Source organism: Macaca mulatta, chromosome 5 (assembly GCF_049350105.2).
Source record: "Macaca mulatta isolate MMU2019108-1 chromosome 5, T2T-MMU8v2.0, whole genome shotgun sequence".
In the NCBI taxonomy this organism is placed as follows: Eukaryota; Metazoa; Chordata; class Mammalia; order Primates; family Cercopithecidae; genus Macaca; species Macaca mulatta.
In genome coordinates, this window is record NC_133410.1 from 4,137,013 (window position 1) to 4,206,540 (window position 69,528).

Sequence of the window (69,528 nt, forward strand, 5' to 3'; positions counted from 1 at the left end):
GACTTGTTAGGAGAAAAGTCCCTGCAGGTTTCCATGGTAACCCTCAGTTCCAGCCAGGATAAGTGAACTCATGGAGGATCCAGCAAATTTAGAGACCTCTTCCAAGCCTGAGACCCCGGGGAGCACGATGATCTTCCAAAGCTGAGACCCCGGGGAGCACCGTGATCTTCCAAAGCTGAGACCCCAGGGAGCACCGTGATCTTCCAAGGCTGAGACCCCTGGGAGCACGATGATCTTCCCAGCCTGAGAACCCCTGGGAGCACAGTGATCTTCCCAGCCTGAGAACCCCTGGGAGCACGGTGATCTTCCAAGGCTGTGACCCCGGGGAGCACGCTGATCTTCCAAGGCTGAGACCCCAGGGAGCACAATGATCTTCCAAAGCTGAGACCCCGGGGAGCACCATGATCTTCCAAAGCTGAGACCCCGGGGAGCACCGTGATCTTCCAAAGCTGAGACCCCGGGGAGCACCATGATCTTCCAAAGCTGAGACCCCGGGGAGCACCGTGATCTTCCAAGGCTGAGACCCCTGGGAGCACGGTGATCTTCCCAGCCTGAGAACCCCTGGGAGCACAGTGATCTTCCCAGCCTGAGAACCCCTGGGAGCATGGTGATCTTCCAAGGCTGTGACCCCGGGGAGCACACTGATCTTCCAAGGCTGAGACCCCAGGGAGCACAATGATCTTCCAAAGCTGAGACCCCGGGGAGCACCATGATCTTCCAAAGCTGAGACCCCGGGGAGCACCATGATCTTCCAAAGCTGAGACCCCAGGGAGCACCGTGATCTTCCAAAGCTGAGACCCCAGGGAGCACCATGATCTTCCAAGGCTGAGACCCCTGGGAGCACCGTGATCTTCCAAGGCTGAGACCCCTGGGAGCACGGTGATCTTCCAAGCCTGAGACCCCTGGGAGCACAGTGATCTTCCCAGCCTGAGAACCCCTGGGAGCACAGTGATCTTCCCAGCCTGAGAACCCCTGGGAGCACGGTGATCTTCCAAGGCTGTGACCCCGGGGAGCACGCTGATCTTCCAAGGCTGAGACCCCGGGGAGCACAATGATCTTCCAAAGCTGAGACCCCGGGGAGCACCATGATCTTCCAAAGCTGAGACCCCGGGGAGCACCGTGATCTTCCAAAGCTGAGACCCCGGGGAGCACCGTGATCTTCCAAGGCTCAGACCCCTGGGAGCATGGTGATCTTCCCAGCCTGAGAACCCCTGGGAGCACGGTGATCTTCCCAGCCTGAGAACCCCTGGGAGCACGCTGATCTTCCAAGGCTGAGACCCTGGGGAGCACAGTGATCTTCCAAAGCTGAGACCCCTGGGAGCACGGTGATCTTCCCAGCCTGAGAACCCCTGGGAGCACGGTGATCTTCCAAAGCTGAGACCCCTGGGAGCACGGTGATATTCCCAGCCTGAGAACCCCTGGGAGCACGGTGATCTTCCAAGGCTGAGACCCCTGGGAGCACGGTGATGTTCCAAGGCTGAGACCCCTGGAAGCACGGTGAGCAGGCTCTCCAGCTGTCTCTACAATGGCCCTGTCATTCCTTGAGTAACTCAAGGCGATGTGCTTTTCCAGTGAATTGAACCTGGCGCTGTGTTGATTTGTTTTTCCCGAACTCATTTCCATTTAAATCAGCTGACCTTCAGACCCTGCATAATGCAGGCATTCTTGAAGAGAAATCAATCAACACTTGAAGGAAATGGATTTGTGTTCACGTCTTCTCAGGTGAACCTTGTGCCCTGCATGCCCGAGATCTAAATTTGTGTTTCAATCACTGATTGTACACGCGTGCGTGTGTGAGCATGTGTGCATGTATGCATGCACTTGTGTGTGCAGAGGCTAGATGGCAGAGGGCAGCCATGTTCCAAATTCAAATCTACCTCTTCCTGCTGCTGTGTGGCCTTAAGTGAGTTCCCTAACCTCTCTGGGCCTCTGTTTCCTCTTCAGTGAACTGAGGTTGGCCTGTTATTTCACCTGGTTGTTGAGGGAATCACCAGGAAGCAGAGATGTCTGTCTCTCAACAGCGCCTCTTCTCGGCACTCCCCACCTGCTCAATCTCCAGAGTGGGGAAAGAACCGTTGATCTTGGGCACTGCCACACCCTGCAGGTTCCCAGGACTCCGTCCCTGGAACACGCCACTGTCAAAGTCCTAGTGTGCTTCCCGGAGCCCCTGAGAGCCCAGGGCTCTCTTCAGTGCCCACGTGCTTGTCATACATCAGCTGCGTATAAGGGAGCGGCACCCAAGTCAGGGCATGGGGTGTAGAGGCCCAAGAGCGCTTGCCTGGCCACCGTTCCCAGGAGGGGCTGGGGAATTACCTCCCGGTCAGCTTCATCTTGTGGCTCTACCTGCCTGTCTGCCCCTACCCAGACCCCACCCACTCCTTACAGCTAGGTAAACTGAGGCCCATAGGGGCCAGCGCCTTGCCCAAGTTTCTCCCACAGGGCTTGGGTTTCTTCCAGAGCCTAATCCTCAGAACTCAGAAGCATTCTCTGGGGCCAGAGCAGTGAGAGGTCTTGGGGCCGCGCCAGGGCCTCCTTGGGCGGCTGTCACAGGCCATTTGCTCAGCTTTTGGGGCAGGTTTGTCACTGGGAGATCTCCGAGACCCAGGGCTGGGCCAAGGGTGATATGGGCCATTAGCCCCATCAGTGCCCCTAGAGTCCCTGAGCTTCTTGATCTCTGCCTGGGCTTGAGGGCGCCTGGCTGTGGGACTGCGGAGGGCAGAGGCTCCCATCCACTGCCAAGCCTGTGGCCCAGAATCTGCTCTCCCTGGCCTGAACGCACCGGCACCCACCCTGCGCTGCTGTGGACCTGGGGCCTGTGGGCTGCGTGACTCTGGATCCCTTACCCAGCTGCCCTGGGCCTCCTTGTCTTTGTCCTCCAGATGGGGGTGACGGGAAAACTCACCCGAGGTGCGAGGTGATGATCTCGCCCCTCCCTGCCCCTCCCCTGCCCCTCTCCGCCCCTCCCCTACCCCACACTGGGAGGGGGAGTTATTGTCCCCACCATACAGGAGGCACAACTAGCACCTGAGAAACGCACCCAGAATGTGGCCCCGAGATCCGGCCCTTGGCAGACCCAGCTCCAGAAACCTGGGCCCTGACTCCTCTAAGTTACAGTCACCATTATCCTCCCAGTCCTCTTCCTGCCCCGCCCTCCTCCCACCCCTACCTGTTACCCCCTGAGAGTAGCTAGGTCAGATCTCCAGGGTAGACCTTGGACATCCCTGCAGAGGGCTGGGCCAAGAGTGACACTGCACCATTAGCCCCATCAGTGCCCCTAGACTCCCCAGCGCAGGGGGAGAGGACAGCCCACAGGCAGCTGCCTTGGAGGCAGCAGGACAAGGGTGGGCCTGACTTGCAGGGATCTCCCTGAGCCCCTCTGAGACCAGCCCCACCTTGCCCAGGGCTCAGGACTGAGCACTCAGGGTGCACAAGGGAAGAAAGGCCTGAGGCTGGTGCGGGTGGGGGCTCTTCGTGGGGGTCTTAGTCCAGAAGTCAGGGTTAGCTCCCTGGGCTCGGGGAACCTGCACATTCGCACAGGCCCCGGTTCAGAAGGGACCCTCCTCTGTGTTTGCTGCCTTGAAAGTCACAATATTTCTTGAGTTTTTGAACAAGGGCCGTCTTTCATTTTGCACTGGGCCACACGGATTATGTAGGGGCACCTGCCTAGAGCAGGACCTCCCCTGGGGACGGGGCGTTCTGTCCCCAGATGTCAAAGTCCAGGGAGGTTAAGACGCTGCTTAAGGTCGCCCAGGGCCTCTGGCACAACCAGGGCTGGGACACTTCCCACGCTGGGCAGAACAGGAAGCCAGAGGAAGGTCTCTGCCGCTCGGGGGACTCCCAACCGCCGCCGGACCCCTGAGGCGCCTCCTGCCCCCACCTGACCCCATGGCAGCGCCTGGCGGGGCGCAGGGTCACCGCCGGCGGGAAGGTTAAGCAAGCAGAAGCGGAGGGAGGGGGGGCCAGTCGGGGAAGTTCCAGCGCCTCTCGGCTTTGGGGGAGAGTCGGTGCTCCCCGTAGGGGCCTGGTGGGGGAGGGGAGATAATCCGCCCCGGCAGAAGCGCCTCCGGGAGGCTCCGGGGCTGCCACGGCCCCTTGGCCCGCGAAGAGGGCAGCAGTGGAGAAACACGGCTGCGGAGCGGCGGGAGCGCAGGGCCGGGGCCGCCCGCGGTAAGACGAGGACAACCCAGGCTGGGCCCGGGCGGTCACAGAGGCCGGGCTGGGGACCGGCACTCCCTAGGGTGAAGGCACTCGAGGTCCCAATGCGCGCCGAGCGCTCCCTGCCCTCTCCGTGCAGGCGCCGCTGGCAGTGGCTTCGTTCCGGTAATTTAAAACCGTGGGGAGAAGCGGGGCTGTTGAGCGCTGAGACGCAGCCCTGACCCAAGGTCAAAAGCCGCGCCTAGAGCAGTTACCTCGGACTTTGCTCTTGCTGGTAACGCACTGGGCCACACTACAGGGGGTATCTCGCCACCTGGTCCTTGGCCGAGGGGGAGCGCCAGCTCAGTGGGGTAGCGTGGTCCCCAGTGGCGCAGCCCGTCTGCCCCAAGCCCAGATTCCGGGGCAGTTGGGCAGAGGCCGGATCCCCAGCAACCCGGCCTTCGTGCCACCTCTGCCGCGCTCGGGTTCTGCCCAGGAGTCCAGGCTGTGTTTGGCCGGAAGGGGCCCTGGGCCCATTTTGAGAACGGCGTTACTACCGAAGGGGTGGGTGGCGGAACTAAGGAGGGAGCCGGGCTGCGACCTCACTCCCACAGCCTCCCGTTACCTCGAGAGCCTCAGCTGCGTCGTCTGGGTAATCGAGGCTCAGGGCTGCCCCTAGCAGAGGTGCAAGGGGGACCCAGGTAGGCCACGGTGCAGGAGGGGATGTCGCTCCTGCCGCGGCCCTGCGCCCCGGGAAAGGCCCGAGGCACAGGAGGGCACCATTCTTGGGACCGGAACCGACGGGTAGGGCCGCAAGGCCAAGCGTCAGAGACCGCGTCCCCAAACCCAGCGCAAGCCAGCGACCGCCAGGGCTTGGCTGCGGCAGGTCATTCTGGGGAATCCGGTGCTCCGAGGCCGGCCCTAAGACGAGAAGAAAGCGGGACGGGCGACAGAGGCGGCCCAGGGTGCCCGGGAAGGGGGCAGTGGTGGGAAACGAGAGCGCGCCAGGCCCCGTGTGGTTTCCCCCGTGCTTTTTTCCCCTAAACTCTTAAGACCAATCGTGCGCACCTGGCACTCGGCCACGTCCAAATCTGCTCGCTCTGTCGCGGTGTGGACTTTCCCCAACTTTGAAACGGGGAGGCGGGTGGGGCGGGGGCTTTGGGCCGACAGACAGTAATTCCTGCCTGGGAGGGTGGCCTCGGGACAGGCGATGGGTCCTCGGGAACGGTGCCGCGGCAGTCACTCGCCAGCTGTCGGCGCCCACGTCCCCGCGGGGGCTGCAGTCGCACACGCCCCGCTAGACGGACTGGAGGCAGGCGTTTCCCGGAGCCAAAGCGCGCACCGACGCCGGTAGCGGGCAGGCGGCTGGGTAGGGGGAGTCGGCTCGCCGTCCGCAGCGTCGTGGGGCGGAGGCGCGGCCATCGGTGTCCTTTCCTGGAGAGGTTACACCAGAGCCTTGAGCAACCGAGAAAGAAATCCAGACAAACAGGGAAGGAAGAGCCTTATCCGGCTTAAAATGCGTAGATGCTGCGGGCGGGGTGGGCTGAGGGGTGGCGACGGGCGGAGGACCCAGGAGGACCCCGCGGGGGAAGCCGCCCGCCCTCGGTGCTGGCGCCTTTGGACCCCCAGCTGCTCTCGGGAACCCTGGGCCCGGGGCGCCTCCACGCGGGCGGCAGCCGGGGAGGGGCGTGGGGGGAGGGGGGTGGTGTAGGGTGAGGGAGGGGGTGGCGTGGGGGGAGGGGTGGTGTAGGGTGAGGGAAGGGTGGTGTGGAGGGAGGGGAGGGGTGGCGTCGGGGGAGGGAGGGGATGGCGTGGCTGGGGAGGCAGATGGGGGCCGTGCTGAGCTGGCTGCCTGCGCTCTTTCGCCGCCAGGACTTCTCGGCGAACCCGGCCTGCGTCCGAGGAGGGCGTATTTACGCAGTTAGGCCAGCGAGGACGCGGAAACCCAGTGGAGGAGCTGCAGTGAATGCGGTTCCTCCAGACTGTTCGGCTCGCGATAGCGTCTTCGTAGGCGCCTGTGTTTGTGGGGTAACCGCGGGTCCCATGCACCCCAAAGCCTCAGTCTTCCTCCATAAAATGGGGCTAACAGGACGCCTGGGGATGAGCCGTGTGGCCCGCGGTGCGCCTGGGCTCTCTGAGTTTCTCGAGGAGTCGCCCGCAGCTCCAGGAGGGCCCGAGACAACTCGCAGCTTCGCGGTGGCAGACGCCTGGGTTAGCACACGCGGTCAGACCCGGCGCGGCGGGAACAGCGCTCAGGGGACGCAACTTGGCGCTCCAGTTGCGCGCAGCCCAGCGCGGCTGCCAACGCGGAGCTGGGGAGGAGGAGATAGGGCAGGACGCAGCCGGGAAGACTGCCTGGAGGAGGTCAGGTCAGAGCTCTGCTCTGAAGGGTGTGAGTCGGGGGTGTTGAGTGTCCTCTACCGTCATCCCACCGTCTTTTCCCAACCCACACAGGGCAAGGATCCCGCCCCCAAACTCCGACTTTCCCTGGGGTTTCAGGACCGGCTCACAGTGGCCTTGCGGGATTCAAACGCTTTGCGGGATTCAAACGTGCAGCCGCGGGCTCGGATTCGTTTCTCAGTCCGCGGATGGGATGGAGGGTCTGTGAGCCGCGGGTTTTCGGTTTTAGGCGAAGCAGTGAAGCAAACAGTGGCTCTCCCAGGGAGCTTTTGGGGTGGGGTGGCCTAAAGCGCAAAGTGAACGTTCCCGTACGATCTGAGGTCAGGGAAGGGGACTGGGCACCTGAGCTGTGAGCGACACGAAAGCCACTTCCCAGGTGCTGGGAACAGTGGAGATGCCTGCGCTTTAAGGCAGCGCCTGGAGTTTGTCGGAAGGAGTCTAGGAGCTGAGTTTGGGGTTAGAGCTCCTAGGAGGAGACGAGGAGAGAGCGGTCCCTGCGGCCCCAGCGACAGGACAGCATTGGGACTTGGTGCACATGGGATCAGTGTTGGGAGGGGAGCCGAGGCCTGGAATGGGCAGTGCAGGCGCTTCAGGGCCAGTGAGGCATCCTCAGGCCTGCTCTCCCTACTCCCCGTTGGCGGAGGGGTTCAGAGATGCCTGCGGGGCTGAGTCTGTGCCTGGACCAGCCACGCCTTGCCGGCAACCACCACGACCTGGGATGGGTGGGGAGGATAGTGTTGGTCCCAGCTGCAGCGCTGAGGTAGATAGAGCTCTTTAGTAATTTTTTTTTTTTTTTAAGATGGGGCCTCGCTCTGTCACCCAGACTGGACTGCAGCGGTTCCATCACAGATCCGTGCAGCCTCGACCCCTGCGCTCAAGCGATCCTCCAGCCTCAGCCTCCTGAGTAGCTGGGACTACAGGTGCACACCACCAGAGGCGGCTCGGGATCATCATATTATACCCATTCTCCAGAAGAGGAACCTGAGGCTCAGGTCACTCAGCAAAATCCACTAAACACAGTGAAGCGGGTGCACTTCACTCGGAGGCCAGTCAGCCATTTGGGACGCACCTCCCAGTCCAAGGAATAGCTGGACACTGGGGAAATGGAACGCCTCCTGGAGCCAGGACTGGCTCAAAGAGCGGTGGGTCATATTCGAGGCTGAACAAGCTTGAAGGCCGGCGTGGGGAGCACTGGGTTCCCCGGAGGAAACAAGTCTCTGCACAGCCAGGCAGAGACTGGGGAGGAGGAGGAAGTGCAGCAATGCCCCCACCTTTGCTGCAGGTCCAGTCCCAAAGAACAACCTGGTTGGGGGCATGGTGCCAGGGCTGAGAAGAGGAAGACCAAGTCTCCCCACACCTCCTCCACTCTCCAGGGAGCACTGTCTGGCCGACTTCCATTCGTGAAAATGCCAGATCAGGTCCTGGGGAGTGGAGCTTGCAGGGGCACCTGGGAGAGCCTCTGCCCGGCTGGAGCAGTTGTCAGATTTGCTTGGTTTGCTGCTGCAAGCGATTAGATACAGAATTGGCTCACTAAGTATGGGTCCGAGCAGCCCCACCCGGCGACACGAAGACAGTTTAAGTCCCCTGGAGTACTGATAATCTGCTGTCTCTGGACTCCCTGGCTCTGCCTGGGCTGCTTCTATAAAATGGGCAGCCACGCTTGGGAAAAGCAAGGCAGGGTGTCGTGTCTGAGAGTGCTCAGACAGCACCAGGCAGGGCTGAGTGTCACCCATTTTGGAAGATAATTGGCTTGGGGTCACCCATTTTGACCCAAAATGACCCAAAACGAGTGTCACCCATTTTGGAAGATAATTGGCTTGGGGACGCCTCTGTCCTCTTGGCCTCAACCCTTCCTTCCCCCGGGGATGACCCTGGATATTTAAATTTCAGGGGAGTGAACAGGAATTTCTGGCCCTGGGAGCTGTTAGGATGGTTTGAGCCCCCTAAGGTAAATCCAGCCTCTGCCTCCTCTGGTTGGTGGCCCTGGGTGAATGCCACCACCTCCCAGGAGGACCTCTGCTTTCTCCTGGCAAAGCCTGGGTGTGAGCCTGGCTCCAGGGTTACCTGTCACGATAGATCGTATTCTTGCACGTTGCTTCACTCGTTCGTATCACGTCCACAAACTGTTCTGACTTGTTCACAGCTACAGCCTCACTCATCAAACTTTGCCCAGCACAGACAGATTGGGAATGAAGGAACAAATGAATGAGTGCGGGAGGGGCCCCACCATTTACTAGACCCAACGGAGGATTTCAAGGGAAGCCAAGTTCAGCAAGGGCGCACATCACCGCTGGATGCTGGAGGTTCTGGGCCCTGCAGGGCAGGCACTGCACCCGCCATTTCCCTCCCTGCGCCAACCTTGTGCGGCAGTGGCTCAGGACCGAGTCTTGTCGGGGTCTGTGGGGCCCTGGAGCAGCAGCGAAACGTCCTTCTGAGAAGTTGGGGGAGGGTCTTTGAGATCCCAGAGAGGCAAGGGGCGGAGATAATTCGTAGCAATTTAACAAAAGGCAGCTACTTCCGTGGGGTGGGATAGCATGTGGTCGGGGCGCAGTTACTGGGTGGCCCCTGAGTGTGGCAGTCCAGGGCCCCTGCTGGCCTCGCCTTTCTGGTTTATTTTTCCTTTTCTCAACCGCGTTTACTCCTGTGCAGCACAGCACATCCTCCGGGGATCTAAACGAAATCCCCTACAGGAAAGGCAGACTCCACGCACGGCCCTCAGGCACCTGCCCAGTCCCCTTCTTGCAGGTGCCGATCTCCCTGCGCAAGGGAAGAGGCCGGGTTTGCAGCTGGGAGGTCCCGCCCAGCTCGGCCTCAGCACTGGGAAATCGGGCCAACTCCTTCCTTTCTGGGGCTCAGTTTTCCTCCACAGTGGAGTTGGTGGAAGGCTCTAAGGGACCATGAGGGCCGTGTGCTGGGTAACCGGGAGTTGACTGGCTCGCATCCATCCTTCAGTGCCAGCTCTCCGCCTGCTTTCAGGAGGTTTTTGGTTTCAATCCTTTTGCATCAGCTTGGCCAAGAAAAGGCCCTGGAAGCAGTTGGGGTCGCCAAGCATCCAGCCCGGTGGTGCAGGGAGACCATTTGGCCCGGCACCCAGCATCCAGCACAACATGCACCCAGTGCCCAGCACCTGGCACCCAGCACCCGGCACCCAGCACCTGGCACCCAGTACCTGGCACAGCACACACCTGGAGCATTCAGTTCCTCCTGGGCTGGGTGCAGCAAGGCTGGGTGCGCTCTCTGCGTTGGGAGGGCCAGGCCACCCCAGACTTCTCCCTTTGGTATTGGGGAAGGGGCAGCCTCCTCTCACTGGAAATGTGTCAGTTGCTGCAGCACAGCCTCAAGGGCTGGGGGTGAGCTGTGGGGTGCGGAGGTGGAAGGACCTGAGTAGCATGGACAGTCTGGGACCACTGGCCTGTGCACCAACGCTGCAGAGGAGGGAAAGGCTCTGTCATCGTCTTGGTTCCTGTCACCCTCACTACAGCGTGACTATGTCTATTTTTCCGTTGAGAAAACTGAGGATCAGAGAGACAATGGACCTCGGAGGTTGGCTTGGCATTTACCAATCTGGGGGTGGGGGTGGCACCAAGGCCTGAGACCTGCACCCAGCCTGGGGAGCCGGGAGCAAGCTGTAGGTGGCTGTTGGCAGACTTATGGCATCAGTATCTCCCAGCAACCATACATCTGCCTCCTGGTAAAGGCGGGAGGCTGGGGTTGTTTCTGGAGACTTTGAGTTAGAATTGTGATGATGGGCAGGGCTGAGGCCCCTCCCCAGGCATTAAATGAATAAGAGGCAGGCAAAATATCTCCCTGCCCCTCCTGAAGAAGCTCCCCGCCTGGTGGAAGTCCTGCCTCTGTGGACCAGAGAAGCCTGCTCCCCCGAAGTGATGCTGCCGTCAAGGGCCCATCACAGCCTCATCTTGTAATTACACTTTAAAGCTGTATTCAGTCAGAGCATCTATGTGAACTCTACAGGTGCTGACCAGAGAGTGGGTTCTTCCCTGCTTGGGCTGCCCCTCAGAGGGCACTGAGATCATCCTCTGCCCTTCGTGGACCCCAGTTTCCCCCTCCTGTAGAGGGACCCTGTTGGACTGAAGTCTCAGCAATCCCTCAATCTCCATTTGCTGATTGTTAGCCTCCTCCAGTCTTTGCCTCCTCAATTGCCATTTCATTAAGTGGTGCTCCCTTTGCATATGTGGGGAAGAGTGAAGTTCAGGAAGCTGGTGCTCCAGAGACCCTGCAAATGATTCCTAATTAGGTTAGTTCTCTAAACTTCACATCAGCTTATTGCTTTCAGATGAAGATTAAATGGAAGTGAGCTATTTTCCACTTCAGATGTCCCCATGGGACAGCCAGGCTAGTTGCTGCCCCCTGTTGGCTTTCTGCACTAATTGCAGGCAAAGAAACAACAGAGGACAAGCAGCATTGCAGCTACTGAAATTTTGCGGCTGCTTGACTTGAACACAGAAGTGGCAATAATAAAGTCTTTGATGGATTCTAAAGGGGGTCAGGGACCCTACTCCTTCCCTGCTGTGTAGAACCACAAAGCATGAGCCAGAAGGAGACTTGGGGCCCAAGTCTGCTCCTGTGCCCTGCACTCCTGTCATTTGTGTGTGATTGGATCCTAAAGAGTGCCTGGCCTGTCTTCCCATGTGGGCAAGGACAGGGCTGTGCTCCTTCTGGGATCTCTCTTGGGGCCAGAACAGGGCCTCACCTGTTGACTGCATTACATCAGTAGTTGTCAGACAAATGACTGAGCAAATAAATGAAGTGACTTCATTCCTCCAGGCCTGAATTTGTAGTCTATGAAATGAGGATAGAAGAGGCACTGCCTCCGTGGGGATGATACATTCCTGGCTGGGAGGACTATGTGAACACCACAGGACCCTGTGCTGTATTGCCCACCCCATCCCCCGCACCCCCAACCTCACCTGCTGGCCGGGCCTGCCAGGAGCCCTGGGTCATTGCTGTCAGATTCAGGTTGCATATTTGGGGGCAGGAAAGGGGGCGGCTGTGCATGTAGGATTCCCCTCGAGATGGTCTGATTAGCATTTTTAGGAACGAGGAAGAAGTATTTTTAAAGCTCACTTCAGTTCCTCTCCTTCGTAGGCCCATCGGAAACATTAAGATATCATGTGTATCATAGAAACGGTGTGGGTGTGGAGGTGCAGGGGAGTTTTGTTTTGTTTTGTTGTTTTGAGACGGAGTCTCGCTCTGTCGCCCAAGCTGGAGTGCAGTGGTGCGATCTCAGCTCACTGCAACCTCCGCCTCCCAGGTTCGAGCGATTCTCCTGCCTCAGCCTCCCGAGTAGCTGGGACTATAGGCGCCCACCACCACACCCGGCTAATTTTTGTATTTTTAGTAGAGATGGGGTTTCACCATGTTGATCAGGCTAGTCTTGATTGATCTGACCATGTGATCTGCCCGCCTCGACCTCCCAAAGTGCTGGGATTACAGGCACAGGGGAGTTTTAAGAGGGAAAATGCACATTTCCGCATCTCTGTCCAAGGAGGGTGTTGTTATTTCAAGTCAGTTCCACAAACTTCCTGGAGGTGGCGGCCTTGGGACAGGACGTTCATCCCGGAGCAGCTCTACTTTGCCTTTTTAAGCCTTCAGAATAAATTAACCTTAGATGAATACTTCCACTGTGCTAAAGAAGCGAGAGAATTCCAGCAAAATCTGGTTCATTGACAGACGGTTGGCCCGGACAATTCAGGTCCAAGGAGCTGTGTTGTTTTAGCACGTCCTCGCCTGGTCCTGAGAATGTAATGTAGGGTGATTTGGACACTAAGGTTTGTGGGTAAATTTATTTGGGGTTATTTTAAAGCTGGTGTCTGTCCCCATCTTCATCTTGGTGCTGTGAGTCCTCTGGGGGCACCGTGGACTGAAAACCAGGCCCCACCTTGCAAATGTCCCATGCGGTGGTTGCCCTTCCCACCCCAGCCCGGTCCAAGTGATCCCTTTTGGGATGCTCAGAATAGACTGGTGGGGACAAAATGAAACTTTGTCGGTTGCTAAGAATCACAAACACAGGGATTCATGCGGGGCCGTGTAGAGCTGAGGGCAGTCAGAGATCGCAGTGCAACAGACTCGTTCCCCTAAAGGTGGCGCAGGTCTCCAGGCTTGTCGTAGGGGCTGCGTCTGTCTAGAGGAATCTAACGGGGGTCCCGGCTGGACTGGGGCCCACTCCTTCTCCTTCTCAGGCCTGGGGTGTTCAGAGAGCTGCTGCCACCCTGTCCTCTCTGGCAGCACAGGCTTTGGGTCTTCTGTGGAGTTGGGTGATGAGTGTGTCAGATTTGATGGGAGCCCAGTCATCCATCCAGCTGTCGCCCCCACTAAGGGGTCCCCCTTCCTGCCTGCCTCCTGCCAATGCGAGTAGTTGTCCCCAAGGAGGGCTGTAGCCAGCCCCGAGTGGGCTTACCACCAAGAGGGGACACAGGGAGAAGAGGCCAAGGAAGTCGAGATGTGGGAGACGTGATTATCCCCCACCCCAGATACCTCCACAGGGCCTCGGGCTAGGCTCCCAGCCTACAGGGAGACTGAAGTTCAGGGTTAGAGGACACTCAGACCACCTCCTTCCCATCCCCTGAGCCCACCCCTCCCTGTTGGCTTCTGAGAAACCCAGCCATACTGCCACACTGCGGCTTCTCCGATGCACTGAAGATGGCGGGAGGAGGTTGTCTTGTCAAAGGAAGGGACCCCAATGCACAGCTTGAGACCCCATTAGATGCATCACGTCTCTTCCCAAGGCTCTCTGCTGGCCCTTGTCATGGAAGATCCCCACTTACCTTCTTGTCCTTATAATTGGTCAGCCTGGGTCCAGCCGGCGTCAGCCCGAAGGGTGGGCACTAGCCTGGAGCTTGCCTCTTCCTTACACCCAGTCAGCTCTCAGATGTTCTCGAACAGCTGGCCTCTGCACTCCTGGGGTCCCTTTCTAGCATCTCGGAAGCACTGTCTTTCTGCACGTCGTTACAGGCTTACGTCAAGTGGGTAGTAGGAGCAAAAAACATGAGTAACCTTGTATAGTAGTGAGTTCCCTGTCAGGACAGGTATGTGAGCGGCAGCAAAATGATCCGTTAGGAGTTTTCTACATTGGGCCATTGTTTGGGAACCTCCCTTTGAACTAGTTTTCCAGGCTGATTCCTAGATGAGTCAACATTTCTGTTCTCTGGCTCAAAACTGCACTTTCTGCAGTCCCTCGGGTAGCGTCACCCAGGCCAAAGGAGCAAACAGCTGCTACGCTACATAACTTTGGAGGGGCCCTGGCCCAAGCTACTGCACTGGAGGCTAATGAGCATTTAGGGCTGAATACTGTCTGCTGTCATCCCTTTTTGCTTCTATAGCGAAATAGACTGGGTAATTGATAAAGAACAGAAAAGTATTTCTCATAGTTCTGGAGGCTGGGAAGTCCAAGATCAAGGTGCCAGCAAATCCGGTGTCTAACGGGGGCTTGCTCTCTGCTTCTAATATGGCATCTTCTTGCAACATCCTCACATGGCAGAAGGACCAAAAAAAAAAAGTGAACTCGCCCCCTTAAGCCCTTTTATAAGGGCACTTCTTACCTCCCCAAGGCCCTAGCTTGTCATATCCTTGCACTAGGAATTAAGTTTCAACATGAATTTGGGAGGAACACAAACATTCAAACCATAGTAATATTTCCTGAAGATATCAGGTGCTAATACCTAGAACCTGTACATGTTACCTTTTGCAGGAAAGGGTGTTTGCTAATGCGATTAGGTAAGGATTTTGAGATTAACAGGGAGCATCCAGGTAGGCCCTAAAAGGAATCACATATATACTTATGAGTGGGAGGCAGGGAGACCTGGCCACAGACACACAGAGGAGAAGGCCACATGAAGGCAGAGACAGAGTTTGGAGCCATGTGGCCACAAGCCAAGGAACGCCCAGAGCCACCAGGGACTGGAAGGGGTAAGAAGGAGTCCCCCTGAGGGCCTCCCGTGGGGCACAGCCCTGCTGACTCCTCATTTCAACCTGGTATTACTGACTTTGGACTTGTGGCCTCCAGACTGGGAGAGAATACCTTTCTGTTTTTTATGCCACCAAGTGTGTGGAACTCTACAAGTCCAGGTGGACTAAGGCCAGGTGCATGTGGATTGGTCTTTGGTGTTTCACAGACAAAACTCAGCGTCGTAGCTAGCCCGGAGCCCAGGCTGCAGCTGCAGAGCCACCCAGCAGGACTTGCTGTCTGAGGTCTGAGGGGCCTCCACTCTCTGTCTGAAGTCTCAGGGGCCTCTGCTCTCTGCCTGAGGTCTGGGGGCCTCCACTCTCTGCCTGAGGTCTGAGGGACCCTCTCCACCCTCTGCCTGAGGTCTGAGGGGCCTCCATTCTCCGCCTGAAGTCTGGGGAGCCTCCACTCTCTGCCTGAGGTCTCAGGGGCCTCTGCTCTCTGCCTGAGGTCTGGGGGCCTCCATTCTCTGCCTGAGGTCTGAGGGATGCTCTCCACTCTCAGCCTGAGGTCTGAGGGGCCTCCATTCTCCGCCTGAGGTCTGAGGGGCCTCCATTCTCCGCCTGAGGTCTGGGGAGCCTCCACTCTCTGCTTGAGGTCTAGGGGGCCTCCATTCTCCACCTGAGGTCTGGGGAGTCTCCACTCTCTGCCTGAGGTCTAGGGGGCCTCCATTCTCCACCTGAGGTCTGGGGGCCTCCACTCTCTGCCTGAGGTCTAGGGGGCCTCCATTCTCCACCTGAGGTCTGGGGAGTCTCCACTCTCTGCCTGAGGTCTAGGGGGCCTCCATTCTCCGCCTGAGGTCTGGGGAGCCTCCACTCTCTGCCTGAGGTCTAGGGGGCCTTCCATCAGGAATGTTGGTGGGGAGGGTGCTTCTCCTCCCACCCTGTCTACACACAGCCATAAGAGAGTTTGAGTGGGGCAGGGAGAGAAAGTTTGATTCTTGCCTTGTCTCCTTCAAAATCCTTCTCACACTTCAGTTATCAAACTTGTCCTGCAGACGTCAGAACAGATGCGCTGTGCAGGGCCCTGGAATGAGAAATGGCTCCGCGGGGGGGTGCCGTAGCATGCAGACGATTCCATTTCCGGTCTTCCCCAAGCCAAGCCTCTGCGTTCCAGCAGCTCTGGAGGAGCAGAGATTCCCGTAGATGATGATAGATGAGTGGGCGATGATGTGGCCTGAGTTCACCCCTCCAGCCGGCAAATATTTCACCCCTCTGGGACCTGCTGAAAAGCTCACTGGTTTGGGACGACCAGCTCTTGGCAGTGAGGAGGTAACGGTCTCCGCAGGCCACTGGCACGAGACGGGGCCGACTGCCTCTGCCCACTCAAATGCCAGCACCTACTGTGCGCAGAGCCCTGAGCTGGGGTGCAGACAGATGTCATCTCTGTCCTCCGTCTGATGACAATCTCGGCAGCCAGCAGGGGGTGCGGCAGATGGTGTGGTGCTTAGAGGAGCCTGGGGGTAGGGAGGAGTGGATAGGCAGGAGGAGGAGTCCAGTTTGACTCTCAGCAGTGCCCTCCCCACCCTCCCTGCCACACCCACTGCAGATGCAGGGCTCCCTTCCCATCCTGAGTTGCCCACCCACCCACACCGGGCTCCAGAAGGGTGGGTGCCAGTGACATATTCACTGCAACTCACCAGTCCCCGACTTTGAGTAAAGACCAATTTACACCCTGGAGAGTGGCCACTGCTTACACTCCTCAGTCTGGCAAAGCCTCAAGAAGGAGGTGTGCTACCTATAGGCAGAGGAGGGGGGAGACGTGTCCTCTACGGCGCTGGTGGAAGGCCCAGGAGGGTCAGTCTTTTGGAAAAGCAATCTGGAAAATTGGAGTAACATCAGTGAGTGCACACACCCAGCCCATTAGGCCCATCAGTAGTACACCCAGGAATCTCTCCCATAGAAACAGCAGCACCAGCGCCTAAGGAGGCAGCAGCAGGTTTCTTCCCAGGCCCATGCGGTTGCAGGGCTCTGCCGTCATCAGCACTGAAGACAGGGTGAATCCCGTGAATGGGGAGATGCAGAAATGTACCCCCCACCACCACGGAAATGAGTGCAGCCACTAAACAGGGAGTGGAGGCTGAACCAGAAGACAGAGAGGGATTTCCAGGGCCCACTGGGTGGGAAAGAAACAGGCAGAAGAATGTGTGTCATGGATAGAATGCACGGAGAACAGTGAGCCCGAAATCCAACTGCCTGTACGTTGCAGCCACGCATGCCTGCGTTGCTCTGTGTCTCTGCAGGATTCGCTGAGCATGGAGAGGAAGAGCAATGCGTAAAGACATCGGGCTGGCGATGCGGGTTTTGGAGGGGGATGGGATGGGAGTGCGTGTGTTCCTGATGGACCACATAGAGCCTGTGACCCCATGGGTGGGAGTGGGACCTGGTGTCCATCTGGGTGGCATGTCAAGGGGGTAGGGCTGTGTGGGCATCTATGTGGACCTATGGTGTGTGTGTGTTTGGGGGGATTTGTGAGGGGTTTATGGGGTGAGGTGTGTATACGGGGACGTGTGTCGGTGAAGATGGGGGAGTGTGTGAGGGGTTTATGGGTGAGGTGTGTATACGGGGACGTGTGTCGGTGTAGATGGGGGAGTGTGTGAGGGGTTTATGGGTGAGGTGTGTATACGGGGATGTGTGTATACGGGGATGTGTGTCGGTGTAGATGGGGGAGTGTGTGAGGGGTTTATGGGTGAGGTGTGTATACGGGGACGTGTGTCGGTGTAGATGGGGGAGTGTGTGAGGGGTTTATGGGTGAGGTGTGTATACGGGGAGGTGTGTATACGGGGATGTGTGTCGGTGTAGATGGGGGAGTGTGTGAGGGGTTTATGGGTGAGGTGTGTATACGGGGACGTGTGTCAGTGTAGATGGGGGAATGTGTGAGGGGTTTATGGGGAGAGGTATGCATAAGGGGTTGTGTCGGTGTGGACAGGCATGTGTTTTCATATGTGTGTGTATTAAGGCAAGGGTGTGGGTCTGTGTGTATAGGTTTGTAGATTGTGTTTGTGTGCTCGGGCATGTGTGGACGTGGATGGGTGTGTGTGGGTATGTTGATGTGTGGACGGGGGTGTGGGTGTGTGTGCAGGTGGGGCTGTGTGGGTGCAGGTGTGGATGGTGTGTTTATGTGACTGTGTGGGGGTGTGGAGGGATGGGTCTGCGGGTGTCGGTGAGTGTGGGGTGTGTGTGTGTTTAGGCCTTTGTCTGCCTAAAGAGACGCTGGGAGAGACCATCCCAGAATGCTGACGGGGGTCTCAGAGCGGTGCTTTCCAGACGGCCTGTTATCTCCGCATCGTGGAGGATCTGTCCGGTTGTCTGTGTTGAGCATGTATTTATATACTATAAAAAGCCATTTTTGTTGTGGGAAAAGAAGGTTGAGGTGAAGGCAGAGACCCTGACGGCCCACAGGGGCAGCCTGGGCACCATGAGGCATGGGCCAGGTTCACACACGTTGGGTTCGGGGGGCTGTGCCAGTAACCTGTGCCCCACCTCAGCTTGTGGGGACACGGGGGGTGCCCAAGGCAAGGTGTTGCATGAACTGTCTTTTTTGCTGGTGTGGGTGCGTGTTCATTCCTTTGTCAGAGGAAGAAATTGAGGCTCAGAGAGTCCAAGTGGAGGCTCAGGGTGGCAGAGCAGACTTGGTGGGTCTGATGGGCCTGGTGCAGAGCCCACCGTTCCTGCCTCCTCCAGTAGGTAAGGGGGCTACCCCGGGGCCTCCATGGCCACGCCCTGACTCTCCCTCAGTTTCACATCGGTGGGTCCATGGGATGTGAAACTGCTGCCCTGCTCCGACCCCACGCACCTGCACATGTGAACCTGGAGGGCCCTCCCAGTCTTTCAGGACCCCCACACCTCTCTTCCACATCATCTACTCTCCTTCCACAACTGGGCAGCCTCCTCGTACCCCAAGCCTCTGTGAGCTTCTACTAAGGGCCAGACACCCCTGATCACCTCCAAGTTATCTCTTTGGTGACTTTTTAGTATTTCCATTCCATTTTTTTTTTCAAGAAGAGCAGCATTTTAAAAAATTAATACTTGCACTTGGTACAAAACTCAAACCGTGAAGTTCTGAACAGTGCAGAGAGGCAGAGGTCGTCCCACCTCTGTTTCCACACCTGGTTCTGCTGCAGGGAGGTTCTGTCATCCCTGCCCACAGATAACCATGTCCGGGGGCTGCAGGAGCCAAGGAATGCCGGGTGCTTTAGAGCCACGGGACTGTATTGTCTCATGGTTCTGGAAGCCAAAATCAAGCTGTGAGCAGAGCCAGGCTCTCTCTGAGGCTCTAGGGAAAGATGAGGCCCAGGCCTCTCTGCAGCTGCTGGTGGGTCCCTGGCTGTGGCAGCACTGTCCCCACCTCCACCTCCGTCTTCCCACGGCATCTCCCCGGGTGCGTGTCTGTGTCCACATTTTCCCTTGTTGTAAGGACACCAGTCATGTTGGATCAGAGCCCACCCATCTCCAGCATGACCTCATCTGAACTAATTACATCTGCAGCCACCCTATTTCCAAATAAGGTCACCTTCTGAGGTCCTGGGGCTTAGGACTTCAACATGTGAATTTTAGGACACAATTCAACCCAGGATAGATATACACATCATCAACCGTAAATGCACATGTCGACACATGGTTCTGATGTTGATGGAGGTGCCAATGGACATTAGCCCCCACCCCTTACTCACCTCCTGTCCTCTACTTGTCTGATTACCTCAATGGGTCCTTGGGGCGGCCCCATAGCAAGTGCACACCATTGTTTCTCCCAGCTGCATAACACGCCAGTGTGATGATGAACGCCTGTGTGCGTCACAGCTGCCGATCCGCATGAAGGCTCTTTCCATTGTTTGAGATTACAAATCCTGCTGCAGGGAATAAGCTGGGGTGGGGGTGGGGGGGCGGTGAGGGGGGACATCTTCAGGCCCAAGTCCTTGTGGGGTTTTGTGAGCATTCACGAGGAGTCCAGCATGGGGTCTACAGCCAGGCTTACGTGGAAAGTGGTTGCCAAACCTGTTGAAGCTTCTGACCTCCGTCCACCTCCAATGTGGGGGTGGGGGGCTTGTTCCCTGCCCACCTCTTGCAGCCCTCCCAAGCCCCCTCCTACAGAAAGGATTGCTAAGCCTGGAATTTTCCTCCAGACTTAACCAGAGATGCCTGTACCAAACATTTCCCCAGCACCCCGAGCATGTGCTGCCCCGCTGCAAGGAAGTGCCATTAGGTCACGGCGTCCATTCCAAGACCAACAGGGCCAAGCGTCTAGACTGGTGGAGCTCCTGTGCTGGCCGGCTGTGGTTTCCAGAAACTTCCCTCCGGGTCCTTGGGAAAAGGCTCCCTCCACCGTGGCTGCCCCAACCCTGTGTTCCAACCTTGTTCCTCCAACCCCAAGTCACTTCTAATCAAGGTCACAGGCAGCCCGAGCTGGCTGCAGGTCCCCTGTGATTTGGGGAACTCAGAGCACAAATCTGTGCTCCATTGTGGAAACCAAAACCTACCCACCTCGAGGTGCTCTCGATATTAAAACCAGATATTCCCACACCCGGAGCCTTAAAGTGACCACAGCTTCACGTATCTTCACAGAGACCAGGAGAGGCTGGCGTCCAGCGGGCTGTGGCTGAGTGCAAGACCCGTCTACCTCCAGTGCCTGATTTTGGCATAACACCTCTGAAAGTCATCACCAGAGCATCCATCCTCTGGGCGGTTTCCTGGGGACAGAGGTCCCTCTAGCAGAGTGAGTTGGGTGTGCACTGTCACTGTCTCCCCCAGCCACCACAGCCACTCCCATGGGGCCTCGTTATTACGTCGATTTCCAGAGGAAGAAGCGGTGCTCAGGGCGGTGAATAGCGTTGTCTTCCTGCTGCTCCCATGGCAGAGCTGGGACCCAAACTCACGAATTTCTCCCTTTGTATGGGGGTCTGAGAAGAGAGGTTCTCCAAAGCCAGTCTACCTGCAGGTGTGCTAGGGCCTGCCACGCACGATGAAATTGGGGTGGAGGGGAGCAATGGGGTCCTGGGTGAGGGGGCTGGACAGTGTTTTCTGTCCGGTTCTTTTCATTGTTGCCCGTGTTTAAAAGTTTTCAAAATCGAAAGAAAGTTAAGAGGGAAATCCTGCACTGAATGGAGGGCAAGGGAGCCCAGCTTGGTGGCCCTAGCACAGGGCAGGTGTTGGGGCCAGCCCCTGGGGTTGGGGGAGGAGCAGCCCATGGGCACAGCGTCCCCTCCTAGGGTGGCTTTGTTGGAGCTGCTGTCCCCGCTGAGGGGCCAGACGTTGGCGCGTCTGCCTCCCAGGCCGGCTATGGGCAGGTGGAGGGGACCCTTTCCAGGGACTCCAGCGGCGGAGGCGGCTTCTCAGCTCGCCCTAGCGGTTCCAGGCTCCAGGGGAGTCACCAGCCTGCAGGGAGCCAGGCGTAGGGGACACACACATGAGGCTGCATCCCGGGTGGGCCCTCCCTGGGAGAATGGTGCCCATGGCCACCACAGCTCCCCGGGACAATGAGTGACCCCAGGCAGGGAGAGGCTGAACCCCGTCGCTGCAAGACCTGTGCGACCAGGAACGCCGAGGTCGACATCTTTCCCCTCCCCCTCCTTCCATCCCTCCCCTCTTCCTTTCCATACCTCCCCTCCCCTTCTGCATGCTTCCCCTCCCCTTCTCCCCGCTTCCCCTCCCCTTCTTCCCATCCCTCCCGCACACTTCCCCTTCCCTCTCTCCCTCCATCTTCCTCCCCTTCTTCCTACCTCCTCTTCTTTTCTCCTTCTTCTTCCTCCTCTCCTTCCCCCGCCATTTCTCCCACTCCTTCTTCCCTTCCATCCCCTCTTCCTTCCTCCTCCCATCTCTTCCTTCTCAGACCCAGTCCTTCCCTCTCTTTTCACCTCCTTCTCCCCCTTTCTTCTTTCCCTCCCCTCCCCTCTCCCCTCCTCTCCCAGCTCCGCCCCTCCCCCCGCAGCCTTTGGGTGTGGTGCTTGATGAAAATTCTTCTCTTTCCAGGTTCTAAAGAGAGTCTTTCACAAGGAAGGAATGGCTAGAGCCCCAGAATAAAGCCACAGTAGGTTTTGAACATTTTGATCTTTTTCAAAGCATTTGGTCTCTTTCAGCATATGCAGAAGGCTTGTGTGTGTGGTGATCTGCACTCCCCACATCCCAGCCCAGGGGTGGGCATTCCTGCTGTTCCCGCTCGACAGTGGGGTACACCAAGATCCCTCAAGGGCAGTGACTTGCTCACTCCTTAGTGGGCCAGAGGCTGAGCTGGAGTGAGGCGCCCTAGTTCCCAGCCACATCTTCACAGCTGCAAGGACGTTTTCTGCTGGCGACGACGTGGGGATCAGACTAAGACAACAAGAAGGTCTCGAGACTGTTCTGCTCCCCAGGCCTGAGCGTGAGGGGCTAAAGGGAGAAAATAAGACACAGCCAGGTTCAACAGCCAAGGGTTGCCTGGGGCCCCCTCCCTCCACACCCACCGACACCAGATCTGGCCCCACAGACAGCAGAGATGGGCCTCCGCTTGCCCCTGCCTCCAGGGGGCGTTATTGCTCATCCCTGGACCATGTCAAGAACCTCCGCTTGCACCTCTTCATCTCCTGTCCACCCTGCATATGTATGGCGTTCAGATGACTCTTCCTAGGGCCCAGCTTTAACCCTCCCTCCCCAGCTCAACAACCTTCAGTGGCTCCCCATTGCTTTGCAAATTAAGAACCCAACCGTATTCTTCAGCTTGGCATGCAGGGATCTTCATAACAAGACCCCAATTCATCATTTTTCCCTCCTTCCCAGCGGCTGTCTCATATAAACCCAACCCTCCAGCTTCCTAACATGCCAGCTCTGCACCCTCTCAGCAAGCAGAGACCCATCACCCCAAACAGCCAGGTGTCCCTTCATACCCGTCACAGCGTCACACGTATAAAAGTCAGATGAGACCGAGTGCTGGCGAAGATGTGAGGAAACAGAAGGAGTTACAGTTCTTGTGGAGAATGATTCTGAAGTGCTTTGCGAAGATTGGTCTGTATAGATCCATCACCCCAGGATTCCCATTCTCGGGCATTCATCCTCAGAAAAACTCAGGCTCTTACAGGAAGATGGACCGGTCGGTTCATTCCAATGTTATTTGCAAAAGCGGAGAGTCAGAAGCAGCCTACAGATAGATCTCCCAACGGGGAAATAACTGCCCTGTGGCACCTGGGCGGAATGACCGCAATGGTATTTCTCCTTGGTCAGTCTGACAATGTGACTTCCACATTCTTCCTTCTGAGAGCTGGGTCCATGTCCCTTCCCTTGAATCTTGATGGGAGCTGTGACTGCTCCAATCAATAAGTATGGCCGAGGGTTCTCTTCTCTTCTCTCTCTCTTTCTCTCTCCCTTGGTCTCTGACCTCCTCTACTTGTCCTGGGAACCCGTGCTGTGAGGAGGCCCAGGTCCCATAGGGAAGCCCCAAGCAAGGGTCCCTGAGTGCACAGCCAGCATCAGCTTTTGGATAAATGATCAAATGGGCTTTGAGAAGAGTCCACCATCCCGACCTCTGGCTTTGAGTCTTCCAGAGACCCAGATTTCAGGAATTGGAGACAAGCCACCCCTGACCCGGAGCGAGCATGAAATCCATGGCTGTTCCACACCCCGAAGGTTTGGGGAAACACGTGATAGAAATGGAACCGTGGCACATGCGAGTGCTGGGCTGTGCAGAGAGCGTAAAGAGGAAATAAGCACTGCTGCATGGGCCGGCGCGCTATTGACCTCAAACATATACTTTCAAAATGACAAGTAGTGGAGGTGTGAAATGTGACGCTGTTTCTATAAATTAAGACACCAGAGCAGGTACGTGGGGCAGCACAGGTGAGGTCAGGACAGGTAAGACTGGGATGAGGGATGAAAGAAGCAAGAAAATAGGAGAAAACTTGAACTTAAAATGGACATTCTCTAAAACTTCCAAAAGAAAATTTGATTAAAAGGAAACCAAACCTGTGCCAGCGGCTGTGGTTTGCCTCCCCCAGATCTACACTCTGTGGATTATTCCCACTCACTCAGCTGGCTGCCAGCCCCCAGGGAGGCACTGGGGACGCGGGTGAGGAAGGCTTAGGCCCTGTCAGGCAGCTCCCTGTCCAGTTGAGAAGGGCACTGGGTTCCCTGGAGAGCGTTTGCTGGAAGTTACCAGCTGGGTCAGGATACAAGAGAGAGGAGGCACGCAGGTGCAGGAGGGGAGGGAGGCCTAGTGACAAAAGTGGAGTAGGAGACGGTGGGCTTGGTGGCGCACTGCCTGCATGGAAGGATGGCCGTGTGTTCGGATGTGTGTCGGGGGTGCCCTCACAGAGATGGGAGACAGGAAGGATGGCTGTGTGTTGGGATGTGTGTGTGTGGGGGGTGCCCTCACAGAGATGGGAGACAGGAAGGATGGCTGTGTGTTGGGATGTGTGTGTGTTGGGGGTGCCCTCACAGATATGGGGAGACAGGAAGGCGACAACTCATTCACTTTGAGGCGTTTTGCTTTTTCTGCATGGGGGAGTCCTTCAGTCCCAGAATTCGGACGTGCCCGACAGTGACCAGAAATCTTGAACCGTGGTCCCAAGAGGACGAGAAACCCCGAATGAAGGCGGCGACTTTGCGGGGTCAGCCCCCGAGCGCGAGGAGCGCGCATCCCTACCTCCCCCTGCCCTGCCCGAGACCGTTCTTGGGCTGTGAACTGCGAGCCGCTCTGACCTGCCGCGCATCGAAATGCGTCAAGCCGCGAAGGCAGCGATTCCCGTTTGCGTCTCTGCCGGCAACTCTGTCTCCAAACTGGGCCTCACCACTCACCTGGATGCAGGATTTCCCTCCTGGCCGGCCCCGCCACCAGCACCGACCACAGAGGCAGCGGCCTGGGCGAGCACCAGTCCGGCCAGTTCGCGCATCCCAGTCCGACCCTGCGTCTTAGCGTCAACGATCTGCCCAATTGCTCACACCCATGCCTCGTGGACCAGGCTTCGTCGCTGCAGTTGTCGGGAAGGTAGCTGGGACCCAGTGTGGGAGACTCAGAGTGTGGACGCGCCAGCCTCTGCCCAGCGCCTGGCGCCCGCTCTCTCCGCAAACCCCAGATAGCGGGCGCCCAGATGAAAAGGGCGCATGGTCCTTGCTTCAGATCCACCGCCCCGCTCCGCTCCCACTCCAGGCCCCACGCCGCAGCGGGTGGAAACGCCGCTCTCACCCGCGCCCCCCAGAGGCAGTGGGAAGACACCCGCGAGCGCTACGCGCTCAGAGCCACCGACCCGCCTGGACGTGCCCAGCCTCTACTCCCAACAGCCTGGCACCGGTAGGGACGTTTATCGTCCGCAGTTATAGGATCAGAGACGCGAGGTGCCTCCTTCAGGGCCATACAACCCCAGAGCGGAGGGAATTAGAATTCAGACTCAGAGGAAGCCCGCCAGGCCTGAGGGAGAGAAGTGGAAATGCCACCAACCTGGGCAGGCAACGCTGGACGGGGCAGGAGTGTCCAAGCGCCGCTCACAGACCCAGGGAAGCCTGCGTGAATTGGATGGCTATCAGAAAAATGGCTATCAGATAGCCATTGTCTTTTTATCTGGACCCTCTCTGGCCCCAGTTTCCTTATCTGTCAAAAGCGCCCTAGTGTAGACGGTGTTTGCTCCAAGGCTAGCGCTCCAAACGAATCGAATCGGGCGCTCTGTCCCAATTTCCTTGGCCCAGTCCCCTCTGGCTGGGGTACCTCTGCTCCTTGGAGTCTCTCTGACCCTGGACATCCCAGGGAGCAGGGCTTGGGAGACCTCAGCTCCTCCCTAAGATCCCAACTCGCTCCACTTTGGCTTAGTGGCCTCGTCAACAAAATGGAGGGAGGAACCCCCATCTGTGTGGCTGCCTCCAGGCTAAACAACCCGGGGAGTCCCTGTCATTGATGATTTTTGCCCCTCTTGGGCTAGGATGCCGGGGAAAAGGAGATGGGCTGAGCATCTTGTCTTGGAGCCCCCGGAAAAGCCCTCCCACTCGAGATCGCGGCAGCCACGGAGCACTAGAGGTCCTTCCTGGCAGGTCCCAGAAAGCGCACCCAGGACGCGCTCCCAAGAGGCGCACCATTTTGTCTCTGCGAACCCAGGCCGGGAGGGCCCTGCTGGTTAGGCCTCCGCTGCTCCTGGAGCCCCACCGCCCCGCCAAGCAGCCGGACTATGGGGCATCGGTGCGGGGCGGGCCGGGAAGGAAGGAATTCCAGGCTTGCCGAAGCCACCTACCCTTTGGGAGAGTCTCTTCTCTCTTCCCCCGACAGTTTTTTCCGCTGAAAAATGGGGGCGATGCTCCCTCCACCGTGCTTATTTGGCAGAAGTAAGCAAAGCGGAAGCCCCAGGCCGGCGGTCACCTCCGGGAACGTGGGCGGTACTCGGGTGGACAGGGGCCTGGGGCTGGCCCTGGGAGGATGGATGTATCTCTCCGAAATAACCCGCATCGGGTGAAGCCGGCTTAACCCGTGCTTCCTCGCTGTGACCTAATGTAGGTAAGTCCGAAGTTTACCCCAGATCGGAGACAGCTCCAGGGTGCGTTCTGTTCCCGAACTTCCCGCTGCAGAAACGGGAGGAACTCCCCACCCCTTCAGAGCGAAGAAACGGAGGCACAACGAGGGATGGGGCCTGCCCCCAAGACCTCCGCCCAGGGCAGAGGCTGGGCCAGAAGCTCCCACCCTCTTCTAAGGCCCTGGCTTCCCCAGGATCGGGCGGTGGGGGTGCCGGCTCGGTGAGGACCTGCGTAACATCGAGCGGGCCCGTCGTTGCACTTCCTTACATACTGGTACTGAGCCCGGGAACTGGAGAGTTCTACCGAACTACAGTTGGCATTGAAAGCATCTTTCATTAAGTGCAAATATTAAGATATGCCACATTTCGCAGTCCTGTTTTGGCAGTGTTCCCATTTTTAAATTACATGCAAGGTCTTTAATAAAAATATGCGGCTCAGCCTCTTGCAGTTTCTTGGGAGCTCCGGGGTCTCCACGCCGCCCTCCACACATACACAGCCATTCAAACGCACACTCGAGCACACACCACGCGCGCGCACACACAGTTACTCACGCTCGGTCCAACACCCTCCTCGCAGCGGGGTAATTACAGCTCTGGCCGGAAGGTGATTGGCCAGCCAGTTCCTCATCTGGGCCCCACAGCCAATGGGTGGCCGCTCAGCCCAGGCCCCGCCCCCCCGGAGCTGGTGGCGCGGGACGGGGGAACTGATCACGCGGGGCCGGACCCAGCGCGACCCCCCGCCTGCGCCCGGGGCTGCCCGCCCTCGGCTGCGCCGCCGCCCGCGCGCTCAGGTCTGGGCAGCGTCTCCCAGCAGCAGCGGCGCTCGGGGCCCGCGCAGCGTCCTCGGGGCTCAGCGGGCCGCCCTCCCGGCCTAGCCCGCGACGCCCCCGCCCCTGCTGGCCCCTCCCCCTCCCCGCCCCCAGTGAGGCCGCCCCGGCGGCGACCAGGACGGCGACCTGAAAGGCGAGCCAGGCGGCTGCCCGATCGGCTGTCGGCGCGCACTCGCTCCAGGCCCAGCCCAGCCCGGCGCGGAGGCAGCCGCCTGCCCGGCGGGGCCCGACGCCAGCGCTTCGGGTAGCAGCTCCAGGGCTGGCCCGCGCGTGCGCCCGGGAGCCGCGCGCCACCATCCCCAGCGGGGCCCGAGCACCCGGCCGAGCCCGAGAAGCCCGCGGTCGCGATGCCTGACGAGCTGACGGAGCCCGGGCGCGCCACGCCGGCCCGCGCCTCCTCCTTCCTCATCGAGAACCTGCTGGCAGCCGAGGCCAAGGGCGCAGGGCGCGCGGCCCAGGGCGACGGCGGCCGGGAGGACGAGGAGGAGGACGACGACGACCCCGAGGACGAGGACGCCGAGCAGGCGCGGCGGCGACGGCTACAGCGGCGGCGACAGTTGCTCGCGGTCACCGGGCCGGGCGGGGAGGCGCGGGCTCGGGCGCTGCTCGGGCCGGGCGCGCTGGGCCTCGGTCCTCGTCCGCCCCCCGGTCCCGGTCCGCCCTTCGCTCTGGGCTGCGGAGGCGCAGCGCGCTGGTACCCACGGGCGCACGGTGGCTACGGAGGCGGCCTCAGTCCTGACAGTGAGTGAGGGCGCGAGGAGGGGTGGGCCAGGCGGCGGGGCCCGACTTCCTCCCTGAGCATTTGCTCGGGGACTTCGGGCTTGCCGCCGCCCGTTCTGGGCCATTCTCGCCCTTCTGTGGAACGGCGTCTGGGCCGTGTGGGGCCCCCACGGAGCCCTGGTTGGGCTGGTTTGGAGGCCCACCCTCTGGGGCAGGAGCTCCGCTAACGAGGAGGTTTTGCAGGCCATAGCTTCACCCATTGCGGGGCTCCTCCGGTCCCAGGGAGGCTGGGCACAGGGGACAACAGGCGGCCAAAGAAAAGAGAAAGGAGAGTGAAAGAGGACAGGGAAAGACATAGGAGAAGGTGAAAAAGGCTGAAAAAGAAAATGGGAGGATGGAGAAAGAAAGGAATGTGCTTCGAGAGAGAGAGTGGGGTGGGGGGAAGGGAAAATGCAGGAAAAAGAACCCCAAGGGTGATCTGAGAGATAAAAGAGAAGGAAGAGATGGAGGGAAAGGGAGACTAAGTAGCGTCAGACGTGGAAAAATAAACGGGGGCATTGAGCAGAGAGCGCAATGTTGTGGGGGTGGGGCTGGGGAGGGGAGCCTTTTAACACAGCAGCTGTGCCCCCGCAGACTCCCATTTCCCCTGTGCCCGCTGCAGACAGCCTGGGGCAGGGGCCTGGGCCTCCCTCTTAGTCCTTGAGGGGCGCGGGCTGTGCCAGGCAGGAAGGGAGCCTGTTCTGAAGCCCCCAGTCCAACCCCTCTCTCTTCTTTTTCTGCCCCTCCCCCTCCCTGCCTTTGTTCCCTGCTGAGGGCTCGAGACTGGGGCTGGGGACTTCTCAACCCCAAAACCCCTCTGCTCCCTTGCTTGGGTATCTGACCCGTTAGTTCTGCTTCCCCTCCCCAGGGTTCCAGGGTCACTGCCTCCCTTTTGGACCTGCCCTTTAGGAAGACCCCTGGGAGGAAGGCCAGGCAAGCCAGTCCAACCTCCCAAGCCCTGGCTTAGCCAGCCCCCCACCCCTAACACAGCCTTCAGAACTTGAGGCCGGCTGAGGACGTGGTCCCTCTGCAGGCTCTGGCTCTGGGATCCATGCTGTCCTCTGTGTGAATATCAGTGTGTGCTGGGGAGTAAGTGGCCTATGACCCCCACTCACTCATTAGACAACCCTTTCCATGTCGTGGAGTGTCCCCTTGCAAAAGGACCCACATCGCAACACTCACACTCAGGAAGTCCAGGCCCCCACCCCCTTCACGTGGACTAGAGCAGGGCCTCCGTGGTTTCCCAGAAATCAAGCGACTCTGTCTAGTACCCTTCTGGGGGAGACTCTGGAAAGGGCTTCTCAGGGTGAAATTTGTTATCTGCTCATCCCTGGACGGCATCCCCTCCTGCAGCCCAGGTGGCACCCCTGCACCTCTGCAGAGGTGGCTCCCGCTTATTTCGTGCCATGCGGGTTAGGGTCCCGCTTCCTCACCAGAGCTGACAAGTCAGCCTAGTGCCTTGTGACAGCACATGGCCTCTGTGAGTTTGGGGTATTGCGGGTAGGCAGGGACTCCCCAGATCTAGTAGCATGCACCACAACCTGCTACCTGACTCCTCTGTGGGCGCCGTGAGGGCACACAGCATGGGGACTGGCCACGGGCATGAGTGGGATGCGCACACTCCTTGGGCACAAGGCACAGAGCTGGAACCACGCACAGAAGCCCACCAGTGGGTGCTCCCCGTGCATGAGTGTGCAAATGCTGCAAATACACTGCAAGCACACACCCGGCAGAGTGCACAGCGTTCCAAGGGCCCAGGGCTAGGCCAAACTCTGCCTCCACCTCTCACCTGTCAACCAGGGCCTGCCCTTTGCATGGGAGGCTCCAGACCAAGGCAGAAAAGCAGCGGGTCCGAGTCAGCCTCCTCTGGAGCCCTGCAGTGGGAGGCGGCTGCCTTCTTCAGTCTGGGCAAGCACTTCTGGGTCCCAGCTGGCATCTGTAACCTGACATCATCCCTTGCCAGCCCTGTGGGTCTCTTCTTGTTTCTGGGAGATGAGTAGAGGAGCTTGGTACTTGGAACATGAACTCAGACACCCCCTGTGAGCTTCTCTACCCCCAAACCCATGAGGCTGAACCTCCAGTCTAGAAGGTGTTTGGGGCAGGGCTCAGCTGCTGCATGTTGCTTGGAGTGGCATGTGCCCGTGTTCCCTTTGAGCATGATTGTGGCTGGTGTGGACTTGCCTTGTGGGCACTGGGTCAGGGCTACAGGAATATGCGGTGTGGGGGTGACGGCCTCACCTGATGGGAGTTCTTTTTTGGGGATCCTTTGCATTGTTTTGTCCTCCTACTATGGAATGTTTCTGTGCAAGCGGGCAGAGGGCGCGGGAAGAGGCCTGCGAGCTCTTCTTTCCTCTGTCTGGGGGCCTTGGCGTGGGTCTGGGTGCTAGGTGGCAGGGGGTGTCCGTGCTTATTTTTCGGTGTGTACATTTCTCGGAAGGACATCTTTCCTCTTGTCCAGGGGCTTCTGCGGGAGATTTGTGTGTTTTTCCAGGCCACCCGTGGTGCAGCTGGGAGTGGGAAGTGCTCACTGGGGTCAGCCTGCTTTTCGTGTGTAGTATTTTTGTTTCTTTTCTTTGCTCTGCATCCTTCGTTGTCCTCTGGCATGGGTGTGCGTTTGTGTTTGTGTGTGTGTTGTGGGGTGTTGGTTTGGAGCTGCTCCCTGGTCTCTGGGCTGCCTCCTATGGTTCTGCCTCTGTGTGCATCCCCAGAGCTGCTGGGTGCCCAGCCCTGTGCTGGAAAGTCTCCCTGCTTGTGGCTGTAGGCGACCTCAAGGTGGGGACGGCTGGCCTCGGTGACTGAGTCTGGTAATCAATGCCCTAGAACCAACGGTGGTGCCCCTCTCTCCCCTGCAGCCAGCGACCGGGACTCACCGGAGACGGGCGAGGAGATGGGCCGTGCTGAGGGCGCCTGGTCGCGAGGCCCCGGGCCGGGAGCGGTGCAGCGGGAGGCAGCGGAGCTGGCGGCGCGGGGCCCGGCGGCCGGCGCGGAAGAGGCGTCGGAGCTGGCCGAGGTCCCTGCGGCGGCGGGGGAGACACGCGGCGGCGTTGGCGTGGGCGGCGGCCGAAAGAAGAAGACGCGCACAGTCTTCTCCCGCAGCCAGGTCTTCCAGCTGGAGTCCACCTTCGACCTGAAGCGCTACCTGAGCAGCGCAGAGCGTGCCGGCCTGGCCGCCTCCCTGCAGCTCACCGAGACGCAGGTTAAGATCTGGTTCCAGAACCGCCGCAACAAGTGGAAGCGGCAGCTGGCGGCCGAGTTGGAGGCGGCCAGCCTGTCCCCGCCGGGAGCGCAGCGCCTGGTCCGCGTGCCCGTGCTCTACCACGAAAGTCCCCCTGCCGCGGCCGCCGCCGGGCCCCCGGCCACCCTGCCCTTCCCACTGGCTCCCGCCGCGCCCGCGCCGCCCCCACCGCTGCTCGGCTTCTCTGGGGCCCTCGCCTACCCGCTGGCCGCCTTCCCGGCCGCCGCCTCCGTGCCCTTTCTGCGGGCGCAGATGCCCGGCCTGGTGTGAGCCCCGCCCGCCGGGTCCTCTCCCCGCGACCCTGTGGACCTGTGTGGACGCGCGATCCAGCGGCAGGCACGGGGCGCAGGGGGCGTTAAGGGGAGGGATGGCCGCTCCTGCGGCCTTCTAGACACCTCGGGAGCGCAGGCCGAGGCCGGGCGGGCCTCAGCCCCTGTGGGGAGCGCCTCTAGAATGTAATGGGACGCCCCACCCAGTTGCCAGGCTGGATCCCCACTCAAACGGGGGGCAATGCAGAGACTGGGCTGCGCAGCCACGGCCACCCCCGGCCTCAGCAAGGAGCGGTCGGCCACGGCCACCCGGGGCAGCTGCCCTGAGGCCAAGCCCAGCACAGCAAAGGAAAACTCGGAACCGGCTGTCCAAGGCTGCGCGGTGACTGTCCCCACAGACTGCCCCCAACACTAAACGTCCTTTTTCCTGGGACCCAGACAGCAGGCGGGCGGAGGGCTGCGCTGCCCCTCCCGCAGGTGCTGGTGGAGAAAGGACCTGGACCTGTGGGCCCATCTTCCCTTCCAGGAGCAGGCAGGCTGGGGCGCGCTGCAAATGTGGCGGCCTCTGGGTGGTTTTTTTTAAATGAATCTACTTATTTGCGTATGGAATAAAAAGGGACATTTTCTGGACAGTTTCACTGCTTTGTGATCACGAGGGCAGGGACAGCTGAAGCTACGGTAGGTGCCGTCCCTCCTGGGAGCACCTTTCAGTGCTGACTGGGGACACCTGGAGCCCAGGGCTGGGCCAGGTGCAGGTGGGTCAGACAGACCCTAGCCGGAGGTGGTGGGCGCTGTGCCCCTCTTCTATGACACACCACAGGGAAGGGCCAGCAGCCGGGAGTAGGGAGAAGTAAGTGACAGTGGTGTGTCCGAAGTTCTAGAGCCTTGACTGAAACCGAAAGGCAGGAGCAGGTGAAGGCAGAGGCCGACCGAAGGCCGCTGGCATTCGTCACAGCGGCTCCGCTGTGTGGCGCCGCGTGTGCACAGCCCTTTCCTATCTCGCATGGAATTTTTCTTTGGGCCAAAACAAAGCCGTGGCACTCAAGGTCAGGCCACTGTGCTCTTGCCTCGGGCCTTCCTCCTGGCCTGCAGTCTCTGGTCGGCTGGAGGACTCACGCGGTGGGCAAAGCTGTTCACGGCTGATGGTGATGGGCTGTGGAGGAGAGCTTGTTCCCTGTTCTGGGCCACTGGGGCCACCCCACCTCTGTCAGCCCCAAGCTGGCTGCTTTTGGGCCCTGCCTTGGGTGGGGGAGGGACACTGGTGTGTGTTTGAGCTTAGGAGAAAGACATTGTTCGGGTCTGAAAAGGTCACTTCCATGGCAGAATTGAGCCCCTAAGAAAACCCGTCCCCCTCCCCTGCTTCACTTGGGTGCGGACACTCCCCAGGTGAGATGGGCAGTAGCCAGGCCATACGCTGGGCCTGGGGCAATCAAGGTAGTGCCAGATGGTGGAGGACACAGTGTGGTGGGTCTGGGGTCCGTGCATCTGTGTGTCTCTACCATCCAGCTCCTGATCCAGAATCATGTCCTCCAAGTCCCCGCCCCCACCCTGGCCCATCAGTTGGTTCCTTACTGTAAGGCCAGGGTTCCGGCAAGCCCAAGGGGCCTCCTTCAGCCTCTGGGCCCTCAGGTCCACACCTGTGGGTTCCAGGCCCTGCGTCATGACGGGGTGGGCATTTTGAGAGATTCTTAGAGGGGGCGGCCATCCTTGGCCTCGAAGCAGCCCTCCCCCAAAACCCAGTCCCCATCCTGCAGGCTTGTTGCTGCTTGGGCCTCCTCCAGCCCTTCCCAGAATTGTGTCTGGGCTCCCCCCCTGCTTTGGGGTTGCCCCCCAACTGCTTGCCTGGCTAAAGCAGGAAGTCCATTCTCACTCGGTTTCATCTGGGAGGGCCTCAGGTGAGGCCTCAATAAAATGAAATGAAAGCTCCTGGCTGCGGCCATGAGGGACAAGGGGTGTTACAAGAGGCCCCTCGTGGCTACTCAGGCAAAGTCCAAACCCCCTGCCCCTTCCGACTCCTCTCCCCACTGGGCCCTCTAGGCCTTGCACCCCTGACTCAGGCTTCTGGGACCCTCACCTTCTGGGCTTCTGTCGCTTTTGTGCTGGCCTCACCCAGTCATCGGACACATCACTGAGTCCAGGAAAGGGGCCAAGGCACAGCCTCCGACACCGGAGCCCCACATAGGCCTGGCAAGCAGTAGCAGCAGCAGCAGCCTTTCCTTTTGAAGTCCAGGGACTGTACACCCGTGGCACCACCTCGGCCTTCCCAACGGCAATGCTGCTCGGGACTGGCAAGGTCTCGGGCACTTGCACCATGAGGTTGCCTGCCTCCTCCCCCTATTTGAAGGGGGTCATTGGAGCTCAGGCTAAAGAGGTTATCGCTGTGATGCAACTGTTTTATCTGACTGCTTCTGACCGACGTGGGTGTGGTCCCAAGGTCGCATGGCAACTGCAGGGCACCACTGAGTGCAGTGGTGGTGCCAAGGTCTGCGGGCAAATCCCCTTACAGGTGGATCAGTCAGCACTGGAGCCCTTCACAGGTGGCCGTAACCACTCCGGGAGCTACCTGACTCCGGGCCACCAGGAAGCTGGAAGGGTGAGGGCCCTATGGGTGCCGGTTTTTGATCGACCACTCTGGCTACTGGGGAACCATGGAACCGGTCACCAAGCTTAGTCTTGGCAGCCAGCATCAGAGGGTGCAGGGTCTACACAGTTCAAATGCAGGGCAGATTCGGAGAGAGTGGATGTGTCTTTCAATAGAATTAGTTAAAAATTGGGTTGGAGAGAGTCTTATGGGCCACGGCTCAGGGCTCACCCTGGTGGGAAGGAGGGAGCCATGAGGGAGCCGGCGTGGGAGGAGGCGACCGTTCCCGAGCTCAGGGAAGGGCTGGGGCCTGGAACACTGTAAGAGAGAATAAAGCTGGATTAGGCCAACTGGGCTCAGGGAACCTGGCTCTGCCCTGTTATCCGTGGGGCTCTGGCGTCTTGGGGCTGGCACCGAAGGCAGAACAAACCAGAGAGAAGCAGTATAGGACTCGGAGCCCACGGAGCCCTGGAGGGTGCACAGGACCAGACTGGGGGTAAGCCTGGCCCCTCTGAGTCCTAAGCTCCAGGGCCATCGCTCGCGGGTGCACCTCGGGCGTGCGCGTTGGCTGCACCGCTGGCAGAAGATGAATGGCTTCGATCTGTCTCCACCACATGCGCCATGCGCCCTCCCGCCTCGCGGGTTCCACCCACCACCTCACCCTCTCTGCACCAGAGGCTGGATTCCAGCCACCCCGAGCTGCTCAGGGCTTCCAGTTGCATAGCCCCGAGCACCACTGGGTGCAGCGGGCTCTGGACATCCTGGACACACTCCTTTGCTGGACCCAATCCGACTTCCCCATGACTGTAGTCATGCTCCTTCTCTTCTCCAGGCCTTGGTTTTCCCACCGCACGCCTATGGTGAGGACTGGGGTCTGTAATTTGTAAATGCTGGGCCTTCTGTGATTTGAGTGAGGCCAGCAGGACATCCCTCCCCAGCTCCCAGGGCCCACGCTGTAGTGGGACTGGAGGGTGACCCACCTCCTCTGGGCCTCTCAGTGCTCTAGGACTACAAAAGCTGAATCCCCACTGGAGCTGGCCTGAGAGGTAGGAAATCAGCTCCCCGTCCCCCGCCAGTGTTGGGCATCTGGGACCTCCGAAGGCAAAGTCCATACCTGGAGCACCAGGAAAGGCCACTACAGTGGTGTTTGGGCATGGGGGATGTGCTGTCTGGGCTTAAGGGCCCTGTCCTTGGGAACTGACTATTGAGCAGAGATTCCTAGCCTAGCTCAAATTCCACAGGGATCAGAGCTGCTGGAATCCTGGAGGCCGAACTGGGCCTGCCCCATTTCCCCCAGGTGGTGGCACCGCCCTTGGCCACTCCAGGCCCTTGACCGAGAGCGCAGGCAGCAACCGGGGCTCTGTCCTCCCAGCTTCCTCCAAAGCCACAATGAGAGACAGACAGATACCCAGGCACTGCCCTTGGAGGTGTCGATTCCCCCTGCGCTCCACCCAGCTTGGCCTTTGCACTCCGAGCCCTCATGGGACGCCGCTGCCCATCGACTCCCATTCAGCCGGGAGCACCATGAGAAGATCCTCCTCATCAGGTGCAGGGGAGGGGTGCCCAGTGCCCTTACCCATCCACGTGCAGGGAGGCTTCCCAGATCCTTGGCTCTGAGCCCACTCCGAAGGCAACCCAGCTGGGCGGAGGCAGAAGGCGCTGGACCCTGGTGGGGTGAGCAGCACGAGGGAGGTGGGAGAGGCCGGGTGGGTTTCGTTCCCTTTCTGCCAGTGCGTCTCCCCCAAGAGTCTTTTGTGGCCTTCCGCCCCACCTTGCAACTGGTTGGAAAGGGAAACCGGGGTTCTACGAGGGGCAGGAATTCTGGGGCAGGGTGGCACTGAGGCTCCCCGGTGCCCTCCTGCGGTGCTGCTGCTGTTCCTCCCCGCCTGTGCACTCATATGCTTCATACCCTTTGGCCCCCCTGCCCCTCTGGTAGCCAGAGTGGGCATGCCTATCCAGGGTCCCGCTAGGAAGTGAGGTCGCAGCCGCCGGAAATTCGTTCGCCAAAAGTGTCTACTGGACCCGCCGATCCCCAGGTCCCCAGGGCGGATCACCCAATGAATGGCTGCCCTGCAGGGAAACGGAGAGGTGGACACCCCTTCACAGGTGGGCCGAGAGGGGACAGCCCTGTTCTCACAGAGCTAAGCTCTGCGTGTCATGCAGGGAAGGACACACAGGACCAGGCGCCAAGAGGGCCCCGAGAACAGCGAAGTGGTGGACGAGCCAGCCTCACTGCCTGGGGAGCAAACGGCCCTCGCCAGCTTTGGGAGCCGTGGGGCTGAGATTTTCTTTCTTATTACAAAAGTAATAGTGCTTTTTATTATCTGGACATTGCAGCAAAGTTCAAATGGAAATCCGTCTGCACGTCCAACATCAAAAGCCAACTGCTTTTGAGTGTGGATTTACTGAGAATTGTGACTTAAGCCGTATTGTTATTTTTAAGAAAGTTAGTATCAGTGAAAATGCATTTATGTATTCCCCAGTGAAAATGTGTCTGTGTTTGCTTTATAATAAGGCAACAAAAATAAGTTAATAAAAATAAAAAGAGGCCAACAGAGGGAACTAGATTGGTCAGGGGTTAAGAACTGTGGGATAGGGGTGGGTACATGGGAATTCACTTGAAGGCTCCCTCGATTTTGTTTTATATTTGAAAATTTCCATAATAAAATGTTTCAAAAAGTGACTACCAAGAAACATTGGGGTATGTGCTCCGAGCGGCTGAATCTCTGCCTGGGGGCTGTTTTGGTTGCAGGTTTATTTCCGCCCAATCGGGGTCTCACTTTGGTCCAGCTTGCACTCTGCTTTTAAAATTGTTTTTCTGCTTAGCTAGAATGTTCGCATTTAAACCCATTAATGTGCTATCTGTAGAACGATTTCAGTCTTAACCCTTCCTCTTTTCCACGCAGCTTTCCCGGCCTCTGCCTCTTCTCCACTGGTCCTGGTGCCCACTCTGGGTTCCCCCACCCAGGGCACCTGGCGCCGGGGCGTCTCCTCCGATGGGGGTGCCTCAGACCGCGCCAAGGACAGACCAGGGAGGACGGAGAAGGGCTGACGGATCCTGGGCGCCGCCTCCCGGCCCGAGTCACCAACGCGGACGCGGTTCCGACTTCGCTGCAGGGTTTGGGAGGTTGCGCGCAGCTGCCTCCTCTTGGTCCCGGGTGCGTGTCTTTGGTTTCCGGGCACTTCCTTGACGCACTTGGCATGCCTGGTCTGCAGCGCCCGATCCACGCGAAAGGTGCGTCCCGCTTGGCAAGAGGTTGGGGCCCTGGATCCCGGGGCTCTAAGGGTCCAGAGAGCCGCCAGGAAGCGGCGCAGAGGTCCCTGGAACAACGGCGCCCCAGGCCAGAGCTGTGGGCCTCCTCGGGTTTCGCCAACCGCCAGGGAGGGCGCCTGGCGGACAGTCCTGAAGTGCAGCCTCGGCCGTGTCCACGGGGCTCCGCCTGCGCTGCTCCGCGGTCCCCTTTGCCTCTCTTCTCCCGATGCTCCTCTGCTGGTCTCTCCTCTCGGTGCTCGAGGATCCCGCCCGCGCGTGCGTCTGCCCTGGTGGCCGCGGCTCTCCAGTGGTTCCCTATCCCTCCTTTCCCGGGCGTGATTCTCCCTACTTCCGACCGGCCCGAGTCGGGGTCGGGGAGACCGGGCGTGTTTATTTCTTTGCGGAGAGGCTTCTTGGCATATGACGCAGGAGGCGCGGACTCCGGGGCGCACCGGCACTCTGATCCCAACCTGCCCGACCCTCCTGTGCCCCGCGTCGCCCGGTCGGGCAGTGGGAAGTCGCTGCCGCGGCTTCTGGTCCGGGCCCTCCCTGCCCCGCTGGGGCCCTGTTGCCAGGCTCATCCCTGCCCGGCCTGCGCTTCCCAGCAGGTAGAGGAAAGCAGCGGCGCCCGGGCCCGCGGGGCTGCCGGAGCTAGATGGAGTGGAACCCGGGCAGTGGCGCCAGCTCCGCTGTGCCCGGGACCCCGCGGACGCGGCGCGGCCCCTCCTCTTCCCAGTCTCTGGCCGCCTGGGACCTTCCCGGCTCGCTGCCCTCCGGGGCGCCCCGCCCCCTCCCCGCGGTTCCGGCCCCGCCCCCGCCCCCGCCCTGCCCGCTGGCGCCCGAGCCCCCGCCCGGCTCACCTGGCGTCTCTCTGGCGTCTGGATGTCTGGCTCAGCCTTCGGCCCCGCCCCTCGGTTCTCACCTCGCCCCTTCTCGCTCCCCTCCCCTACCCGGTCCCTTCCCCCCTCGGGCTCTGCAAAGCGGATCTGTCCGGTCTTCCCACCGCCAACCCGAGAAGGGCGTTGAGCTCAAGCTGCGGGCAGGGCCTGGGGCTGTGGAGAAGGGAGGCGTCTGACCCGCCCGGGCCTCGTTAGGCTTCTAGGAAGCGGTGTTAACCCGAAGGCTAGAGCGGAGCGAAGTTCGAGGCGCGCAGGTGGAGACAAGGCGGGCCGCCTTGCGTCTTAGCCCATGGCGGGGGACGCGTGTCTCTCTGACGCCAGGCCCCTTCGGGTCGAGACCTTCCCTCCCCACTTTTCGTCGGGAAGGGTTAGATTCCTGGACGGTACAGTGCCTACACTGGCCCGGTGTGGCTTTGGGAAAGTCACTTCACCTTTCTGAGCTCGTCTTGCCCATCTGGGGAGTGGTCATCGTAGCAGGGGTGAAGGCGGCGCGATGTAATGACGGGAGCGAGGGTTCGTGGCTTGCTGCTGTGTACATAACCTTCCGTGTTCCCACTCAGCACCCACCAAAACCCGCAGCACCTCCGAGGCGCTCAACGCACGGGTCGGTCCCCTCAGCCTGTACCCGGACCCCTGCATTATATCGGTCCCAGCTGTCTTGGCCCCGGGCATAGGAAAGGTCAGGGGACGCCCCCACTTCCGTTCGGCGCGCAGTCATGCTCTCACTGGGGCACCAGGGCAGCCACGCTGCGCGCACCCAGGGGTGTCCAGGCAGCAGGGCCCTGCTGGCCCGCGGACGCGTGCGCAACGGCGCTCCACGAACTCCGCTGCGCCCCTGGCGCAGTCCGCGCTGTCTGCACCGCAGTCCGCCCCGTTGGGGCTCTGCCGGTTGCTACGTCCCTAATGGGGACCCAAGCCCTCCACTCCCACCACGGGCAGTTGTGCCTCCTTGCTCCCAACCACACGGTTGGTCGCGGGAACTGGGTATCCAGAGATGGACACAGACCCAGGCCCAGAGCCGTGGGTCACTGCCCGCGCCTGCTCTGGAATGACTAATGGCCCTTCCGCCTCCCCTGGAAGCTTTCTTCGGGCCGGGAGCTGATCAGCCCGTCTTGTTCCATGGTATTTCCACGATGACAAAGGGGCGAGGGTATGTCCCCATTCGGTACCAGTGCGACTCCACGTCACACAGACCACGCACGTGTGTAGAAAAGGCAGAGGCTCTGTCCCGATTTCTCCATGGGGGCAATGACAGGGCGAGGAGGTGAGGATGCTGAGCCCAGCTCAGCCCCTGGTCTGGGTGAGTGGGGGAGGGTGTCAGCCCCGGAGGTCCCGCACCCTCGCCACTTCAAGCCTCCTCTCCCTCTTCCAGCGGGCTCTCTACATGGGGGGTCTCAGAAACGGTACCCTTGTGCCCCCAGGCTGCATCTCAGAGGGCCCCATACTGTGGATTGCCTTTTATTTTTTGGAATTTTCTAAGTCCCGCAGGCCTTTTCTGGGACTGGGGTGGAAGCGCCAAGCCAGCTTAGACCTGTAAGGCCCAGGTTTCAGGAGGGCTGTCAGTCGGGACTGGAGAGATCGCGCTAACGGGATGGTGCTGACATGCTGAATTTGGGGTGACTAAAACTGTTTATATAGACAGGAGTCCCCCATATTTGCCTAGGGTTCCTCACATCCTGGAGGGTGGCACTGTCAAGAGGTGTGGGATGGGGGGGTGCCAGCCTTGGAGTGAACCCGCCTCCCCAGCAGACCCTTAGCCTGCTAAAAGAGACCTTGGCCAACCCCATCTCACCTGTGCCCATTTTACAGATAAGCCCAATGTGGCCCCAGGAGAGGCAGAGGTGGGCTACTCAGAAGCCAAAGCCACCGGCCTCCTTCCTCCCCACTGCTCCTGCACCCAGCAAGGGGTGGGTCCAGCCAGGAGGGCGCACCCCACCACAACGGGTGCCCCAGGAACCAGAGGGATTATTCCCTCCCCGCCCTGCTCCGCGTGACGAAGAGAGGAGGGAATGGGAGGGCCCAGTGGAAACCGAGTCTTTGAGGAAGCTCGCCCACCCCAGTGTCCCCCCAGGACCTCCCAGTGGCGATCCTCCGAGAGTTTCATTCTCGGCGGGGCCCAGCGGAGGAATGCACTCAGGACCGACTTCAGGACCTTCGCTTTTCCTTGCCTGGAGCTCAGCGTCCCTAGCGGGCCCGGGGCATTGGTGTATGTGTGCGTGTCATGGTGCCAACCTCTCCCGGCCGCCAGAAGCAAGGGCCCGGACGCCCGGGGCCCTGCGCTCAGGGGGCACTCCCCGCCTGACGTCCCGGCGAGGGGACTGGTCAAGGTAGGGGTCGGGGCCTCTCCGTCCTGCATGGACTTAGGTCTCCTGCCGGACTCAAAGGAGCTCAAATAGACGCCTGGGTCTTGGGGTCCTGGGGGGTCCTGGGAGTCTTGCCGCCCCTGGCCCAGAAGCGCATCCCCAGCCTCGCCGTCCTCTTCTGCGAAAATTTCCTGAGGCTGCTTCCTTTTGCCACCTAACCCCTCGGTGTGTCCGTCTCGCTCTTTCTCTGCCTGTCGGCATCTCTTTCTGCTTCTCCAGACCTCTCCGCTTCAGTTTCTCAAGCCATTTCGTGGTCGCCGCTGCGCCCTTCCCAGAGCGCTCTGGGGCTCCAGCTCCGCGCGCGGAACCGCAGCGTCAGCACATCCGGGCCTCGCTCATTTGATTTGGGTTTGTTTCTTAAATCGCGAAAATCCATTTCCCCCAAATGGGCGGGGGCCTCGCCCGGCTTGGGGTCGGTCGGCCTGCTGCCCCCTCCCCCACGCCGCTCCCCGAGGCCCGGCATTGATCCCCGTCTTACAGTACATCGCATTAGCCCTAATGGCTTAGCTGATGCTTCAACTTCTTTTTCGTTAAAAGCCACCCCTCGGCTTCACCCCTCCTCCGCCGCCTCTCCCCGAGCTCCCGAAGCCCTGTTCTCTCAGGACCCACTGGCCCGTAGAGACGCGGCTTCTGGAAGTGGGGCCCGGGGCTCGGCACTGCGCCTGTGGATGACCCTGGAGGAGCGCACTTCCCTGGGCAGGGGCAGGGGCAAGGAGAGGGGGAGGGAGGGGCTGCGGCAGTTTGGGATCCTCAAAGACCTCGAGTCCCCTGCCGCGCAAAATGCACGATTTAGACACAATCCAACCAGAAAAGTCCAAAGATGTTTCTCGAACCTCCAGACTCAGACCCAGGGCAGAACCGCGGGACGATCCGGAAGCTGGGAGACCCCTGCGTGCTAGCAAAGAGGCTTCTGGGCTGCGGGTTCCACAGGTCGAGGGAGGCCTGAAGCCGCGCCCCGCCGGGTGCGGAAACTCGGGGTGAGACCTGGGAGGCCCGGTGCAGCAGGGAAGCCGCGGGGGAAGGTGGAAGGAGGAAGGGGAGGCAGTCCCGGACCCCGCTTCCTGCCTCCTACCTGGGTAGGGGGTCCCACTGGCAAAAAGAATGCCACTCCCGGCGAAGGCCTCTGCCGCCCGACCCTCCAGGACTGAGGCTCCGACTGGGCGAGGCTGGCGGCCTGGAGGCGGCTGCAGGGGAGGAAGTGGGGACGGCGTCCAACCGCATCTGCCCCCGACGCCTCCTCGGCGGCTGCAGTGCGTTTAAAGGAGTTCTCCTCGCAAGGAGATTGTTCGTTATTTTAAAAATTCAGAAAATACAAGCACTGAAAACAAAAGGCATCCCAAGTTCGACTACCTGGAGAAGCCAGAGTTTCAGTTTGTTTTTGAGACAGGGTCTGCTGTGTAGCCCAGGCTGGAGTGCAGTGGCGCGATCAGGGCTCACTGCAGCCTCCATTTCCTGGGCTCGACTGATCCTCCCATCTCAGTCTCCGAGTAGCTGGGACTTCAGGCGCGGTCACCACGCCCGGCTAGTTTTTATTTTTTGTAGAGAAGGGGTGCTGTATGTTGCCCAGGCTCGTCGTGAACTCCTAAACTCAAGTGGTCCTTCTGCCTCGGCCTCCCAAAGTGTTGGGATTACAGGCTTGAGCCACTGCGCCCGACCAGAGTTTTTGATAAAGTTTTCCCCCTATGATATATGTTTTTTTGTTTTTTTTTTTTGAGACGGAGTCTCGCTCTGTCGCCCAGGCTGGAGTGCAGTGGCGCAATCTCGGCTCACTGCAAGCTCCGCCTCCCGGGTTCACGCCATTCTCCTGCCTCAGCCTCCCGAGTAGCTGGGACTACAAGCGCCCGCCCCTGCGCCCGGCTAATTTTTTCTATTTTTAGTAGAGACGGGGTTTCACCATGGTCTCGATCTCCTGACCTTGTGATCCGCCCACATCGGCCTCCCAAAGTGCTGGGATTACAGGCGTGAGCCACCACGCCCGGCCGATATATGTATTTTTTTAAACAGGCAATGCATCGCCAAGGCACGAAATTCGAACGTATAACCGGTAGAAGATGGAAACGCTCCCTCCCCTCCGGCTTAAAAACGGGAGGTGAATGGCCAGGCGCGGTGGCTCACGCCTGTAATGCCAGCACTTTGGGAGGCCGAGGCGGGCGGATCACGAGGTCAGGAGATCGAGACCATCCTGGCTAACACGGTGAAACCCCGTCTCTACTAAAAACAAAAAATTCGCCGGGCGAGGTGGCGGGCGCCTGTAGTCCCAGCTACTCTGGAGGCTGAGGCAGGAGAATGGCGTGAACCTGGGAGGCGGAGCTTGCAGTGAGCTGAGATCTGGCCATCGCACTCTGCACTCCAGCCTGGGCGACAGAGTGAGAAAAAAAAAAAAAAAGGAGGTGAATGTACTGAGGGAGAAAAGTGCAAATTTAAGAGTGCAATCGGAGGAATTTTGATAAATGTACACACCTGTGTAGCCACCACCCGAATCCCCCATTTTTTAAGAAAGAAAAATGCCTACATAGACGCCTAAACTATTTAAATCCAGGGACCTAGTGCCCCCTTCTTCCTCCCCTTCCCCTGCCCCGCCTCTTCTCCTCCTCCTGGTCTTTATTTGTACCAGAGCTCCTCAGCACACAATTTAAAGTGTCCTCCACTTCTACAAAGAGCATAAACCACTCCCAGAAGAGAATCTTCATTCCACCCCCACCAGAGGACACAGCTGTCAACCCTGCCAGCTCTTTCTGTTCCTGCCTGCTTCTGTATTTCTAAATAGGACGCTTTTGCCATGATTGTTTGACACATTTTTTCGGTTCTTTCTTTTTTAAAAGGAATCTATCAACTGCCTATGGCCTGTCTGGAAGGTAGGAAGTTCACTTGGTCACATGCCACTCAAAAGTACTCAGGGCCCTTCCCTCCCTCTCTCCCTTGGACTGAGCTGAGACGGGTCCTAGTGCTCACGGTGGCTTCCCATGAACAGCCTGCACAGCTGGGCGTGCGCTGCGAGCACATGTTTGTTCTATACTAGTGGCCTTTTCCCCTTGGTTTTCTATGGTCCTGTCATTCATCTGTCCCCAAGCTCCCTTCCAGCATGCTGCTGTCGGCTGGAGGGAGTAGATCCCCAGGGACCCCACCACATTGAGTGGGGAGGTGAAGGGCAGGCCGGCCCCCTACAGGAACCTCCTATTTCCAGCTTCCTCTGGATCCCGCTTTCAGAGACCAAGTCCAGAGGCTTCTGTGGATCAGCAGGCAGTTTGGCTCTCACTCCCAGCCTCTCACACTCCCCAGGCCCTTCCCGCCCCCACGTGAACCTCCTCAGCTGTGGTGGGTGACATTCTCAAAGATACTTGAGCCTTTCTTTGTGACTTCTGGGTTGCATTTCGTTCCCAGTTCACACCTGCGAGGGCAGACGCATTCCCGACAACAGGCTGAGAGTCTCCAAGGGTCCTGGCCACATCACCGGGCTGCAGAGTGTCCTGGAGGGAGAATCCTTGACCAGCCTCCAGGAGGCTCTTACTGAATGAAGCCCTGCTAAGTGCCAGGTGAGAGAACCTTCCGGACCTCTGCCAGGACTCCTGCACTTGGTGGCTCATCCGGCAGCTGGCCATCTGCCCAGGGCACTCACCCCGACCCCCAGGCTCTGCTAGGAGACCCCCGCCCCCCGCCCTCCACAGTCTCGGGTCCACCCATCATTGCCTCCCTTGCATTCCCTGACGTCATGGCTGTTTGTCGTCTGACTTTCTTGTGAGACTGTGAGACTGTGAGCTCCTTGGGGACAAGATTCAGGCTGTGCCATCCCAGCAAACTACTCAGTGCTGCAGAGGTAGGCATCATCACTGATAAACAGGTGAATGAGACAGCAGCTTCATCCTCACCGCCGCCGCTCAGTGGAGGTCAGCCTTGCGTGGCCAGTTAGCTGAGGCTTGAATCCAGGTCTGTAAATTGAATCTAACAGTGTGGGTCTTCCTGGTCTGTGATGAGGCTGGAGCAGGAACCTGGCTCACCTGCATGGAGTCCACTGGGAGAGGGCCTCCAGGCACTGGGGGAAGCGGAGGTGGGGCATGGGCGTCACTCCTGTTCTTGGCTAAGGGATGGTTGACTGCTGGTGTCTGCTGTGTGGGGACTCACTGTACTTATAAGGACACCTGTGTTTCGTGCATAAGAAGGATGTGAGGGAAGAAAGAAGTTGAGTGCTTCTCATGTGCTAGGATTCCCATTGTTCACTGAAATTGTTTTGCATACTTCTGTATTTGCAGATTTAATTTAGGATGTAGAATGTATCCCTCTCTGTGATTATAGCTACAAAGTAGTTTGAAGTGTGCTGGATGATGTTGGACTTACTACTGTTACGTTAGACTTCATGTTTTTTTTGTTTTTTTTTTTGTTTTTTTTTTTGTTTTTTTGAGACGGAGTCTCGCTCTGTCGCCCAGGCTGGAGTGCAGTGGCCAGATCTCAGCTCACTGCAAGCTCCGCCTCCCGGGTTCCCGCCATTCTCCTGCCTCAGCCTCCTGAGTAGCTGGGACCACAGGCGCCGCCACCTCGCCCGGCTAATTTTTTGTGTTTTTAGTAGAGACGGGGTTTCGCCATGTTAGCCAGGATGGTCTCAATCTCCTGACCTTGTGATCCGCCCGTCTCGGCCTCCCAAAGTGCTGGGATTACAGGCTTGAGCCACCGCGCCCGGCCTTAGACTTCATGTTTTGAATGTTTTTCTTTATATTGTACTTAGGAAATAGGGTTCTCCAAAGAAAGAGAATCAATAGAAGAGTCAGACAGACGGACAGACAGACAGGGAGTGTGTATGCAACTTAAAGAAATTGGCCCACATGATCGTGTGGCCTGGCAAGCCCAAAATCTGTAGTGCAGGTTGGCAGGCTGGAAGTTCAGGCAAGAGCTGATGTGGCAGTGTTGAGGACAGATTCCACGGGGAGCAGGCTGGCAGCCCAGGCAGTGTTTGTGTTGCAGCCTGGAAGGGAATTCCTGCTGCTTCTGGGAACCTCAGTGTTTGTGCTTCAGGCCTTCAATTGATTAGGTGAGGCCCACCATCCAGTGGCCGGTCATCCGCTTTCCCCAGAGTACATTGATATTAATCCCACCTCAGAAATACCTCCATAGCGACATCTAGACTGGAGTTTGACAAACAGCCGGGCACCACAGCCCAGCTAAGTCGGCACACAGCATAACCACCGCAGGTGTCCAGGCCTCGGTGTGAAATTTAACACCCCTCCTTGATATAAACACACAGGAATGTCCCAGCAGTGATATTTTCACTGGCATTATGGCAAATGTGTGCCTTGATTTGAGCAGGCTCTGTGAGTGTCAGGCTCTTCATCCCATCAGGTTTCCCCTAGCTCCAGCCTGTGTGGGGCCCGGGCCCTGTTGGTGGATAGAGCCCAGCCCTGGGCACAGCTCTTACCCTCCAGGGCTGGCCAACAGCCCCTGAGTCCTTCCCTGGAGGTGTAGCAGGATCTGCCAACCCCTCACTGCCAGGCTGCAAGCTCCTGGAGGGCAGGGACGTGTGCCCTTCACATCAGGCCTCCAGGACCCATTCGAGGCGGGGTAAGACAGGGAGAAGTGGTGGGCGGGGATGGACAGCTGTTTCTCCCACACCATGAAGGGATCGGCAGGAGGGGACGGCAGGGTGGGGCCATGGTTCGGCTCAGGGCACACACTTCCTCTCAGGCTGGTTCAAGATGTAAAGGCAAAATCAAAAAGCTTTATAAAAAGATTAAAAATACTCATACATTTTTATCTGATCTCAAGGTGAGGAAAGGGGGAATCCATTCTTCCCCCCTCTTTTTTTTTGAGATGGAGTTTCACTCTTGTGGCCCAGGCTGGAGTGCAGTGGTGCAATCTTGGCTCACTGCAACCTCTGCCTCCCGGGTTCAAACAATTCTGTCTCAGCCTCCCAAGTAGCTGAGATTACAGGTGCCTGCCACCACACCCAGCTAATTTCTGTATTTTTAGTAGAGACGGGGTTTCATTATATTGGTCAGGCTGGTCTTGAACTCCTGACCTCAGGTGATGCACCCGCCTTGGCCTCCCAAAGTGCTGGGATTACAGGCGTGAGCCACCACGCCCAGCCACATTCTCCCCTTTTGCCTTTTACTAATTGAACCCTTCTGAATTTCAGTTGGGCACTTAGCTAAAGACTACATTTCCCAGGCTCCCTTGCAGCTCAACCTGGTCACATGATGAGGTTCTGACCAGTGGGCATGAGATGTGCAGCGGGCAACATCTGGATAGATCTTTGTCTTCTCAGGAAGTTGGGTGACCCTCAGACTCTCTCCTTCCTGGCTGCCTGGAACGGGACTGTGATAGTCAGGTGAGGACAGTTTACTTAGAGCAAAGCAGAGCCTTGCATAGAAGGAGCCAGGTCCCTGGTGACCTGGGGCAGAGCTGTCCTACCCACTGGACGGTTTACCAGCTTCACTCATTTGTTTGTGAGAAACAAAAAAAACTTTCTGTCTTGGGTGAGCTACCATGACTTGGCTTCCATTTAAGAAATAGGATCAATACCCTAATACAGGAGGCCTTTGTAAACTGGGTCAGTCAGAATCTGTGTTTGGCTGCTGACAGAGCACTGGCCACAGCAGGAGGTGGGCAGCCCCGGGCTAGTGTGGCCAGGAACCCAGGGGGACTCCTTCTATCTTGCTTTTTTTTTTTGCCATCCTTAGTGGATAGGTTTCATCCTCCAGGTCACAGAATGGCTGCTGAAGCACCAGCCCTCGCATTCCCCTTTTATTCAGGAATAAGGGGAAGGGCGAGAGGCAAAGGTGGGCCTCCTCTCAGCTTTTAGAGATAGCCCAGAAGCCTCTTTCACTGATTTCTGCTTTCGTCTCTCTGGCTACCCCTATCTTCAAAGAGTTCTGTTGCTAAAGCAGAAGGGACAGTATGTCTTGAGAGGCAACGTGGAAGCCTTGCACAGAGGGGAAAATTCACAAAAGAGAATGCTGTTAGCTTTGGCCACAAAGCACCAAAACCAGGACTTGTAAAGCCTTTCAGTGGCACCAGTGCCCTGGTTCTTCCCCAGCCCCGGGGGCTGACTCCCCATCTCCCCTGAGCTCAGACACAGGGGTGGGGTGCATCCTGTCCCCCACACCCAGGCCCCGGGCATGCAGCCTCCTGTGAGGCAGCGTGGTGCAGAGCAGGGAGCCCGGGCATTGGAATCAGACCAACCTGGAGGAACTCCCAGCGCAGAGGACTGGGGTTCCCTGGCTGTGTGGCTTTGGGCAAGGCTCCCAACCTCTCTGATCCACCACTTCCTCATCGGTCACAGATGCTCAGAAAACAATAGCCAAGGTCGTTACAGCTGCTCCGCGACAAAGTGCAGTGGGGCAGATGCGGGGCGTGAAGGCCTGGGTTTCAGGCGGCTCCAGCGGGTTCCACGCCTCCCTGCAGCCGCATTCACTGGATGTCTGCCTTGCTGGCTGAGCCCATCTGTTAGTTTTCTTACAAATTGCCACTCAGTTGGCTTCACCCAAGGCCTGTTACCCAAAATAACGTGAGTGATTGCCCAGCGAATGCAGGGTCAATACTCATCACGCTCTCCTTGACCACAGCCCCTCGGAGCCAGGGCTGGGGCTTGGAGGAGTCAGGAGAGGTGGAGACCCTGGATTGCGCTCCCACCGCAGTGTCTGGGGACGAGAGGGGCTGCCTGCCTGGAAACCAGCTTGAGCCCTTTATGGTTTCCTGTTGGTGCCTCCTTGACACAGGGCACAGGTTCAAGGCCCTCCCGTCTCTACCTGGAGCTGTCTCCAGCCTGCTGCCCACCCTCGGGGCATGAGCGGAGGAACATGTGTCCCCACAGTGCCCAGGCCTGGGCTGCTGGTGGGAATGATGGTCTTTCCAGGACAGCAGGGAGGCCCACCCCACTGGGAAGCAGGAGGGAGAGTCCTTGGACTTGGGGGTTGGAGTTCAGGCTCTTGTTTTATGATGGCGAAATGGAGGCCCCGAGAGGCCCAGAGACTAACCCATAGGCCCGTGGCAGATTCGTGCCTGAGATGACCGTGGGTCCCAGGCCTCCTCTTTCCCTTCCAGGGCATCCTGGCCTGAGGCCCACGGATCCTTTGGTGATCCATGAGTGGGCCTCAGTGGGTCTTGTATCCAGCTGATGTGTCTGTGCTTTCTACAGAGGGCCCTTGGATGGCATCAGAGCTTACAGGGTGCCCCGACCGGTGATGAACCATGAGAGACCTTCTAGCAGTACCGTGCTGGCCGCCTTCGCTTCTCAGCTGCCCCTCGGGGCATGTTGTGCCCCACCGGGAGCCATGGAGGGAAGCTGTGGGAATGTCCACCTCTGCGTCCTGTCCTGTCAAGGTCCTGGGTCTCTCCCAAGCTGGATCTAGGTGGTCCCTGGGCGCAGGCTGTGGGAAAGAAAGCCTGGGATGGGAGTGGGGGCCATTCACAGGTCTTTTGTTCTGCCACGAAGACCCGAACCCTCTTCAGATCCCAGCCTGTCCTTCCCGTGTCGTAAGGGCCCCAAACCAAAGGGGGCCCTCAGGCTTGGGTCAGACACACAGGGTCTGGTCTCCATCCTCAGCAGCGATGGCTCCTTGGGCAGCTGGCTCAGGTACTCCAAGCCTCTGTTTTCGTGTTTGCAAATGGGAATGCCGTTCAGAATTCCAGAAGCCTGGAGAGTATCTGCCAGGGCCCCGCGCTAGGCACGGGGGCCCAGAAGTGGATTCCAGGGTCCCTGCCTGGGGGGGGGCCCAGTCCGGCCAAGGGAACAGCTGTGTCTGGAGAAGCAGTGTACTCTCTGGGGCACCCAGCACATGAGGGCACCGTCCTGGAGACCAGAATTCTGGACAGCGCTGGCGGCAACAGTCCCAGCCTCTGAGGAGCCTGGGTCCAGCAGGAGCGATGCCAGATCCAGACCAGGAGCGGAGACCGAGTTGCAGGGTTGGGTGAGTGGAGTGGTGACGCCCTCCCGCGGGGAAGGGCAGGCGCTAACACTGGTGTTACAGGGAGACGGAGGAGCAGGTAGCCGGAAGAATATTCTGAACCGAAGGGATGGTGTGAACAAAGGCGGGAGGTGGGATAGGGTGTGGTGGAGGCGATCCTGGATGAGTCATGTGTTGTGGGGCGAGGTGCGGACGCTGTGGGAGCCTGAGAGGCCTGGAGTCCAGGCAGCTGGCCAGGGAGGGCAGCAGAGGCCAGGCCTGGAGGAGGGCACAGCCTCCACCCCAGCCAGGAGCCTGGGCTTAATCTTGCAACCCGAGGTCAGGGTAAGGGACAGTGCTTGGAGGGGCCACGATGGGCTTCAGCAGGGCCAGTGGGGACTGGGGTGGTCGGAATGGAGACAGCACCTCCAGGAACCCCACCAGAAGGAGTCGGGGCAGAGCCGACCACCCCAGGGTGGTGCCCGGGACGCCCACACTGTGCAGGGGCTCCCCACAGGCAGGTGGGTGCAGGCAGAGGTTGGCTCTGAGGGGTAGAAATGTGAGGGTCAGGAGAGTGCTGGGCTGAGCTTGGGGCTCCTGGGAACCCCCACCCTCTTCCCAGCAGTCTGCAACCTGGGTGGCCCGCCCTTCCACTCCTTACCCAGCCCCAGCCAGCACCCCATCTGCCTTCACTCATTCAGTCAGCAGACTCACTGTGTGCCCATCGGGTGCCAGGCTTGCCACGTGAGATACTCTGGCACACGGGTGGGCTTAGGGGGTTGTGGGACTGTGGGAGAAGGAGGCCCAGAGAAACCAACACCCACAGGGCTTGGGACACACCCATGGCCACTTCCTTTGTCACCTGCCCACCTGTGTCCCTCCTATCGGGTTCCCCTGACAGGAAGCAAGGGCAGAGAACCCTCATCTGAGGACTCCAGGCTGAGGATGGAGTTAAGTGACAAATGGTAGACCACACCCGATGCCTGTAGGGGCTGTTCCAACTCGGAGACCTCCTGTGAGGGTCCCCATTTCCTCTTGCCCCACCCAGCAAGGGCAGAGGCTTGGAAGAGAGGGAGAAAAATCCTGGGGGTTGCACCCATATGGGCCTGATGATAGTTGAAGACCGCACGCTGGGGCCGGGAGTCCCCAGGAGAGCTGCCCTGCATGTCTCTGTGCGTGTCCTGGGGCTGCCAGGACCAACGGCCACAGGCGGCGGGTTTCAGACAATTGAAATGTTTTCTCTGAAGTTCTGGGGACCACAAGTCTGAGCCCCAGGCGTCAGCAGGGCTGTGCCCCTCCAGAGGCTCTAGAGGAGAACCCATCCTGACCCCTCCAGCTTCTGATGGTCGCCAGCAGTCTGGGGCTGGAGGCCACAGGGTGCCAGCCGAGTGCCCACCTTCTCCTTGGCTTCACACTGCCCTCCCTCTAGTGAGTCTGTGTCCAAAGTTCCGTTTGTCCTCATACACCACTCAGCTTGGGGTAGGGCCCTGCCTGCATTTCAGCTTGCCTACCTCAGGAAGACCCTATTTCCAAATAAGCTCCCGTTCTGAGGTACTGCCGGCCAGGAACTCCCCATACACATTTTGGGAGGACACAGTTCAGCCCATGACAGCTGCCATGGTTGGACCCGTCTCACAACCTCATGAAAAGGCTTCATCCCGCGCTTCATACGCCCATTTCACAGATGGGAAGATCGAGGCTCTGAGAGAAGACGTCCACGATGGAGCAGCGGGCAGGGGGAGGAGGCCCACATGTCTCAGCCGGGTCTCCACCCCCACAATGCTGCACTCTGTTCAGAGAGGAGGAATTGCTCCTGCCGTAACATGAGCTGGACAGGAGACCCTCTGCTGGGTACAGCCCACCTTTTCACAGAGGGAATATTTTTCTCTTCGTAGTTGGAAGGTGAGGCTTTGGGCGCTGTGCACAGAGGGCCAAGTGTCAGGGACTACAGGCCCTTCCCTTGGACAGCAGCCTGTGGTCTTCGCCAACCAGGAAAAGCCCTTACAATGTCTCCTTGCTACTTGCCCTGGGGTAATCTTCTGACCTGGGTTGGGTGTCAAGCGTGTTGGCATCTTGCTTGGTTCTAGTGGCCTGCAGATCTGTGTTCCTACAAGGCGTATCTGAATAAAGGGGGACTGGGGAGCCTGGTTTAGGTTGGTCTAGAGCAGCTGGCACCTCCAAGCCTGCCTGGAGCAAGTGCCAAGCTATGGGCCCAGCTCCATCCACATGCTGTGTGACCCAGGCAACTTACTTGCCTTCTCTGGCCTCAGGTTTCCTATTTGTAAAACAAGGGAATTGAATTAGGACATTCCAAGTACTCCGCCCAGATAAGTAAAAAACAATCATAAAATTTCCACAAACTCTGTATTTCCATTTTATCAAAATATCATAGGCTTTAAGGTGACATTGTCCAATAGAAACTATGACTGCGAACCACATATGTGATATAAATTTTCTAGTAGCTACATTAAAGAAGAAACAGGTGTAAATAATTTCATCCAACATGTTCAAAATCATGTCAGTATGCAATCAATATAAAAATATTAAGATGCTTTACATGTTTCGGACTCTCTTTGGAGAGCACAAAAGCATGCATTTTTTACTTACAACACATTTCAATTCAGATGCTGAAATTTTACTGGAAATACTTTATCTGAATTTAGCTATCGTAACATTTACAGTTGAGAAAGCAGATTCTTAGACAGAAGTTGTTCCAAACATACTTCAATATTGTCCAGTAACTGAATCAAGTGTCGAGTTTTAGATTCAAAATTCGGTTCGCTGAGCTCAGATGTCACCCTGGACCTGGCGCTCCAGGGATTCGGAGCCTGTTCCAGTTACCGTAAAACCTGGAGTATAGGGAACTCTTTGATTCCAGGTCAACTTAATCCAGCCGCTCTCAGCTCAGGTCCTCTCCAGAGCCACTCCAGCCTCCCCCGAGGTTCTTCCTATCCTTCCCATTCCCCTGTTTCTGAATCCTGTTTCTTTATTCTTGTGTCCAGAAAGCAATTACAGAGTACCAACTATATGCAGGATGTAATGAAGGAGGCGGTATAGTCAGGGCAGGTCTCATATCCTGGAAAGACCACAGTTCCAGGTTCGTATCTGAACACCGCCAGCTCCACGGGAGCCTGTTTCCACATCTGTGATCTGGGAGCCCTCAGCCCTGAGCAGAAGCATCTCTGTGGGGACACAGAGGGGCGGTGTGCACGTGTCCAGTGTCTGGCCGATGCTCCTTCAGGCCTGCCTGCACTCAGGACAGGAGTTCTGCTGGGCCCAGCACCTTCTGAGGAGCAGGGCTCAGTGGCTTCCGTCTGTTGGCCGCATCCCGTGATAGAAATAGCTCTTTGCAGATGTGGCTTCACCATGAACAGCATTTCTCAAACCACATTCCCAGAAGCATCTTGCTCCTCCTGGTATGAACCAGGAATTCTTAAGTCAAAGATAATCTTGGGAGACATCAGATCAAACGAAGCTCAGTGGCTTTTTAAATTAAATTAATTAAAAAAAAATTTTTTAAGACAGAGTCTTGCTATGTTGCTCAGGCTGGACTGGAGCTCCTGGGCTCAATCCTCCCACCTCAGCCTCCCGAGTGGCTGGGATTACAGGCATCCCTCACCACGCCTGGCTCAATGGCTTTGTACTTTTATTTGCAGACTTTCTCAGAGCCCTTGATGTGACAATGCAAATGGTCAGGGAATTCCCACTTAGCCAGTGTGTCAGCAACCCTGGACCTGGCACTTTGAGACAGGAGCTGAATCATACTCATTCCTGTGTCCCATGTCACTTTTGCACACAGGGAACCCCTAGCTGGCACCCTGCCCTCAGGGGGTGCCTGGCAGTGGCCACTGATGAAAACATGGGCTAAAAAGCACTAAAACAACAACATGCTGGAGATCAGGGGAAGGGCCAATTATTTTCAATCAGCAGATCCAGGAAGACTGCCTGTAGGAGGAGACATTGGAACTGAGCATGAAGGACGGGCCTAGAGACCAGGGTAAGGGGTTCTGGGTACACGAAGGGGGCATTCACAAGCCCAGGAGGAGCTCTGTGTATGGTTCGATGCCCACTGGGGTGAGGGGTGAGAGGTTTGGGGTTTGGGGTGTGGGCAGGGGAGTGCGAGAGGTGGAAGAGGCAGGAGACCTCCTCAGGACTCATGGGGCTGCAGGTGGCACTTCACCCTGTGGTCAGTGCCACTCACCCCAGGGCCACTGCATTGGAATCCCAGGGGAGCCTGTTACACCTGGGCTCCCAGCTTGGTCCTACTGCACCAGTTTCTGGGAGTGGGAACCCCTATGTTGACAAGTTCCCAGGGGAGTGCTAGGTCCCTGTAGTTTGGAGACCACTCTGTGAGCCAGGTTTGGGTTTTGAGCCATGTGGCTGGCAGTGGAGCATCACGGATCAGCTGACACCTTGTGCAGACATGACTAGTGCTCCCAATACCTGATTTTCCTCCCCTGCAGGCACACAGAAGGTTACACCTCAGCCTGTGCAGCGCAGGGAGGGGCAGGTGACCGGCACTGATAAATTCAAAGTGAACAGAAGTGACAGAGGGAGCCTCAGGATGGTGGAGAAGGCCACAGGGACTGGATGGTGCAGCCACAACATGGTGGAGCCTTCGTCAGCCTGGATCCCCGAGTGACCACGTGGAGCAGTGTTCCCACAGGGGGCACTCAATGTGAGCAAGAAATAAACCTTAGTGTGTGCACTTACCTGGATTGTGTTTGTTACTATTGTGTAACTTAGCCTATTATGCTGAATGCACACTCATTCCCTTTCAAATGGGAAGTTTAACCCAGGGGGCACACTGTTAAATGTTTGTGGACACAAATTTTGAGCACTTAAAATAGATCACATTCCCTTGCCTTTTCCCTTCTCTCTCCTTCCCCTCCCTCCCTCCTGGGTGGCAGCTAGCCTCTCTACCAATCTTTCTGGAAATTACGAAAAGGCTTGCCTGCAAGCCCATGCAGTTTTGGGCTGTTCAGCTTGATGAGTAGTGAGCAGAGTGAGCTGAACTTCAGCCTTGACCCGCTGCCTTCACCAGGCACTTTTGAGCAGTGCACAACCCACACAACAGCCCAGGGTGACCCAGCTATTCATCCATCCCCAGGCCCTGAGTTGGGCTCTGCAGGTTCAGAGAGCATAGGATGCTCTGTATGCCTCAAGGAGCTCGCTTTAGGGGAAGCAGACGGGACGTAGAATAGCCCTCATTCTGGTCAGCATTGAGGGAGGGATGTCAGGGTGCCTCTGACCAGGGGAGGTGGCGGGGGCAGCGCACACTGTGAGAGGCGGGCTGTTCAATGTCTGACGTGTGGAACCTCCAGCAAGCAGATGGAAGGGGTGAGGCGAGGAGAATAATGATAAATCATAGCTAGAACCTTCTGGACTCTTCTTTGCTAAGAAGCGCTAAGCAGCATTTGCTGCTGCCTAGGGGTCATTACTTCTGGATTCGTCCAGGGGGACACTGTGAGGTTGGGGTCTTGGCCTCAGAAGGCCCTTTCTCTCCACCCACCTCCGCACCTGCTGTACCCATCTGTCCCTGGCATCATAAGGATGAACATCCAGCCCAGGGCGTGGTGCAGCCGGGGGCACCCTGCACAGCCAGCCCAGGCACAAGGCGACAGGACCCCTCAGCATCTCAGACTCATCTCCACCCTCCTCATTTCCCAGTTGGGAAAAAATTCTTCCATTGATCCACCAACATTTATTGGGGGCTTCTTTTTTAATAATAGTTTTATTGAGATATAATTCACATACTGTAAAATTCACCCTTTTAATTATACAATTCAGTGTTTTTAAAGCATATTCATAGAATTGAGGTGTAACCGCCACCCCACTTTTAAATTTTAGTATCTAATTTTAGAGGATTTTCTTTTTTTCCTTTCTTTCTTTTTTTCTTTATATTATTATTTTTTTGAGACGGAGTATCACTCGCCCTATCACCCAGGCTGGAATGCAGTGTTGCAATCTAGGCTCACCACAACCTCCACCTCCCTGGTTCAAGTGATTCTCCTGCCTCAGCCTCCCAAGTAGCTGGAATTACAAGTGTCTGCTGACAGCCCAGCTAATTTTTTTATTTGTTTGTTTGTTTTTTAGTAGAGATAGGGTTTCACCATGTTGGCCAGGCTGGTCTCAAACTCCTGATCTCAAGTGATCAACTCGCCTTGGCCTCCCAGAATGCTGGGATTACAGGCATGAGCCACCACACCCGGCCTCTTTTGTCTTCTGTTTTGAGGCAGGGTCTTGCTCTGTCACCAGGCTGGAGTGCAGTGATGTGATCTCAGCGCACTGCTGCCTTGACCTCCTGGGCTCAAGCAATTCTCCCGAGTAACTGGGACTACAGGCACACATCACTATGCTCAGCTCATTTTGTTAAATTTTTAGAGATGGGGTCTCACTATGTTGTCCCGGCTGATCTTGAACTCCTGGACTCAAGAGATCCTCCCACCTCAGGCTCCCATAGTGGTGGGATTATAGGCATGAGCCACTGCACCGGGCTTAGACCACTTTCATTACCCCCCAAAGAAACCCCATACCCCTTAGCAGTCACCCACCTTTTCTCTCTACTCCCAGCCCTGGCAACCACTAATCTACTTATATCTCTATGGATTTGCCTATTTTGGACATTTACGTAAATGGAATCACTTTAGTGGCCTTTTGTGTCTGGCTTCTATCATTTTGTGTAATGTTGTCAAGGTATGTAACAGCATTTCATTCTTTTTTATGGCCAAATAATATTTTGCTGTATGGATAGTCCTCTTTGTCCATTCATCGGTCGGTGGACATTTGGGTTATTTCCACTTTTTTGGCTATTATAAATGATGCTGCCGTGTATACACATGCACGCTTTTTTAAGTTGACAATGTTCTCAGTGCCCTTGGGCAGATACCTAGGAGCGGAATTGCTGGCTCATGTCATAATGCTCTGTTTTTGAGGAGATGCCTGACTATTTTCCAAAGTGGCTGCACCATTCTACTTTCAGCAATGTGTGAGGGTTCCCATTCGTCCAGATCTTCACCAGCATTTGTTATTATCTGCCTTTTTTTATTCCAGCTGTGATCATGGGTGTGAAGTGATATCTAATTGTAGTTTGATTTGCATTTCCCTAATGACTAATGAGAATGAATATCTTTCCATCTATTTATCTGCCATTTTTATATCCTTTTTAGAGACATGTCTATTTGAATCCTTGGGCTATTTTTAAATTGAGTTATTTGTCTTTTTATTGTTGGGTTGTCAGAGTTCTTTATATGTTCTGGATACAGGTTCTAAATGATATATGTGTGTTGCAAATATTTTCTTCCATTCTTTGTGTCATCTTTTTACTTTCTGGATGGAGTTCTTGGAAGTGAAAAGCTTTACACTAATTTACATTAATGTTCAGGTAATTAATAACAATGGTGACTGTCCCGTGCCAGAGTAGTGTACGTATTGGCCCATATAAGCTGCACATCAACCCATGAAGTCAGGACTCCCATTGTCTCCAGGCCATAGCAGAGGAAACAGGAATGCAGAGATCAAGTAAGAGGCTCCAGACAGTGAACCTAATACAGACAGAAGCAGGGCCTGGACCTAGCATCTGGTTCCAAGCTCTGGCTCTTCACCACCACACTGTCGGGGCTCTGCATTGAAGCCTTCACCATTCAGAGGAGACAGGAAGGTGGGCTTGTAGTTGTACCAAGAAGCATTATTGCCTCTTGCAAGCATCGGGGATCTTCAAGGGAGGGATAGTTATCTTCCAGGAGTGGAGCATCAGAGGATGGGCTCCCAGGCTCTTGGCAAACAATTATGTTGCTGGGCCTCACAAATCCTGGATGCTCATGTATGGCTGTCATTCCCTCATTAAGGAGGCCATATGCCCCACTGCCATCATCTCTACCACATCATCATCACCACCACCATCATTACCACCACTATCAGCACCACCACCATCATCACCACCAGTATCACCACCACCACCATCATTACCACCACTGTCACCACCACCATCATCACCATCATAATCACCATCACCAGTCATCATTACCACCACTATCACCATCACCACCATCATTGCCACCACTATCACCACCACCGCTATCATCACCATCATAATCACCATCACCATCACCACCATAATCACCATTATCACCATCATAGTCACCATCACCATCATCACCAAAATAATCACCATCAACACCACCATTATCACCATCACCATCATAGTCACCATCATCATCATTACCACCACCATCACCACCACCACCATCACCACCACCACCATCACCACCATTATCACCATCACCATCATCACCACCATAATCACCATCACCATCATCACCACTGCCATCATTACCACCACTATCAACACCACCACCATCATCACCATCATAATCACCATCACCATCATCACCACCATCATCACCATCACATCATCGCCACCATAATCACCACCACCATCATCACCATCATCATCATCACCATCATTATCACCGTCATCACCACCACCATTATCACCACCACTATCAACACCACCACATAATAATCACCATCACCACCATCATCACCACCACCATCATTACCACCACTATCACCACCACCACCATCACAATCACCATCACCATCATCACCACCATAATCACCATCATCACCACCATTATCACCATCACCATAATCACCATCACCATCATCACCACCACTGTCATTACCACCACTATCAACACCACCACCATCATCACCATCATAATCACCATCACCATCATCACCATCACCATCATCACCACCATTATCACCATCACCATAATCACCATCACCATCATCACCACCACTGTCATTACCACCACTATCAACACCACCACCATCATCACCATCATAATCACCATCACCATCATCACCATCATCACCATCATCACCACCATAATCACCATCACCATCATTACCATCACCATCACCACCATCATTATCACCGTCATCACCACCATCATCGCCACCACCATCATCACCACCACTATCAACACCACCACCAACATCACCATCATAATCACCATCACCATCATCACCACCACCACTATCACCACCACCACCATCATCACCATCATAATCACCACCATAATCACCATCACCACCATTATCACCATCACCATCATCACCATCATAGTCACCATCACCATCACCACCATAATCACCATCTTCACCACCATAATCACCATCACCAGGACATCACCATCATCACCACCATTATCACCATCACCATCATCACCACCACCACCATCATCATCATCATTAACATATCACCATCACCATCATCACCACCACCACCATCATCATGATCATTAACATATCACCATCACCACTGTCATCACCATCACCACTGTTACCACCATTGACACCACCACGACCATCATCAGCACCACCACATCACCATCACCATCATCACCATCATAGTCACCATCACCATCATTACCACCACTATCACCACCACCACCATCACCACCATTATCACCATCACCATCATCACCACCATAATCACCATCACCATCATCACCACCACCGTCATTACCACAACCACATCACTATCATTGCCATAATCCCCATCACCATAATCACCATCACCACCACTAACACCATCATCGTCACCACCATCACCATCATCACCATCGCCATCATCATCCTCACCACCATCACCATTATCATCAACACTACCATCACCATCACCGTTGTCATCCCATCTTCGTCATCATCATCATCATTATTTCCATCATCATCGCCACCACCATCATCACCATCACCACCATCACAATCATCACTGTACTGGCACTGAGAAGGTGTACTGAGCTCTTGGGGCCAGGCCCAGAGCTCTGTACTTTATAACTGTCATCTAATTTAGTCATCCTGGCTGCCCTACAAACTGGGCCTGAGGCTCAAAAAGAAACAGTCACTTACCCCCCATCCCCATAGCACCCATTGAACCTGACCTTTGCTCTTAAACAAGTCCTGCCCATCCATCTTACAGATATGTGAATGGAGGACCTGGTATTAGGGACTAAGGGAAAGTGAGGGGAGGTGGGTACTGGAGTAAAATCCTGGCCAACGTGGAGGGCTGGCCAAGCGGTCCCAAGACTGTGGCCTCCAGGAAAAGATGCTTCAGCAAGTCCTGAGAGAGGGAGGCTAGAGGCTGGGCTCCCAGGCATGAAGCCATTGTGGACAAGGGCAAGGGTTGGGGGACCACGGCCAACCCTATCAATTAGTGCAATTAGGCGTCAGGACGGAGGCCTGGGCGCTAATTGCCTGGTGACCAGCTGAGGTGCTCAATAATGGATTAGCTGAGTGCTGTGGCCACAGCAGAGGTGGCCTTCACCTCCTGGGGTCAAGGCCAAGTGCTCCAGGGATGCTTCCTCTCCTGGGCACAGCCCAGACCTCCGCAGCTGTGCACCGCCCCTCCTTTGCCTATGCCGTTTCCCCAGGACTGAGAAAAGCCAACCCAGGTGGGCAAATACTGTGGTCACAAGCATCCTGAGGTGCCTCATCCAGGCCCTGGGAGCGGGGGGGCCTCTCCCCCTGCCGAGACCCCCCCTCTCACACGTGGGCTGTCTGGGAATTTCAGCCCCTCCTCTCCAGGAAGCACTGGGTCAAGCAGGACCTGGGGAGAGAACACCCTCTCCTGTCATCTTGGTCCCCCCTCTGTAGATGGGGGGCCACTTGCCTACCTCGCCTCCCTGCGGGGATAAGAGGGGTCCATGTTCCTGAAAGCTCCTTGCAAGACCTGCCACCTGGGGTGGCTCAGGCCACTGGTGGAATTGGATGGTGCAGTCCCAGCCACCCAGAATGGTTCCTGTCTCTTCACCCTCCTTCACGTACCTGACTGGGCCAGGTGGAAGACAGGGGAGTGGGGCTGGTCTCTAGGGGCCTGGAAGCTGGGCCAGGCACGGGACTTTCTCCTGAGGGCAAGGGGGAGCCACTGAAGGGCTCTGAGCAGGGTGCCTTGGGCCCCTTTTGCATTGTAGAACAGTCCCTGATGGGGGCTATGAAAAGGGGCTACAAAGGGGACAGGCAAGAGCTAGGGTGGAAGGGCCTGTCCCGAGCCAAGCCGGGTGTGGGGAGGAGGTACAGATGTGCTGGACCTTGGGTGACAGTAGATGAGCCCCTGGGACTAGCTTTCTTCACTCGCCCTTAAGTTTCAGCCATTGGCCCCTCCTCCAGGAATCGCCCTGCTCTGCCCCTGGGGCCTCATAATGTCACCTTCTCTGTCCCCACCCTCGTCACCGTTGGACCCCGTCTCCTGCTCTGGGCTGAAGGCCTCATGTTTCACACCCCCCACCCCATCCCGGGTAGGCTCGACTCTTCTCTCTGTCTCCCTGAGCACAGAGGAGGCTCCCATGCAACCCTGGCAGGGCTGGCCTTCCCAAGGTGCCGGATTGTGCCCATCCGGGTCCCACCACCTCACGCAGCAGCTCTGGGCAGCTGAGGCACAGGATTGTTATTATTGTTTTTAATTTAATGAACTTTACTTTTAGAGCAGTTTTAGACTCACAGAAATATTCAGCAAAAAGCACAAAGAGTTCCCATATTCCCATATCCCCCTATTCCAATATCCCCATATCCCCATACCCCAATATCCACATAGTCCCACCTTCCCACACCCCCATATCCCCATATTCCAATATCACCATATCCCCATATTCCAACATCCCCATATCCCCATATCCCAATATTCACATAGTCCCATCTTCCCACATCCCCATATCCCCATATTCCAATATCCCAGTATCCCAATATCCCCATATCCTCATATTCCCATATCCCAACATCCGCATATTCCCATCTTCCCATCTTCCCATATCCCCATATTCCCATGTCCCTATATCACCATATTCCCACATTTACATATCCCCACATCCCCATATTTGCATATCCCCATATCCTCATATTTGCATATCCCCATATTCCCATGTTCTCACATCCCCACATCCCCATCTTCCCATCTTCTCCCCCGCAAGTTTCCCCGATTCCTATCACCTTGCATTAGTGTGGTGCAGAGTGGTGACCAACAGTGATCCATGATTACCTAAAGCTCACATTCACATCGAGGGTTCCCTCTTGGTGTTGCACACATGCAGGTTTGGACAAACACACGATGACATGGATCCACCACGGGAGCACCATCCGGAGCAGCGCTGCTGCCCTCAAATTCCTCCGAGCCTTGCCGCTTCATCCCTCCCTCCCCCAGCCCCCACCAACGGCTGAGCTCCTCACCGCCTCCACGGTGTTGCCTTGTCCAGAATGCCATTGAGCTGGACTCACCGTGTGTAGGCTTCTTTCACTTTGTGACATGAACTCAGGGACCCTTCATGGCTTTTCTTGGCAGGATAGCTTGTTCCTTTCAAGGGCTGAATCATATTCCACTGTCTGTACCACAATTTATGTATCCATTTGCCTACTGAAGGACACCTTGGTGGCTTCCAGTTTCCGGTGACCATGAATAAAGCTACCATAAATGTCATGTGCAGGTTTTTGGGTGGCTATAAGTATTTAATTCATTTGAGTAAATATCAAGGAGTGCAATTGCTGGATTAGATTTTAAGTACATTTAGTTTGGCAGGAAGTTGCCGAACCGCCTTCCAGAGCAGCTGTGCCACTTGGCGTTCTGTGTTGTTCATACGATCGTGTTCGCGCATTCAACAGGAGCCATGAGTGAGCGCTCCTGCTTCGTACCAGCATTCAGGATAGTCTGTGTTCTGGATTTTGGCCATTAATAAGTATGTAGTGGTGTCTTGGTGTTGTCTTCCTTTTTTTTTTTTTTTTTTTTTTGAGAGCGGGTCTCGCTCTGTTGCCCAAGCTGGAATACAGTGGTACAATCACAGCTCACTGCAGCCTGGACCTCCCAATCTCAGGTAATTCTCCCACCCCAGCCTCCTGAGTAGCTAGGACTACAGGTGCACACCACCACGCCTGGCTAATTTTTGTGTTTTGGTTTTTGTGGAGACAAGATCTCACCATGTTGCCCAGGCTGGTCTCGAACTCCTGGGCTCAAGTGATCTGCCTACCTCGGCCTCCGAAAGTGCTGAGACTACAGGTATGAGCCACCATGCCCAGCCTTGGTGTCGTTTCAATTTGCAATTCCTTGGTGACATATGACACGGACCATCTTTCCGTATGCTCATTACTTTCTGGGTATCATCTTTGGTGCCTGTTAGGATCTTTGGCCCCCTTTTCACTTGGGTTGTTGGTTTTTTATCGTTGAATTCTATGTGTTCTTTGTACTTATTCTCTTAACGGTGTCTTCTGCAGAGCCTAAGTTCTTGATTTTAATGAAGTCTAATTTGTCAAGTTTTTCTTCATCGATTATGCTTTTGGTGCATAAAAAGTCATCGCCAAATCCAAGGTCACTTAGATTTCCCCTCTGTTACCTTCTAGGAGTTTTTTAGTTTGTCTGTGGCCCAGTTTGAGTTAACTTTTGTCGGTATAGGTCGGGGTCTGGGTTCAGGTTTCTCGCGTGGATGTCCACACACAGGATTTTGCACAGCTGCTTCCTGGTGACTCTCCCTTGCAGGAGCCTCTGCTCTGGGGTCAGTGGGTGGGATCCCAGCTCTGGGTCTGAGGTGCTGTCCTGGGAATGCTGGCACTCATATCTTGAGTCTCTGGGAGAGGAGCCTCATTCCCACGGGGGATGTGAGGGTACCAAGACCAGAGAGGCCAGGCAGCTCATCCCAGGAGGGCCCAGGTTGGCCCCTGAACCTCTGGATTCTGGTTAATGAACCGTGATGGCTCCACACCTGGGTGACCAGGGCTTGCACCTCTTTGGAGGAGCGACGTGGGAACCCCTGGGCTGTGCTGAGCTCAGGCAGGCCCCGGTGGGAGGGGGCTCTGTTGACCAACGTGAGCAGGGTGGTTGTGCTCTTGGGGGCCGTGGTGGAGCAGTGAGGGAGGGCTCTCTGGAGGCGGTGAGACCAAAACCTAGCCTGCAACTGGATGGAGAGTCAGGATCAACCATGCAGAGTGGACTGGGGAACCCACCCCTTCCCATCTCTCCACACCCGACTCCCAGGTCCGGCCTGTTCCAGCCCCAACACCCTTCCAGTGCACCCATGTCATGTCCTGGCCCGCCCCTACCCTGTCTCCCTGCCTCATCCTCCCCATGCCTGTCCGGCCCCGCATTCATCCCAGCGAGGCCACCAGCTCCGAGGTTTCACACAGATCTGGCTGGGCCGCTCCCTGACCGCTCTGGCGCCTGCAGCCTTATGCCTTGGTGGGACATAAGGACTTACCTGACCGGCGCCTGTCCCAAAAGCAGGGACGGAGACAGGGGCTGCATGCAAAGAATTGGTTTAGGAGATGCAGGGCCCCCAGCAGGGGAGGGGGAGGCGAAGTAGGGAAGGGAGGGGTCAGCCAGTTATCCCCCGGGGGCCACCCCATCTCTCCAGGCACTCCTCCTGAGTGATCCCGCAGTGGGGCGGGGTGCTGGCTGAGGGCCGCTGGGAGGGGGTGTTCATTTCCTTGGCACCCCCTCGGACAAAGAGATGTGGACAATGTGGAGAGGAAAGTAGCCAGGAGCTGCAGGGCGGGGCTGGACAATGTGGGTGATAGGGGTGCTGCGTTATAGGGTCAGGGTAGTAACGCATAGAGGCGCTAAGCAGGGCAGGCTGCCACCAAGGACCACGGGTAGACGATGTCGTCGAGGACGCCCCCGTGGCTGCGTGTCCCTCAGGGATGCTGCACAGCCCGGGGTCCTCCTCGCTAGTCCTCTTCACCAGCATCCCCGTGGCCTTCTCCGTCCCGCACGAGGAGCAGGCCTGGCTGTGAGATTGGAGGGCATACAGGGCCGTCGTGGACGTGGCAGCGGCTCTAGTGTTCAGGTCCTCAGAGGCTGATGAAATGCCACAAACCAGCACGCCTACAACCCTCCAGAGCCCGGGATCCTGCTGGGCGCCTGTGATAACGCCGATTCAGGGCCTGGACTGGGGCCTGAAAGTCTGCATTCTAACAAGCTCCCAGGTGATATCAGGCAGCTGGCCCAGCGACCACACTCTGAGAAGCCAGGTGTGAGCTCCAGACAGCCACACACACGTTCTGAAATGTCACCCAGAAACCTTCCGGAAACAGCTTTGAGAGAAAAAGGATTGGCTTCTCTTTCTGGCTCCAGAACTGATTGGCTGTGTGATGCTGGGATAGTCATGGCCCTCTCTGCTCTGGAGTGTCCTCAGAGATAAAACAAAGCCTAGGACCAAGCCATAGCCCTTCTATAATCTAAGTGCCACCTTCGGTTTATGGAGCACCTCAGGTGTCACACAGCACTGACTGATGATCACAAATCTAGAAAACATTGCCCCCATTTCAGAGGTGAGAAAACTGAGGCTCAGACAGTGTCCCGGCAGGGAAGTTATCGCCCAGCTTTTCGGTGGCAGAGGCCCGCTTTGAACCCGAGTCGGCTGGTTGCAAAGCCCTTGTTTTTTTCTCCATGAAGTGGTCTCCTGTTTCACTTGGGGAATAAAATAAAACTTTCTCACAATGAGAGATGAGACATGAAAAGGGTTTGAATTTCTCCATCCAGAGAACAATCATTGCTTAGGCAAAGCCATTTGTGGTCACTTCGATTTCCTCCAAAATAGTTTTTGCAAGTTGATGAGAAAGGTTTGTTCTCTGTACTCTAAGGAAGCGAGTCAGTAAACAATAAATCGGCGTTCTCGTAATTAGCTCTTAAACTGTTCCTCCGTATGAAAGTTTCCCCCAGTCCAAGCTCCACGTTGCTTCTTGCACATTCTTACTATACAAATCCGAACAATTTTTGACAAGATTTTTGAGTTTTGTCAGATGTGAATTGTTAAGATTTAATTGAAAAAATGAACAGAACACAGCCACTATTTCAAAGGGAGTGACCCAGAACCAATTAGAATTTAGTAACAATTGACCATTCACCACTGAAATCCATGTTGAGAATCAGATTAAAGCCACTTTAATTTCCCCCCCACCCCCTTGTTCCTGAACTCAAAATATCATTAGTGGGAGATTTCCCTGAATTTTTTTCCAATCAATTTTCCTGGTTTTAAAGGTGAAGTTCAACTGGGGGAACTGTGCTGAGGAGGGTGCCGGCTGGTGATCTCCAGGGCTGAGATGATACACAATATAGGTTACCATCTTGAAAAAACAGGTCAGGCCGAGCAACATTCCTCGTCAAATTGCTGTTGACAGCCCAAACAGGAGATGGAGGAGGGCCACAAAAAGACCCTTTCATCTGGAGACAGCACAGCGTATAATTGGTCATTCTTCCCTTCTCCGGCCTCTCCTTCTCAGCTGGGGGACATTTCCCAAACAAAGCCAGGCGTCCTAAGGCAACTTCTTAATCCTTTCTGGCAGATGCGCCCGGGGAAGTGTTGGCTGAGAGGACAGGGCAGGGCGCTGGCTGGGCCTGCGTGGGCACGGTGCCTGGTGCATAGTAGGCACATAGTAGGTGCTTCTGGCCGTGGAGTCGGTGAATGGTTGGCATCAAGAGCTGCGGTACCTGGCTGGTTAGCTCTGTCCACGGCACGAGGGCAATGGCAGAGCAGACGTGTGTGAAGCGGCTTTTCCTGATCCGTCCCAGACCTCTGCTGCATGACCCCAAACCACCCCACTAGTGGGAGCCGAGGCCACATTCTAACAGAAGAGAGCCAGAGCTTCACGTGGGCTCCAGCATCTTCCAGTCCAGCCTGGTTTGTGCAATCCATGACTGCTCCCTGGGCTTTCCCGGCTCATCTCCGAAGGCCTCTTTAGCTCCAGGTCCCGGTCTGCTTCTCTGCGCAGCTCCTGACGGTCACCACTGTCTGCTGAGTACACACCAGGTGCCAGGTGCTGCAGGGGCTTTGCGCCATAGCCCTCCGGGAATCCTACTGGGAAACGGAGGCTTGGGGAGGCCACATGGCCTTGGACTAGACCCCCTTCCCGCCCTCCAGTGCTCACAACGCCACTGCCGTTTCCCAACGCTGGGTCCTGGAGCTTCTAGAAGCAGGGCGCTGCCCCAGGCCTTTCTGTGTCTAGTCCCAGGGAGTGAAAGAGCTCAAACCCAAAACCGGGGCACATCCTGGACTTGATTTTTGCAGGATAAAGTGAGTCACAGACACGAATGTCCAGGCCGGACCGTGCCACGGCTGTTACCTCATTATTGCTTTAACGTCACCTTGCGGAGCACCCTGGAATTCTCTGCCTCCAATGCAGGCTTCCCATTAGCCATGTCATCACATCCAACCCCAAACTGGTTTGGGTACATTTATGTGCATTTCCAGAAGTTGAGGAAGACCGCAAAGTGTTTTCTGAGTATCAGAGTCCAAACGCAAACAGAAACACACAAACAAAAACACCCCACAGGCGTTTAGAATAGGAAGTCCGGGGCGATCTTCAGAGGACTCCAATACTTCCGAGGATTCCAATCTCAGCTGCTTGGTGTCTTAGTTTGGGTCCCCAGGTGCAGACACGGAGACGAGGACTTATTTTTGAGGTGATCCCAGGAAACACGGGTGGGAAGGAGGGAAAGGAAGCAGTGGGTGGCTTAGAGTCAGAGGTGCTTCCACAGCAAGCACCTAGAGCTTCATCCCGTCGGGAAGATGTGGGGCACTGCGTAGAACAGGGGCTCGAAAGTTACACCCAGTGGTGTGGGCGCTGGGGTGTTTATCCGGCTCCCACCTGCTTCTGGGTGGACGGGCCATTCATTCCCTGGGCACTTCTGGCTGCCTGCCCTGCACACAGCAGAGAAGGGCCTACCAGCCACACAGGCCCCAGGCTGAAGGGTGCAGCTCCAGCCTGTAGGCAGTTGGGGTCACAGCAGCTGCTGTAGCGGGGACGGCCTGTCTCCTGAGCATGGTAGCAGCAGCCCATTCAGCCTTCGGTTCAGAGGAGCTGGCAGACCTGGGTCTGCCACAGATGGCTATGTGGACTTGGGTGAATCACATGACCTTTCTGAGCCTCCGTTTCCTCACCTGTATGATGGGAATAACAGCTTCAGTATGAGGCTTCAGTGAGACCCCACGGGTGTGGCATCTAGTGCCAGAAGGGCCAGTATGAAGAGCCGCCCCACAGTTGGGTCAGGTTCAGAAGTGCATGGGGCTATTGTCCCCACTCAGGGGCAGTTCACTGACTCTTCTGGGTACCTTACATTAAGGTAATTAGATAGTGCCTGAGGTGGTCCCAGGACACAGTGTGAGGTCATGGCAGAAACTGAGCTGTGACACCTGAAAGAGAGGGGATCAGACCCTGAGAACACTGTCTCTGGGAAGAGGGGCTCACATGCCCTGCACAGTCCTGAGGTCAGCACTGGGGACTGCAAGGGGAAGCGGCTGTTTCACATGCATTTCAGGAAGGATGAAGCTGATGGCAGAAAGAGCAGGTCACTCAGTGAAGTAGTGAGCTCTCCGTCCCTGGAGGTGTGTAAGAGGCTGGATGTTGTGTTCAATTTTCTTGGTCGTGTGGGGAGCTCCCGGCTCTGGATGGCAGCAGTGGTGGTGGATGGGGGTGGCTGGATAGGATGCCTTTTAAGATCTTTCCCACCCGAGAGAGTCTAGAATTCCATGTGTCTGTCAGGGGCCGAGCGCTGGAAACGTGCTCCTCATTTGATGCATTGCATCCGTGACTCCTTGAGGCGCCCTAGGTAGAGTTCAGCAGCTCGGGCCTGGTCTGAATTAGTGGGAGCGACGTTGAAGGGAAGAGCCTGGCTGCAGCCTGAATGATCTGCTGACTGGCGGCCTGGAGCCTTCGTGGAAGAGGAGCCGCTAGTCCATGGAGTCCCTGGGGCCTCCGACTGCTATGAAAAGCAGAGAGGAGACTGCCCTGATGGGGGTGGGGAAAAGCTTGGGGGGCCTGTGTCTAGCCGGAAGCTCATGCTTTGGGAAGTGCCCTGGGCAGAAGCCTGCGGGAGGAGTCTCCGAGGAAAAGGAACTGCATTCACACCCAGCCAGGGGCCACCTGCACACCTCGGCCCATCTGAGCTCCTGGGCCCGGGGCTGGGAGTTCAAGTCCTGCTTCCTCCTTTATGTCGTCCCGAAGGCTCCCCGAGCCTCCGGTGTTCTGCTGTGGCGAGGTGACGTGCCCCTTTCCTGGGGAGGTAGGTTGGCAACTGTGCCTGGGGTTGGGATGCTTCAGGAGACAGTCAAGACCACATGCTGCCTGGGGCTGCTTCTGCTTCTCTGGCTTGTCCTTGGAGCTTGGGACCCTCAGGCTGGGAGTCCCTGTTGGGGGAGCCTCATGGTTCGGTCACGTCCCATCATCCCTTCTCTTGCCTGGTTGATATTACAGATGCTGCCTCCTGTGCAGCTCACAAAAGGAAGCCACAGAGACAGATTGCAAAGGAAATCAGAACCACTCTGCACCTGCTCCAGGCTGCTCACCCAGCCACGGTGGACCCCGAGGTAAAGAAGGCAGCCTCAGCCCCTGCAGGCTCCTGGCTGTGGGCTCCGGAGGGCTTCATTCATTCATTCATTCATTTACTTGCCTCCTCTGGGCTAGGCTCTGTGTTAGGAACAGTAATTGATCCCAATCGATACGATTGGTAATCCTTAGGCGTGCAGTAATTGATGAGGCCTCACAATCTGAGTTTCCTGTGTCTTTACCTAATTCCTGTATCATCCACAGAGTGGATACCCTACTACTAGGCCCTGCTTGGGCTTTAAAACCCAACCATGCACTATGCACATCTTTATAGATCACTTGCCATGGCCCCATGTGATTAATTTTAGACAGCTTGACGGCTGTGCCTTGAGCTTCTCCATGCCTGGTGCTGGGCCTGGGACTGGAGGTGCAGAGGTGACTGCACAGTCCTAGAGGGGCTACGAGAGGCAGAACCTCAAGGACCAAGGCATTGAGGCCATTCCCCTTCTCTCCTCCCCTGTATAGATCTCAGATGAAGGAGCCAACACTCTCATAACAGAAAGTCACCCGTCCCAGCTAGAGGGGTTTGGGGCAGCCCCTCATACCAAGCTGACACTTGTAGACACCTGATCAATCAAACCGTGAGATTCACATCACAAGGGCTGGAATTCGGCCTCCACCACTCGCTTGTCTCGTCAAGTTATTAAGCCCTGTGGGCGTCAGTGTGCCCATCTGTAAGGTGGAGGTAAGAGCTCTCCCACATGAGGCTTTTGAGACATTTAAATGAGGTGACTGTGCTTCTAGAAGAGTAACCTGCAGGAGTATTGATGGAATTTAATTTGAGCTGCGGAAGCCCAGGACACCGAGGCTGACAGAGGCAGAACTTGGAACCCAGGTGCCTGGGCTTCCGGACTTTGCCGCACGGCCCTTGAAAACCCACACACTGGGAAGGAGTTTGCAGGATGGGGGCCTTGGTGGATTCTGCCTTCACCAGAGGCGCTCCCGTCTTCCTGGAGGACCTGGCTCACTTGTCTCCTTAGGGCTAGGAGAGAGGAGTGGGGCCAGAAGAAAGGCTTGAAACCGTATCCTCCCCCGGCGTGGGGTCAGGGGATCAGACCCCCATATTTTCCCCACCGTCAACCCCCCTAGGATTTTCTTGAAGTTAAGTTTCACATCATATGGCTGAACATTTGGAACTTTTTAAGCAGA

The 69,528-nt window shown here is 57.0% G+C and overlaps 2 protein-coding genes across 10 annotated transcripts; both read left to right on the forward strand.

The window, feature by feature from the left end:
* The first annotated feature begins 4,704 nt into the window (after positions 1–4,704).
* Positions 4,705–26,404, forward strand: LOC144341108 (uncharacterized). Of its 7 annotated transcripts, XM_078003091.1 has the most exons (5): positions 4,705–6,734; positions 7,334–7,676; positions 20,059–20,431; positions 21,463–25,767; positions 25,937–26,404. In XM_078003091.1, exons 1-2 carry the CDS (start codon positions 5,941–5,943, stop codon positions 7,440–7,442), a joined length of 903 nt encoding a protein of 300 aa, XP_077859217.1. In that variant the 5' UTR covers positions 4,705–5,940; the 3' UTR covers positions 7,443–7,676; positions 20,059–20,431; positions 21,463–25,767; positions 25,937–26,404. The 7 variants fall into 7 exon arrangements, with proteins under 7 accessions (XP_077859217.1, XP_077859212.1, XP_077859213.1 ...); XM_078003086.1 differs by having other exon boundaries at positions 21,463–26,404; XM_078003087.1 differs by having other exon boundaries at positions 21,570–26,404.
* Positions 26,405–26,835: 431 nt separating this feature from the next.
* Positions 26,836–53,720, forward strand: HMX1 (H6 family homeobox 1). Of its 3 annotated transcripts, NM_001172429.1 has the most exon segments (3): positions 27,130–27,523; positions 30,398–30,403; positions 30,406–31,669. In NM_001172429.1, coding segments are annotated over 3 exon segments (1,041 nt in total). In that variant the 3' UTR covers positions 31,047–31,669.
* Positions 53,721–69,528: the final 15,808 nt, after the last annotated feature.

Excerpts from the sequence above, each read along its gene's own strand:
- LOC144341108 (XM_078003086.1), top strand. The coding sequence starts at position 5,941 with ATGGCGTGGCTGGGGAGGCAGATGGGGGCCGTGCTGAGCTGGCTGCCT. Across the intron at positions 6,735-7,333 it reads GTCCGCGGATGGGATGGAGG|ATGGGGCCTCGCTCTGTCAC; the intron begins GTCTGTGAGCCG and ends TTTTTTTTTAAG.
- HMX1 (XM_015137826.3), top strand. The coding sequence starts at position 27,130 with ATGCCTGACGAGCTGACGGAGCCCGGGCGCGCCACGCCGGCCCGCGCC. Across the intron at positions 27,524-30,393 it reads AGGCGGCCTCAGTCCTGACA|CCAGCGACCGGGACTCACCG; the intron begins GTGAGTGAGGGC and ends TCTCCCCTGCAG.